The 72089-nt window shown below is 34.6% G+C and overlaps 1 protein-coding gene and 1 long non-coding RNA gene across 2 annotated transcripts; both read left to right on the top strand.

Annotated features, from left to right (window-relative positions):
• The first annotated feature begins 7344 nt into the window (after positions 1-7344).
• On the top strand, positions 7345-34019 carry LOC127839532 (uncharacterized). The gene is made up of 7 exons (XM_052367923.1): positions 7345-7461; positions 21426-21552; positions 27023-27150; positions 29501-29723; positions 32032-32248; positions 33201-33379; positions 33864-34019. The coding sequence occupies exons 2-7, from the start codon at positions 21514-21516 to the stop codon at positions 34017-34019; spliced, it is 942 nt and encodes a 313-aa protein (XP_052223883.1). The 5' UTR covers positions 7345-7461; positions 21426-21513.
• A 10664-nt stretch (positions 34020-44683) lies between these two features.
• LOC127839103 (uncharacterized) lies at positions 44684-48831 on the top strand. Its single transcript, XR_008030153.1, has 3 exons — positions 44684-44774; positions 46149-46250; positions 47956-48831. It is a non-coding gene; the product is annotated as an uncharacterized LOC127839103 (long non-coding RNA).
• Positions 48832-72089: the final 23258 nt, after the last annotated feature.

Here is a 72089-nt window from a genome sequence, read left to right on the forward strand (position 1 = left end):
AATTATATTCCTTTATTTAATTTCAAAGTAAATTTTTGTCCGGAGCATAATGAATTATCTCCCTTTATTTGTTTTTACAAATATTCTACTCTCTAAAACAAATGTTGTCATACAAGCAAACACATTTCGGCGGGGATTTGGCACTACTGTGACAAGCTCTTGTTCAAGTAGTTTTCAGCCAATCTTCGCCAAACTTAATCAGAAGTTGTATCTAGATGATGTCTAGGTCAAGTTCGAATATGGGTCATGCCGGGTCAAAAACTAGGTCACTGGGTCACTTAGTACGTTATACACATTCAGCATGGTGTCTGCTCTCTAATTCAAGTAGTTTTCATCCGATCTTCACCACACTTGGTCAGAAGTTGTATCTAGATGATGTGTAGGTCAAGTTCGAACATGGGCCATGCAGGGTCAAAAACCAGGTCACAGGGTCACTTAGTGCGTTTTAAACATTGAGCATGGTGTCCGCTGTTTTTTGTAAAGACAAAATGCAAAATATTCTATCTCAATGCGGCTTGTGAGGGTATTCGTCACGTTTGTGACAAAGCTCTAGTTTCAAATTGCTTAATATTAAACTAAATCGAACTGGAATCCATATTTGTATTTCTTAAATTTTATAAGCACACATTATATTCACAATTTAATTGCATATGTTTGTCATGTTTATCATTTGGTCTGCTACCAAACATTTAGAAAAAGTGCTGAAATACAGTTTAAAACTGTCTTCATGGAAAATGTAAACATGTTTAATTCATTTATGCCTAGCTCTAGAAAAAAGGCCTTTGCAAACAGCGAAGACCCTGATGAGACACCCAATGATGCTGCGTCTCATCAGGGTCTGCGCTGTTTGCTTAAAGGAATGTCTTTAAGAAATGTTCTAAATATCGAAATATATATACTAGACATCTCTAATTATGGAAATAAATAGATCCAATTTAGAAGGATGGGAGAGTCCACTACGCATTAATGGGTTAAGACCACACAAATATTGTACTAACCCGCATGTTTTATGGTTGCCTGTGTGCAGGTAGAGGAAGTTCCAAGACAGAATGTGAACAGGCTGCATACAACTCTGCATACAACATGCTGTGTAGAACTTCCCCATCTGATATTGTGTCTAATCATCCAAAGTTGCCGCCCCAAGAAACAACAGGTATTTTGTGGCTTGCTTAAAAAATTATATAGGTCAAAATGGACAAGATGTGAATCACCAACTTTTGTAACAATGTTTAAGTAATTAAAAATGTTGATTTTTATACGCCAATTTTTCAAAACGGGACGTATTATAGTTTCACCCTTGGCAGGCGGGCGGCGGGTGGGCAGGCGGTCGATCGGCGTCCACAGCAGTTTCCGCTCTCTATTTCAAATAGTTTTCATCCGATCTTCACCAAACTTGGTCAGAAGTTGTATCTAGAAAATATATCAAATATGGGTCATGCCGGGTAAAAAACTAGGTTAGGGGTCACTTAGTGCATTTCAAGGATTAAGCATGGTTTCCGATCTCTAACTGAAGAAGTTTTCATCCGATCTTCACTAAATTTGGTCAGAAATTGTTTCTAGCCAATATCTAGGTCAAGTTTGAATATTGTCCATGCCTGGTCAAAAACTAGGTCACGGGGTAACTAAGAGCATTTCAAGGATTTAGCATGGTGTCCGCTCTCTAATTGAAGTAGTTTTCATCGGATATTCACCAAACTTGGTCAGAGGTTATATCTAGACAATATTTAGGTCATGTTCAAATATGGGTTATGCCGGGTCAAAAACTAGGTCACGGGGTCACCAAGTGCTTTTCAAGGAATAAGCATTGTGTCCGCTCTCTAATTGAAGTATTTTTCATCCAGTCTTCACCAAATTTGGTTAGAAGTTGTGTCAAAATGATATCTAGGTCAAGTTCAAATATGGGTCATGCAGGATCAAAAACTAGGTCACGAGGTTACTTAATGCATTTCAAGCATCTAGCATGGTGTCCGCTCTCTAATTGAAATAGTTTTTATCCGATCTTCACCAGATTTGGTCAGAAGTTGTGTGTACATGATATTTAGGTCAAGGTCAAATATGGGTCATGCAGGGTCAAAAACTAGGTCATGAGGTCACTTTGTGCATTTCAAGCATTTAGCATGGTGTTTGCTCTCTAAGTGAAGTAGTTTTGCTCTGATCTTCACCAAATTTGGTCAGAAGTTGTGTCTAGATGATGTCCAAAACTTTCAAACGGGCGTATCTTGTAACAGCTTGGAACTCTTGTTTAAATTTTCGGGTTTTAGAATTTAAAAAAAAGACATGTTATTTGTTATTAATAGAAATTTCTTTAGTATAATTTTCAAATTTCAAGCCATTTGTCTAATTGCGCTGCTCTAGCTCTGATAAGTGTGTGTCCAAGCACTCTGTACATGGCATTGATCCTTGTAGATCCCCTTCTGCTCGAGACTGAAATGTAGTGCGCCCTCCCAGTGACGACCGAGTCCAACGTGGACGCGCTGCGCCAGCACAGGTTTGATCCTGACGTCCTCACATGCAGCCTGGTAGACATGGTGCTGGTGGAGGAGAAAATGTGGACCAACGATCGACGCACTGCTGCCTTTGCCATACTACAGAATACGTGCAACCTCAACGGGCTGCTGCTGAAATGGACCTTTCAGAACCTTAAGAACGCGGCCACAAAGAACTATAAATATGAGGCAAAACCACTCGGAAAATACAAGTAAATTTAAACCTATTGATTTAAGCTTGATTGCATGGAAATTCAAGGGCTTATTGAAACGCTCTCGAGTAAATTGCATGCATACAGCCAATACTTGATGACTTGGGGGGGATCTAAAGAACACTTTCACTGTGGGGATCCAACCTTTGACCTCCTGTTGAATAGGCTCCCTAGTCCATATCCTGCATACAGCCAATACTTGATGACTTGGGGGGGATCTAAAGAACTCTTTCACTGTGGGGATCCAACCTTTGACCTCCTGTTGACTAAGCTCCCTAGTCCATATCCTGCATACAGCCATTACTTGATGACTTTGGGGGGGATCTAAAGAACTCTTTCACAGTGGGGATCCAATCTTTGACCTCCTGTTGACTAGGCTCCCTAGTCCATATCCTGCATACAGCCATTACTTGATGACTTTGGGGGGGGATCTAAAGAACTCTTTCACAGTGGTGATCCAACCTTTGACCTCCTGTTGACTAGGCTCCCTAGTCCATATCCTGCATACAGCCAATACTTGATGACTTGGGGGGGATCTAAAGAACTCTTTCACAGTGGGGATCCATCCTTTGACCTCCTGTTGAATAGGCTCCCTAGTCCATATCCTGCATACAGCCAATACTTGATGACTTTGAGGGGGATCTAAAGAACTCTTTCACAGTGGGGATCCATCCTTTGACCTACTGTTGACTAGGCTCCCTAGTCCATATCCTGCATACAGCCATTACTTGATGACTTTGGGGGGGGATCTAAAGAACTTGTTCACAGTGGGGATCCATCCTTTGACCTCCCGTTGAATAGGCTCCCTAGTCCATATCCTGCATACAGCCAATACTTGATGACTTTGAGGGGGATCTAAAGAACTCTTTCACAGTGGGGATCCATCCTTTGACCTACTGTTGACTAGGCTCCCTAGTCCATATCCTGCATACAGCCATTACTTGATGACTTTGGGGGGGATCTTAAGAACTTGTTCACAGTGGGGATCCAATCTTTGACCTCCTGTTGACTAGGCTCCCTAGTCCATATCCTGCATACAACCATTACTTGATGACTTTGGGGGGGATCTTAAGAACTCTTTCACAGTGGGGATCCATCCTTTGACCTCATGTTGACTAGGCTCCCTAGTCCATATCCTGCATACAGCCATTACTTGATGACTTGGGGGGGATTTAAAGAACTCTTTCACAGTGGGGATCCAACCTTTGACCTCCTGTTGACTAGGCTCCCTAGTCCATATCCTGCATACAGCCATTACTTGATGACTTTGGGGGGGATCTAAAGAACTCTTTCACAGTGGGGATCCAACCTTTGACCTCCTGTTGACTAGGCTCCCTAGTCCATATCCTGCATACAGCCATTACTTGATGACTTTGGGGCGGATCTAAAGAACTATTTCACAATGGGAATCCAACCTTTGACCTCCTGTTGACTAGGCTCCCTAGTCCATATCCTGCATACAGCCATTACTTGATGACTTTGGGGCGGATCTAAAGAACTCCTTCACAGTGGGGATCCAACCTTTGACCTCCTCGTGGCTAGGCCACGATAAACTATAATTATGAGGCAAAACTACTTGGGAAATACATGTACAAGATATTTTAACTCTTGAAGAGCCAGTAAGGAAATCTTCTATTTTCTTACTTGTTAGGGTTCTTCTAAAAAATATTCATGTAGAGTCCTCCAATTGTCCATTACATTATTCTAGTTAGGGAGAAGCTATTTAAAATATGGCTGAAAATAACAATATTTAGGACTTGTTCAACATTTTCCTTCCAAGTTGTTGATATTTGTGTCTAAACCTATGATAGCAAGGAGAAAAAGCTGCATAACACTTCTGTGACAGTTTGAGCATCATCATTATCTGAAATTGTGTTCATATTCCAAATTAAAATATAAAAAAAATCTATTCAATAGTCATCACAATTCTCTTTGAACCATTAACTGTAACCTGGCATCAACTGAACACTTAGTTGGCGCCGATTTTTATGCTCCCCCATATTTTATTTTGGGGGGAGCATATTGTCGACGCTTCGTCTGTCCGTCCGTTTGTTCGTCCGTGCACAATTTTTGTTCAGGCTATTTCTCAGAAACTAATGTCCGGATTTCAATGACACTTTATGGGAAGCTTCACTACCAAAAGTAGATGTGCATATTATCAGCGGGTTCTGGTCGGATTTTTTTCACATAGTTATAGCCCTTTGAAATTTTCTATAAAAATATTCTTGTCCCCCCAACTACTGTGCCCTCAAGACGTTTCTTTTTATCTGAATATATAGTGCAATATTGTGACAAAAAAACTTTTGGGAGCATCACCCATCTCCGACGGTTTCTTGTTTTTCAATGATACTTGATCATTAATAGTTTTAAGTTGTAAAGAAAATATACAACAATATCAAAATAACACTTGCATTTATTTAATCTACAAATTAACGCACTTCTTCCTTTTCTGGAACTGGTGACCCTATTGGGGCATTGCTGGTCTGATAAAAATTTGTCTTAAATCCGCAGGTAATTTTTTTACGAGTGAATTTTGTTAGCTCACCTGATTGTTCAGGTGAGCTTTTGTGTCCGGTCTTTGTCCGTCGTCTGTCTGTCTGTCCGTCCGTTCACATTTGTTCGAAACACTCTAGAGGCCACATTTTTGTCCGATCTTTATGAAACTTGGTCGGAAGCTTTGTCCCAATGAATCTCGGTCGAGTTCGAAACTGGGTCGTGCTGGGTCAAAAACTAGGTCACTAGGTCAAAAAAAAGAAAAACCTTGTAAACATTGTAGAAGTCACATTTCATGCCCAATCTTCATGTAACTTTGTCAAAATGTGTGTCTTATTGATATCTTGGATGAGTTCAAAAGTGGTTCTGGTCTGTTGAAAAACATGGCCGCCAGTGGGCGGAGCAGTTTTCCTTATTTGGCTATTGATAAACCTTGTAAACACTCTAGAGGCCACATTTCTTGTCCGATCTTCATGAAACTTGGTCAGAAGTTTTGTCCCAATGAAATCTCGGTCGAGTTCGAAACTAGGTCATGCCAGATAAAAAACTAGGTCACTAGGTCAAAACAAAGAAAAACCTTGTAACACTGTAGAAGTCACATTTCATGCCCAATCTGCATGTAACTTTGTCAAAATGTTTGTCTTAATGCTATCTTGGTTGAGTTCAACAGTGGTTTTGGTCCGTTGAAAAACATGGCCGCCAGTGGGCAGGGCAGTTTTCCTTATTTGGCTTTAGAGAAATCATGTAAACACTACAGAGTCCACATTCTTGTCCGATCTTCATGAAACTTGGTCAGAAGCTTTGTCCTAATAATATCTCGGTCAAGATCGAAACTGGGTCATGCTGGATCGAAAACTAGGTCACTGGGTAAAAAAAATAAAAACCTTTTAAACATTGTAGAAGTCACATTTCATGCCCAACCTTCATGTAACTTTGTCAAAATGTTTGTCTAAATGATATCTTGGTTGAGTTCAAAAGTGGTTCCGATCCGTTGAAAAACATGGCCGCCAGTGGGCGGGGAAGTTTTCATATTTGGCTATTGAGAAACCTTGTAAACACTCTAGAGGCCACATTTCTTGTCCGATCTTCATGAAACTAAGTCAGAATATTTGCCCCAATGATACCTCGATTGAGTTCGAATTTGGGTCATGCTGAGTCGACAACTAGGTCACTAGGTCAAAAAAAAGAAAAACCTTGTAAACACTGTAGAAGTCACATTTCATGCCCAATCTTCATGTAACTTTGTCAAATTGGTTGTCTTAATAATATCTTGGTTGAGTTCAAAAGTGGTTCCGGTCCGTTAAAAAACATGGTTGCCAGTGGGCGGGGCAGTTTTCCTTATTCGGCTATAGAGAAACCTTGTAAAAACTCTTGAGGGCACATTTCTTGTCTAATCTTCATGAAACTTGGTCAAAAGATTTGTCCCAAGGATACCGTGTAAACACACTAGAGGCCATAGTTTTGGTCAAATAATGATGATACTTGACCAGGATATTTTTTTCCCCTACCGGTGAAACCGGAGGGGACTTATGGTTTGCACTCCGTCTGTCTGTCAGTCTGTCTGTCAGTCTGTCACGTTTTTTATGGATCCTGCGATAACTTTAAAAGTTCTTCATATTTTTTCATGAAACTTGAAATATGGACTGATGGCAATATGGAGATTATGCACGTCATTTCATTTTGTTCCTACATCAAAAATTCTGGTTGCTATGGCAACAAATAAAAAAAATAATAAAAAATACTGACAATGGTGGAGTTTCACCAGTAGGGGATCATATTGCTTGGCAATCTCTTGTTCTTGATGATATCTATGCAAAGTTTGACATTGGGTAATGTGGGGTCAAAATCTTGGTCAGGAGGTCCAAATCTTACAAAAACCTTGTAAACACATGTAGAATTAGCATAACTTGCAAATGTTTGCATGCAAAAATCCATGCAAATAAACAGTACTCAATCAGAATTAATCATATGCTCACACTGCAAAAGTAAACAGAAGAGAACCAATCTGATATGCTCTAGAGTACTGAATTTTCAACTAAGCAATGAACAAGGCCTTGCAAAAAAGGGTGAGCGAACAAGGGCCATCTTGGCCCTCTCGTTTTTGGTACTCTCTAGAGCCCTTCTTAGACCCTCTTATCTGTTGCAGGTATGTTGTCTACGTAAAGGACCAGGAGGTGGCACAGTTCACAGGGTTTGGGAAGAACAAGGTGCGCACGGTAGCCTGCGCAGACTACCTGTTCCGTCTGCTGGAACACAGATCTGTCCTGCAGGTGAGAGGCTGGGACTCATATCCATATATTTGTTGCTTCTTAAATTTGGAAGTTTCCACGACCAACCTCCTCGAAATATGTCAGCCCTTTAAAACGGCTAGTGAAAAATATGCAATATATCTAGTTTTGCAGTAAGTGAAACTTTAAAATGACAACTTTATGGGGGGCCCTCCTATTGAAGAAGAAGTGTGAGAATATTTGTTAACTTTTCGGTTACCAAATGCAAAACAAGCAAATTATTCTCTTTCGTTTTTTGGAAGTATGATACAATCATCCAAATTTAAATGCTGATCATTTAGCAGGTAATGTGGAGATCTGGAGTCTACCAAATTAATGGTCGGCCTGTCAGACATCAGGGTCACGGGGCATTATATACTAGTAATTGAACAGGTTCCTGACAGTGATAGAAAATACAAATGAACATTTACAGAAAATGAGATATCTAAGATGCTTAGTGAATGCAGCCTAAGGACTTACCTTCAGGTCTATGAAGGTGGTCTTTCATATCTTATGGCCAAATTATTTAGTTTAATTGTTGGTTTGATATGTCAATCTAAAAGAACTTGAAGTGGGTGCCCATTGTTTACAAGCATATTCATAGTAACCATATACATTTACAGTCAATCTTTTATTAAGAGACCACAAAAGGGAGTAACCAAAAGTGGTCTCTTAATAAATTGGTTTAAAAAAAAGACGAATCTGGACTTAAGTAATGTCATCGTCAGCTTCAAAATCATAGACCAATTCTGTGACATGGCTATCTTGTTAATATGGAATGAGTGATGTATTGGACGTCATCATTGATGACGTTCAATCGAACGAATGATAAAGGGGGCTAAGTTTCGTTAAGCTCCAGGGTATAGCCGCGATTTGTGGGCCATGAAAACTGGCCCAACACTTGTGCTGAAATTTGACATGTATATGGACCAGAACTCGATCTACACGATGGCGTATTCGTCATATCTGGGAAAAGTCTTGTTTTTGATAAAATTACGAAAAAGTGGTGTTTTTTATTGCGCAATCGCTATAAAATGAGTTCTCGCCGGAAGCGTTCATAGCGTTAATAGCAACCCAAACACAATTCAACCCAAGGAGACAATTCACGCGATAGACACTTCAAATTTGATATTAATTAATACATATTGCGATTTTATTCCCAAATTAATAAATAAGTTCATATTGCGTTTAACATACGAAGCTGAACCCGTTTAGAAAATATTAACAAAACAAACAAAAACAAACAACAGTTAAATTTCATTGATGTAAATATGGTAACCTGATTACATATCCACTAGCGTACACATGAAAAATAGTTCGCAAGTAAACAACAAACAATCAAATTTAAACGCAAATAAGTTAACAAAATATATATAATAAATCCGAGAAATCGATACTTAAAACTACCATTTGTGCACTAAAAACATTTTTGAAAGTCATTTAAACACATAATTTCGGAAGTATACAACCAACAATCAAAATGGCTGCCAATGAACGTTCGAAAAGAACGCGAGAAATTATTTACAAAATAACATCATCAAAATAATTAAAGTGAACGCTACTTCGCCGTTTTTTAGATAAGTATACGATCTATTGAAAAACACTAGCATTTGACATAAACACACCCGTGGATATGGAAATAGACATCACGCGGCTCCCGCATTTTGCGCTGTGTACGGTTGTTCAGAAAACTTGGTAAGTGTCATTGTGTTATTGAATTTGTCCGATGAGTTGAATTTTATATACCATTACCATACGAGAAAGTTTTCAAACACATTTATTTCTTACGAAACTTACCTTGAAAAATAAACAACACAAATATTAGTGGCACGAACTGATAGTGGAACGAAACGACAATCAACCGTTAAAGTTCAAGGGCATAATTTGAATGGAAATACATGTGTTGAATATTGAATAAATTAATTGTTTTGCCGTTAAAAGGGTAAGTTTTTTTGGTTTGCTTTGCTCATTATTTTTATCAAAACACAAGTTTTATAGTTTGATTTCTGTACAACAGTTCAGTTAACGTTATATCTTGAATTTATAAATATCGAAATAGATGTCGGAGTTTGCACATTTCGGACGTTGCTATGCAAGTTAGTTCTCGATAGAATATACTGTTTTACCTTTTCGCATACAGTTGTGCAGCTGTTTTTCCATGTAATGATGCAATGTTTAACGTCTGGAATACCCCCCTCGATGATTATAAATCATTAACTTCTCAAATTATAAGCATCGTCAACTTGACAAAGTTCTGTCAAGATTTAATATTTTTATTTAATTAATAATTAGTAGAATATGTAAAGCTGAGTAACATTAATTCAGACTGATTTCTGATTAGGGCAGTGGTTCACCTGATTCTCATATAGGTTCACCACACCACAATTTATAGCAGTACAAAAACAAATAGCTTGTAATTATAATTGATAAATGTGAATGTTTAATTTATTTGTTTGCAACAATTTGGAACCTTTTGGTTTGAGCATTGTAAGCCTAGTGTATATTTGCCCCTTTGTTCAGCACACATGAATTGATATGGAATACAGCTATATCTCGTGTGGCGTATTTTCATTTAAACTCTGGATTTTAATGACTACAAGTCAGTCGTGCAGTTAAATATGTTTTTAAGCATAGAAAGAATCCAATATTATTTTGGATTTTGTGTTTGCCATGCATAATTTAAATTTTCATAGGAATAAAATAACTTACAGCGACAGGATTACGGCTTTGTTATGTTAAGCATTTGATACAAATGTAATTAAGAATTAGTGTGGTTGTAAATAAATTTTGAGAAATGGAACGCAAAAAAATCACAGAAAATGGAAGTGCGTGCATGTAACTGTGTCTTGCAACTTTATAATATTGTTTTAAGAATTGGATTAAAGTTTAAATTTAGGTAAGCGTGTTGCTTATACTAAATTTAGTTCTTTATGTCTCCTTTGATCTAATATGGTATGAAATGCGTATCTCTTGTAACGTTATTTCATTAAAACTCTGGATTTTAATGACGACAAGTCAGACGTGTTATTTTATTTAACAGTAAAATATTTTTTAAAGCATCAAAAGATTGTAAAAATATTTCCTATTGTATTTTTGTCATGCATAATTTAATCTTCCATAAGAATAAATAACTCGCTGCGTAAAGATTTCGGTTTCCTTAATCATGTTTTAGATAAGAATGGTTAGCATTTGATGCACAAATTTAAAAAAAAATAGTGTGGTTTTTAATAAATTTTGAGAAAGAGAAGGATGACCAAAGTTGGAGGTTCAAATCTTTGTAACTTTATTGTTTTAAGCAAAGGATTAAAGTTAAAATTGATGTACATGTAAGCATGTTGTTAATGCTAAATTGAGTTTTTTTATGACTCCTTCGCTTCTGTATTGCGACACCTTAAGGGTTTCGCGTGATGGAATGAGTGTGGAGTTCAAATGAATTTGAGATTTTTTTACAAAGTGCGTGCAGTTACCGTATCTTGCAACTTTATTGTTTTAAGAATTGGATTAAAGTTTAAATTTAGGTAAGCGTGTCGCTTATACTAAATTTAGTTCTTTATGTTTCCTTTGCTCTTATATGGTATGAAATGCGTATCTCGTGTAACGTAATTTCATTCAAACTCTGGATTTTAATGACGACAAGTCAGACGTGTTATTTTATTTAACAGTAAAATCTTTTTTAAAGCCTCAAAAGATTGTAAAAATATTTCCGATTGTATTTTTGTCATGCATAATTTAATCTTCCATAAGAATAAAATAACTCGCTGCGTCAAAATTTCGGTTTCCTTAATCATGTTTTAGGTAAGAATGGTTAGAATTTGATACACAAATTAAAAAAAAATAGTGTGGTTTTTAATAAATTTTGACAAAGAGAAGGATGACCAAAATTGGAGGTTCATATCTTTGTAACTTTATTGTTTTAAGCAAAGGATTAAAGTTAAAATTGATGTAAATGTAAGCGTGTCGTTAATACTAAATTTAGTATTTTTATGACTCCTTCGCTTCTGTATATACAATGTATACACTACGTGACCCGTGATTGTTGCCTAATTTGCGGAGTCAAGGCGGACAGTTTGATTTTTGAGTGGAAAATCACCGCGATTTCACGTGATTCGTCACTCTGCCGTCGCGCGAGAGCAAGATAATCTTCGCCCAGATTCCCCTCAGTTTTGCGGTGATTCGCCGTGATTGCAGTGGATATCGGTGACATCGATGATTCAGCAATTCATGCATATAAACCGAATTGTATCGATAACTGTATACATAACGCTTTTCTAATGTTCACAATTATCAAATAATCCAACATAATTACAACTTCACTTACGAAAAAAATAATCTTAAACATTTATGTCGGTAAATATGCTTGAGAATTTCATTAACACAACCATATGACTACGCCATTTTTCAGAAGAGTACAGTGCTTAATGTGGGACGAGCGTATTTAAAAAGCTTATATCATATTTCTCGTAAATTACCAAATTATTAGTTTTGTCTAAATCAAATACCATGTATAGAGAAACAAGGTATTTATAACAGACCAATGACGAAACACTATGCAACTTTCAATTTAGACAGTGCTACATGTATATGGCAACAATATGGAATTTGAAAAGTGGTAGTGTATTCGGGCCTGGAATATAATTAAATAATGTTTACATGTTATGTTCAATAATTATTGCATGATCATTCTGCGCTGTTATATTAATTTGGAGCCGTTAAAGCTTCCGACATTACTTCATCAAATTCATGTCGAACGGGAGTATTTTAGCTAATACGCCCATTGTATACAACAACAACAAAAGCTTTATTATTGCAATGTATAATGTAAATGTATACATATATGTTACATGTACATGCGGTGATGCGAGAATTGCAGCAAAAATCACGGGTCGCGTAGTGTAGTATGAAATACATATCTCGTGTAACATAATTTCATGTAAACTCTGGACTTTAATGACGACAAGTTGGATGTACGCAGGGGTTTTTTTTTACTAAGAAAGTGACGCCGATATTCGGCGTCTTCCCCTACCAGAATTTTTCCCCTAAAAATACCATTTCCCCTCCAAAAATATAATTTTTCACCAAAATATAATATTTTACCCTCAAAGAATTTTTTTTTTTCTTTTGGGAAGTCGACGCTTATCCAATTTGTACCATGTACAACGATCTCTCTCTCTCTCCCGACGAACACTCAAATCTGGGAATCCCAGTGATTCTATATATAGCTCTTAAATTACGTCATGGAAACCGGGCAACTAATCGTATTAATCATGTGACTATTTTACTGGATTCCGGTCTTGCGCGAGAAGGGTGTTTCGTCAATTAATTACCGGAAACCAGTCGAATTTTCATCCGGGTTATGTGAAAGCCAAGATATAAACGTTAAAACAGAAAAAGTCTCACAATTGGCGTTCATACACGAACAAAATAAAACGTTCGGACTCGGAAAATATTAATTGCGTTGACGTATTTTTTAAGAATGAATCATCAAAAACCGTTGAAACCCAGCAGGATTCGGAGGTACATGTAATCAACATCGATTAATACTGTCGGATTATTGTGAAAGTGAAAGTAGACAATCGGCAGCTGCCGCACCTTTCCCTTCCAATACTGTAGCAGATCTAGATCGTCAACCCATTCATCATGAAATTGAAATCACAATATTGACATCGTTCCCCGGCCCAAGTTGAAAACATTTCCCATTATTTGATCTACCCCTGCAACTTTATTTAGGACTTTGACTTTAATATCATACTTGTTCATGTGTTTAAGAACAAAAAGGTCAGAGACATGACTCTTTTTCTAAAAAAAAACCTGAAGTCTGTAGGTCAGTTATAGACATTGAAATGAACAGTTTTTATTTTTTTCCCCAAATATGTCTCTTTCGCGCTCGATTTTCCCCTTTTACCCAGCGTCCAGCGTCTTCCCCTTTTTCTAAAAAAACACCCTGGTACGGTTTCCTATATTGTGTTTAAGGTCAGAATGGTTAGCATTGAATACTTTTATTATTAAAAAATAGTGTGGTTTTAAATAATTTATGAGAAAGGGAAGGAAGAACAGAAAATGGAAGTTCATATCATTGTAACTTTATTGTTTAAAGCATTGGGATAAAGTTAAAATTGAGGTAAGCGTGTTGTTAATAATAAATTAAGTTTTTTATGACTCCTTCGCTCTTGTAAAGTATGAAATACGTATCTCGTGTATCGTAAATTCTTTTAAACTCTGGATTTTGTGATCGCCTTTTGTCTGTCGTCTGTTGTTAGTCGTCAACATTTACCTTGTTAACACTTAAGAATGTAATGTATTGCAGATTCAGAGATGTCTGTTCTGTTATGAAGGTCATGTGAAAAATAAACTTATGGGCTGTTTGCATATTTTAATAACATATAAATATTGTTCAAATCTATTTGTTGATAGATTTAAAATAACTAACTTTCCTCTTACATGCCCTTGTATTTCAAGATAGAATACTTTCCTTCACGGAGGAAAGAGGTCTGAGTTTGAATCTCAGTGGGGGCTTCAGAGGATGATTTATTTTTAGAAAAATGATTATATTTGCTCAACTTTGTAAATGACTGAAAGCCACACACCTAAAAATTAACTGCATGGCATAGTAAATTTATGTATAAATAATAAACATATTTTTATCTTTGCCATTTAGAATATATCTGGTGACTACAAGGTAGAAATCAATCTTTTTTGCGCTTTAAAACTTAAAAATAATTGCATTTGTCAAAATAGACTTATATGTCTACAAATCCTACTTTCCGTTTAAAAGCGGTACCATTTAAACAATAATATATTACTTTCTAACTAGGCTATAGATTTAATTTTACTTATGCCAATTAGAATATACACATGTAAGGCTATAGATTTAATGACAATTTTGCACACCTTCAAATTGCATCTTTATGTATTGATTAACATGTATTTCATTTCAAAGTGTGTGGCTTTAACCAAATAACTTTGAAAATTTCTTTTAAAGAATGAGGTTTCTGAAAATTCAATCATTGAAGAAACATTTATAATTTGAGGGTACAATAAGACAGCAAACTAAGAATAGACATCCATTTGAGTTTTTTTATCAATTGAATATGCAAAGAAGAAATTAAATATCAGCAATACAAAAGCCTGTAATATGTGCAGCGTGTGGTTTTTCTATCTATCTATATATGCTCAGTCAAATTCAAACTAGGCAAATATTTACTGGACAGAAGGTCCTGTAAAATGGGAAAAAATACAGGACCCGCTCTTTTTTTATAGGACCTACTGGCTACAGAATATAATAGTTAGTAAAATAACTTGGTGTTTTTGCCGGGATCAAGGTGTTTATGATATAAAATGATAAAATTATTGAATAGGTATTAATTTTAAGGTCAAACATTTGTATCTGACATTAAATAATAATACACGCCATACATGGTACTAGTCTTGTTTAGAAAAAAAAATTTTTTAAATGCTGAACGCATGTTAACAGTTAATATAAACAGGAATCGCTTCTTTGTAATATCTTAAGAACAATTTCCAAAACAAAAGTACTTTATACTTTTTTTAACTAAGCTATGCTTAGCGTGCATGTCAGGTATGAGTCTGGTCAATACAGCCTAAACTTACAACGGCCTCGATAAATGACAACCGGCCTGTTTCACGCGTGGACATTGATAGCCAAGATAATAACGGTTTGAATTACAACGATCATTATTATGCATTACTATTGCTATTAAAACCACACAAATTGATATCTGCATCATTTAAATTGTAATAATCAGATTTATGATTATCTTGTTAAGGGACTAGGCCGTCATGGATTTGGACCGTCCTGACCCGCATTTGTAAGATGCACATAAATAGACCAATCAGGTGCCCTCGGAAAATTCCGTCAGCAGAAAGAGAGTTGGTATGGAAAAGCACATGTATAAAGACGCTATTGCTATTTTTGCACCTCAGAAAACTTTCAGAGCCATAAACAAACCTATGAATTTGTTTTTGTTTTTTTTACCGGACAATGAGTCCTGTAAATTTGACAGACAGGCCTGACCTTACACAATTTTACAGGACGTGTTTGTCGGTCCGGCCATGTTTGGCCAAGACTGTATACTGTCTAACTCCCCTTTCGGGTATTATTGACAGTTAATAGATATGACAGAATACTCTGTAAGTATAATTGTGCACTCAAATTTTTTATGACAAGTTGAATTATTAGTATTGTATATACCATTTCCATGCGATAAATTTTAGAAACCCATTTATTTCTCACAAACTGGGGTTGAAAAGTAAACAACAACGGGGTTTGATTTTACATTCATGAGTTTTTTGGGGTGTTTAATACATGTATAGTCATTCAAATTACTAATGTTTGATAAGGTTTTATTAATTTTGGGTATAGTTAAAAATGTTCTGTCGGTTTAAAACCATGGCCGTTGAGGGCGTAGCAGTTTTCCTTATATGGGCCAATGGCTATAGTAAAATCTTGTTACCACTCTAGAAATCACATTTACTGTGCATCCTTCAAGAAACTTGGTCCGGTCATTTGTTCTTATGATGTCTTGGTCAGAAGATTTGTATAAATTAAATCTCAGCCAAGTTTGACACTGGGTCATTTGAGCTAACAAAATTGGTTAATATATTAAATAAACAAAATGCATGTTTATACCACAGAAGTCACACTGTTAGTCTAATCTTCATCAACATCGGTATGCATATTTAACTTCAAAACAAATATTGGACCAGGGATTTCAATAGAAGCAGAATCCTGCGTTTTGACGCGAGCAAATTAAAAATGACTCATTTTTGACGCAACCCTTTTTTCTGCCGTGCGTCATTTTGACGCATAGAAAATTTAACCCGTGTGTCAGTCAGTTAACATCTCCAGTTCCATGGTAATAAATCCCCCTGTGCTCCTAATCAAAATTAATGTTTCAGTATTTGAAACTCGGTCTATAATCGAGGGAATAGAGGTCTACCCCGGGCGTTGTTTTTTTATACTCACAAGTCATAATACTACACATAAACATTAAGAAAACACATTTTCTCAATTAGATATAAATTACCCGAGTAGAATTATATGCTACGTCTGACCTTTGACATTGTAAATGGCGGACGTATTGTAAATTAACATTAAACCTGCGTTCAATTTAAAAATGGCGATTCAAACAACACCAACAATTCAAATTACAAGTAATGGTGATTCAATAATGGAGATAGCATTAACTGGATTTAACAAACATTAAATAAGGTTTGTTAAACCAGATAACAACAAGGAAATTTTGGATTATTAAAGTTAAACTACTTCTGGTAAGGCATTCTTAAGTGTATATATTTCCGACATGTATAGTATTTGGATAAACAGTAATAGATATACTAGATGTTCCATGCATTTAGATTGTGTTTTTGTACAAAAGCTATCATAGGGATGATGATAATATGAGTTTTATAACAAGATAAATATGTGATGAAAAGGTGCTACAGGTACATATCTTAAATTACTTAAATGTGTTATGATGAAGTAGATTTTAATGAGCATTTATTGTTTTAACAAATAAACATAGTATAGTGATAGAAATAATAAAAGTTGTAAAATGAACATGTTTTGTTTTTGAAAAACTTAAAAGTCGATATTGTTCGCACAAATTATTGATATTTTGTCCTTATCTTTGTGTACCAATTCATTAAAATATGTTGTGTTATGTATCATGGTATTTTTATTTAATAACGCAGTATTACTTTTTTAGATATTGTGTAACTCTTGGAGCATGTTTTTATCTAAAAAAAATTGAATAATACAGACAAAAACACAATTAATGCGCTTCAAAATTGACCCGAGAATTCTTCAATTTGACTCCTCAAAATTTCAGTCCAGGGGTCATTGACTCCTGGTTTTTATGGAATGAGTGCTATATTGCCGTCATCATTTGAGGACGTTCAATTGAACAAATGATAATGGCGACTAAAATTCGATAAGCTCCAGCGTATAGCAGCGATTTGAGAGTGTTGAAACTGGCCCGACACTTGTGCTGAAAATTCTCATGTATATGGCGTTTTCGTCATATCTGGGAAAAATCCAGTTTTTGATAAAATGACGAAAAAGTGGTGTTTTTTATTGCGCAATCGCTATAAACACGTGGATAAGCCGGAAGTACATGTAGTGTTAATAGCAACCCTAAGACAATTCACCCCCACAAGACGATTCACCCGCTAGACAATTCAAATTGATTTTAAATATAAACAAATTCGTACCAATAATATTTCGTACCCATATTTTTTTCGTACCTATTTTTTTTGTACCCATTTTTTTCGTCCTCAAATTTTGTTGTACCAAAATTTTTTTTGTACCCAAATTTTTTCGTACCCAAATTTTGTTTCGTACCCATTTTTTTCGTACCCAAATTTGTTTCGTACCCAAACTTTTATTCGTACCCATTTTTTTCATACCCAAATAGTTTTTTCGTACCCTAATTTTTTTCGTTCCCTATATTTTTCGTATTCTAATTTGTTTTCGTATTCAAATTTTTTTTTTTCCTACCCTAATTTTTTCATACCCATTTTTTTCGTACACAAAGTTGTTCGTACCCACATTTTTTTTTCGTACCCATCTTTTTCGTACCCAAATGTTTTTTGTACCCAAATTTTTTCGTACCCAAATTTTGTTTCGTACCCATTTTTTTCGTACCCAAATTTGTTTCGTACCCAAACTTTTATTCGTACCCATTTTTTTCATACCCAAATAGTTTTTTCGTACCCTAATTTTTTTCGTTCCCTATATTTTTCGTATTCTAATTTGTTTTCGTATTCAAATTGTTTTTTTTTCCTACCCTAATTTTTTCATACCCATTTTTTTCGTACACAAAGTTGTTCGTACCCAACTTTTGTTCGTACTCATTTGATCGTAGTCAAATTTTTTTCGTTCCCGAATTTTTTCGTACCTAATTTTTTAATTGGTACCCATTTTTTCGTACCTAAATAGTCATTCGTACCCTTATTTTGATTGTACCCTTTTTTTTTGACTCAAATTTGTTTCCATGCCCAAATTTGTTTTATTTCATACCCACATATTTTTTCGTACCAATTTTTTTTTCAATTTGATTTGATCTCTCCACTCATTCCATCCCGCGAAACCCTTAAGGTGTCGCAACTCTAGTATTAAAAAATATAAATAAACTGTTGGAGCACATCAGTGATTGGTTTATCACAATTACAGTTGCTTACAGCAGCACGATAATGTACATAGTTTTACGGAATGCGACAATATTTAAAAATTAAATGCAGATTAAGAACCACTTTGCATATCAGTTTGGACCAACTGTTTGGGATTTTTTATATTGACCTCCATCGCTCCATCGGTCTATGATCAACAAAACCGAAAATAAATTAAGATCTGTAAATATACCTCACATACATTTTTAATTATTTTGTCTATCTGACCCGTCTATCCCCTTAAAATGCAAAAGATGCATTAATGAGTATATGGACCGGTCAATATTTTTTTACATTGACTACACATGCTCATTATCCCCCGCCATAGGCGGAGGGATATTGTTTTGGCGTTGTCCGTCCGTCCGTCCGGCCGGCCGGCCGGCACTTTTGTGTCCGAAGCCATATCTTGGAAGTGCTTTGGCGGATTTCAATGAAACTTGGTATGAGTATATATATGGATAAGTGGATGATGCACGCCTTTTGGCATTGTACACCATCTGTTAATAACAGAGTTATGGCCCTTTGAATCTTGGAAAAATGCTTTTTTGTGTCCGGAGCCATATCTTGAAAGTGCTTTGGCGGATTTCATTGAAACTTGGTATTAGTATACATATGGATAAAAGGATGATGCACGCCAAATGGCATTGCACACCATTGGATAATTAAGGAGTTATGGCCCTTTGTATCTTAAAAAAATGCTTTTTTGAGTGTCAAATATAGCACTTTTGTGTCCAGAAGCATATTGGCGGGGGATATCAATTCAACGAATTTGCTTGTTGTTATAATTGTCCCCTACCGGAGGGAACTTATGATTTGCGCTCTGTCTGTCACACTTTTCAGGAGCCTGCGATAATTTTAAATATTTTTCTTCATGAAACTTGAAACATTAATAGATGGTAATATGGAGATTATGCACGTCATTTCATTTTGTTCCTACGTCAAGAATTATGGTTGCTATGGCAACAAATAGACTAGATATATTGCTGAAAATGGTGGAGATTCACCGGTAGGGGACCATATTGCTTGACAATAGTCTGGTTGTTATTATTATGGACTGTTTTTACAAGATATTTAAAAATGATGTCACCATCTAGTTCACACAGCTAAATTGCACTTAGCAGTAGCTCTTTATTGTATATGGATGTTGCAACAGGTGATTGTTTAAAAATGATATATGATTTGCAATCAACTATTAATTAAAATTACTTTTAAAAGTCTACAATATATGTATTACATAGTTCACTATGTGAATATATTTTGGATTTAAAATAACTTAAAGAATTATTCAAATTTTGTAAATGTGAGTGGATACCCAATATCAAAACATGGAAACACAATATTAAGAGATAGGAAACCCCACATTGTACCCAAAACTTGAACCTAGTTAGATAGGTCTTTAATAACATTTTACTTTTTAAGGGACTACACACACATCAAAATACCTATCTAAGTGGTAAAGGATTAAGCAATGTGGCCAGAAGTGTGGTTTCCGAGTTAATAACACACTATGGTTGAGAAGACAGGTCCCTGGTGTTTCAGATCTGTGTCCTAATATTTCCAAGACTCGAGGTTGTGGTGCACTGAGATATCTGCTACACAAGCGATACATTGAGGTGGGTCTAATGTGAACAGTTGGCTTTTTTATAATAAGAAAATAATGTGTACATACTATGGATAATGACTTTAGACTTCGAACAACTGTTAAATTCTTTGTTTTGTAAACAGTGTTGTTTCTATTTGAAGAATAATACATTGTACTAGTTTGTGTTGTACATTTACAGTAAAACAGTGTGTTGTTCTTCGTGGCTTGATGTGTCAGATTATCCAGCATCCCTTATTTAACAATCATTATTGAACAATCAGAATTTTCTTTTATCACCACTTCATGTGGTATTATCTGTTAGTGTGACTTTGAAACCTTTTGTTTGGAGGCATCTTGGAGAACAGTTGCCAAGTACCCTATGGCGTTTTAAACATTGTGAACTGTAAATAACATTAGAGCTGTACTTAAAAATGATGCCTTAGCTGCAACATAGTGAACAATAATTTGCCATTTTAATGTTTCCTATAGTTTGTTCTTAAATCATGCTTGTATGATTAAGATACCACTAGCTGATGTGCAAGACCTATATCTTTGTTACTAAAGAATATAAAACAACGTCTATCTTTTGAGCATACACAGTACAACAATATCCATTCGGTTCATTATATTATTTATTGTGTGCACATATGAGTCGTGTTCTGAGAAAACTGGGCATAATATATGCGCGTAAACTGTCATCCCAGGTTAGCCTGTGCAATATGCACAGGCTAATCAGGGAGGACGCTTTCCGCTTTTATGACATTTTGCGTTTAAATGAAGTCTCTTTTTAGCAAAAATCCAATTTAGGCGGAAAGTGTCGTCCCTGATTAGCCTCGGGGATTGCAGATGCTAATCTGGGACGACACTTTACACACATGCATTATGCCCAGTTTTTCCAGAGCCCGACTCATATACAGGAGCTTTGCTCTGAGAAAAATGGAATTAATGCATGTGTGCAGTCGGCACAGGCTAGTCATGGACAATACTTTTCACCTGAAATGGATTTTTACTAAGAACAGACTTCCATAAACAAACACTACCATGAAATCGGAAATAGTCGTCCCTAACTGGCTTGCGTGGAGAGCATAGGCTAATCTGAAATGACACTTGAATTATTTTGCTTACTGCGTATGTGTAAGAATCCCCGTTTTCCCCCAAAATGGCTCATCTGTTTGCATACCTTTGTTTTTCGTTACAGAAATCCATGGGCTCTGGAAGCTGGGAGGAGATGATACAGGGAGCAGTGGGAGACCACTCCTATATCAAGGTATTAACTAGAGTGGAGTATGATACAGGGAGCAGTGGGAGATCACTCCTATCTCAAGGTATGGGATACCACTCTTATCTCAAGGTATGAGAGACCACTCCTATTTTTTTTAAGGTCAGTGTAAAGTCAGGGAATTTTAAAAAATGGTCAGTGAAAAATGAAATTTCAGAAAAGTCAGTGAAAAGTCAGGGAAAAATAAAATGTTGGGTCGATGCATTAGTTATTTAGTGGCTATCGCAGTCATCAGGTATCATTTGTTTTAGTAGATTCAACAGTATATTTTTTATTTGAATGTTTTGACTATTTCTATGTACATAAAACATTAACAACATGTGTAAAGCATGTTCAAAAATGTAAATTTATCTATTGTTTATTTTTGATTAATTTTGTGTATCCTTGAAGGCTGAAAGGCTTTGCAACCCTTGCCCCCAGAGCTTTGCAGGATAATTAGAGATGACAGCATGAAAGAGCTATACTAACTTTTCTTATTTATTTCAGTTATCAAGAAGACCAGTCCTGCTTCTGCTCTTAACTGCCTGATTTTCATGTATTAACCTACCATATATCACAAATCACAAATTGATTTTTTCATCTAATTTTAGATTGAAAGTAATGTACACATAGATAGACATATTACCAGCATGAGTAAACAGACATTATTTAATGATTGTTGACTCAAAGACCCTGACTTTTAATCATTTCTATTAACATTTCCCATTATCCATACTCTTATGTATTCACCTATGCTTGTGTCTAGATATTAAAGTATGAACATAGTATGTAATGGATATTGTATATGGACAGTTTTTTTGTGTCATATGTGTTGTGCTTCTACTGTGTTGCCATAACTAACAACACATGTAGCTACCTATAGAAATATGTTTTGTTCATAGATTTTGAGACATAATCATATTACGTGGTGCTTGTACATGCATAACTTTTTTATCTATGATTTTGTGGTATTTACTATATAGCCTTGCATCATGCATAGTTTAGTGTACAAGTAGTACTGCTTTGTTATTTGTTAAATATTTGATGTTAAAGAATAAAATAAACATTAAATGAGTCGATTTGATCGGCTCTATGGGGAGGAGAAGGCGGAATATGTCGCAAAATTAGTCAGTGAAAACCAATATTTGGTCAGGGAAAGTCAGTGAAAAGTCAGTGAATTCTATTTCATCAGGTTGGTGGCCCCCCTGAAAACCCATTCCGATCATTATGGAGTTTTTAGCGATATGTCATCGCAATACTATGTTGTGGTGGGTTGCATGCCCCTTGTCAAATAAAAACGCACTTTTTACCAAAACACACATTAAGCGCACTTAAAAGTTCGTTAATTGTGTGTTTTTTGTTAATATGTGCGTTTTCAGTGTTCAAAAGTGCATTTAAGTGCGCTTTTTGTGCTTTTTTTCTTTTCAAGTGCGTTATTTTAGTGAAAAGTGCATTTTTTGTGTGTTTTCTTCATCTGTAAGTGCGCTTTTGAGTGTAGATGTGAGCAAAATGTGTGCTTGTTATCTAAGAAGTGCGTCTTTTATTTAGGAAGTGCGTTTTTTGTGTGTTTTCTTCACCTGTAAGTGCGCTTTTGAGTGAAGATGTGAGCAAAATGTGTGTTTTTATCTAAGAAGTGCGTCTTTTATTTAGGAAGCGCGTCTTTTATCTAAGAAGTGTGTTTTAAGGTTTACAGATGTGGGTTTTTTCTCACAAAAGTGCGTTTTTCTATTTTGATGTGCTTCTTTTTTAAGCATAAGTTAGTCTTTTATTTCATAAGTGCGTTTTTATCATACGATCTGTTTTAGACGGATGCATCTAAAAAGACACATGTTTAACACACTTCTTCAAAAGTGCATCTTTAACAACCGTTTAGCAAATTTTGTACAGAAATTGAACAAGAAACAAAATTGTTGCAGGCTCTAACAATTTATTTACATCAAATGAATAAACATAGACATATATCTCAGTAACCTGTAATAATATAAGGGGCAGTTTGAATAATTACTGGTTGTCCATATTAACCTGTTTAATGTTTACATACTTTATCATACAATTTCAATGCATACCCTATTGCTTACGTTTTAATCTCAAACATTTCTAAAAATTTCCACCTTAATCAGACTGTGGGTAACTAATTAAAAATATTGAAAATGTCAAAAGTATTATGTTGGCTTGATAGTATCAATTATATTTCCTCAACATAAATACGTATTTGAACTTTCTTATACTGATATTTATACCCTTATACAATTAATGTCTACCACATTGACCATAAACATACATTTTAAAAGGCAATTAAAATAATATTTATACTATTATTATTATTTGCTAAAACCATTCAGCATGTTATATTTAAATATTTACAATTAAATATAATGTGTTAAGGGTGCTTTGTATTATTCATAAATATTTTGGTGTTGAAATGACTGCCTTATCAGTATTTCTCAAATTATGTAATTTTTGGCTTAGACACAGCATGGAATCAGAAAAGAGAATAGCCAGTCCCTATCAGTCCTCCATCTAAGCCTAACTAAGGGGTGTTGATATACTTTTGATTTTTTCAGGCACCATCTATTTGAGAACCACAAATAGGAAGTTATTAAGCTAGATTTGAGGTACATGTATCAAGTGAACAACATTAAGACTTATTATTCTAGTGTAAATGTCTTGAAATACTTTCAGCATGAAGTATTGTGTGATGAAAACATGTGTATTTACTACAATGTGTAAATCAACAATAAGTTTGTTGCAAAGGAGATTAAAAGTGGGTGGTTAAAGACATATAAAGTGATATGGTCTAGTTCAACAACTGCCTGTATTTTTGGAATACTGAAGAACGGTCTGTTGTAACAGGTTTAAATTTTCAATTCTGCATCCCTTTTTTATTTAGTTTATTGAATTAATTATGATCATTATCATATTTATGTATTGTCCCTGGAAAATGTAAATGGATGAGTAAATGTAATGCAATTTTAAGGAAAAACAACACCATTTGAATTATTATGGCTGTATTTTATGGTTATTGTCATCTTAAAGTTATTTATACCTATTTTTGGTCATTAATAAACATATTTTTTCCCCCATATTAAATGAGAACTTTTAAATTTAAAGGTTAAACCCCATGGTGACCTCGAAATTTACATTGATCAGAAGATCCTTTGGAAAGAATGTGCATCATCGCATCGCCTGCCAAAAAAGGGAGCAAAAGGGAGACTACCTGATGTTTGGACTTGAATACCAGGTTTTACCCTGCACAAGCTGGCCGACATGAGGAGAACAGGAGTGGGAAAACCGCGCCCTCTCCTTGACCAAGAAAAGCTGGATTTGTTTAGAGGTAAAACTATACAGAGTACTGGTTATTGCATTTTAAAGTGTCACACTTCCGACCAGTCCACACAGCAAAATGAGATCACGTATCTTGGTACATTTTCGAACAGTATTTTCTATCAAACGTATTTATTTATGAAAAGCGTTAAGTCACATGTGATCAGAGGATTAAAATTGCAAAATAAACAACCAGAAACAACAAGCAAACAAACTAGTTTTGATTTAAATTGATAATTTTTATAGCAACGAGATTACCATAACAGCAATATTAAACACTATAAAATATCTTTCAGGACCTGATCAAATGAGACCATGCACGAGACGCATCGCGCAAAGGCCATGACAGTATAATAGTTGCAAAGAAGTTTGACCGGCTGGTGGCAGACGTGGAGAGAAAGATGAGAGCTGCACTCCGCCGCCTCAAAGAAATGCTGTCAGGCCTTGATTGATATGCATCTTTCTTATGTATATTGTTGTTCGTGTGTATATACTGTACATGTTATTATAGTATGCTATTATTTTTTGTTTATTTATAATCAAATTATGTTTATATTTATTTCATCAAATTGCCATTGATATTTAATTACTCATGTATGTAAAAAAATGTTGGTGTACATTAAAGTATAAAATTGAATTATCTTGTAATTATTAAAATACACAAATATATATGTTAATATAATTATTGGTTTTTATTGCATATCTGAATTAAAAAGAACTTTTAACAGCATATAATTAAATCAACTGTTAAGTCAAAAGACGCACCTTTAACGCACATGTGGGCTTTTTGTGAGTGCGTTTTTTACTGCCATTCATGTGCGTAAATTGTGCGTTTTGTGTGGGTTATAACTGCGCTTAACGTGAGTTAGATGTGCGCTTTTTTAAATAAAAAAGCGCACATTTAACTCGCTGAAAAGCGCAGTTTTAACCCACTTAAAAGCGCACATTTTACACACATGTGCGCTTTTATGTGGGTTATAACTGCGCTTAAAGTGAGTTAAATGTGCGCTTTGTAAATGAAAAAGCGCACATTTAACTCGCGAAAAGCGCACGTTTAACGCACATAAAAGCGCACATTTAATACACATGTGCGCTTTTATGTGGGTTATAACTGCGCTTAAATTGAGTTAAATGTGCGCTTTTTAAATAAAAAGCGCACATTAAACTCGCGAAAAGCGCACATTTAACCCACTTAAAAGCGCACATTTTACACACATAAATGGCAGTAAAAAAAGCACTTATAAAAAGCGCACGTTTAACGCACATTTAACGCACATAAAAGCGCACATTTAACACACATGTGCGCTTTTATGTGGGTTATAACTGCGCTTTAAGTGAGTTAAATGTGCTCTTTTAAAATATAAAAGCGCACATTTAACTAAAGAAAAGCGCGAATTTAACACACTTTAAAGCGCACATTTTACACACATAAATGGCAGTAAAAAACGCCCTTATAAAAGCGCACGTTTAACGCACATAAAGCGCACATTTTACACACATAAATGGCAGTAAAAACGCACTTATAAAAAGCGCACGTTTAACGCACATAAAGCGCACATTTATCCACAAAAAGCGCACATTTTCTTGTTTGTTTGTTTTTGTTAAAAACTCTCTCGGTAAGAAAAAGCGCACATAAAACGCAGTGCCAATACCGCCACATTTAACACACGCAAAACGTACTTAAAACGTACATTTCACATACTTTTTTGAGAAGGCTGACTAGCTATTAAATCTATGAAAAAAAATTCACTCACTGCAATGATTTCCCTGGTGCCTTTTTATGATCACATATTTATTAAACAAAAGCTTGCAATATTTGTTTCTGAGTTTGTGTTAAAAAGCACAAATCTGTGAAACACATTCATGAACAGCAGTTGTTTTCCTGGCAAAGTTGGGAAAATTTGCAACTGCAAATGTTTTCAGGTCCACTGATTCGCAAAAAACGAATTTAATGTAAATCTTTTTAAGAATTCAAATTATAAGAACTAAATGCATATAAATTGTACTTATATGATCTGCTAGATGTAAATGAAATAAAATTGATGTATAATAATCATAAGACGCTTTTTTATTTTAATTTTTAGTGGTATTTTTTTGGTTCAAATTGGGAATTTTGTTTACTCTTTTGCCTTGGAATGGGTCAGTTTTATTGACTCATACATATGGCAGGAAAAGGTCCTGGACAGTCATATTTTGTGTGGGTTTGTTTCCAGGAGCATCTAGTGGAGCAACTATGCCTGTATAATGACGTCAGTGAGGCTTTGAAGTGGGCGGATTGCTACAGCCTAGATGACTCTGTGATACCACACACTGTCAGAAGTGCCAGGGAGAAAATTAAGAGGTCTCTCTTCTAATTATTTATTTAATTAGTTGAGAACTATTTATTTATTCCCAATTATATAAAAAGCCAAAGGCTTAATTAAACGCTCTAGAGTCAATTTCCTGGGTAGAACCAATACTTGGTGTCTTTTGGAAATATAGAAAAACACAAAGTGGGGATCTAACCATTACACCCGGTAGCTAGACAGACACCATATCAACTATGTAACACTTACCTTTTATTGTTTATATTATTTAATTATTGTATTTTTAATTCCTGTTTAAAATGGCGGTACATGTATAAAATAGTTGACTGTAGTAAGTTAACTACTTTTCTGTTCTGTCTGTAAGTTCAACCTATTCCATCAGTGTCAGTATTTCTCATCAAATTTGTTGACTTCAGTCTAAGAATTAATACATATTCTTTAAAATTTAAATAGTCTTAAATAAATTTTATGTTTGGTCTTACCTTTCATTTAATACCTCAATTTACATAATTTTTATGCCCCCGGTAGGGTGGCATATAGCAGTTGAACTGTCCGTCAGTATGTCAGTCTGTCCGTCCGTCCGAAAAATAACATTAACGTTGGCCATAACTTTTGCAATATTGAAGATTGCAACTTGATATTTGGCATGCATGTGTATTTCATGAAGCTGCACATTTTGAGTGGTGGAAGTTCAAGGTCAAGGTCATCCTTCAAGGTCAGAGGTCAACAAAATAATTCAAAGCAGCGTTCTCATGAAGGTCGAAAAAAAATTATATTTCAAAGCGGCGCAATAGGGGGCATTGTGTTTCTGACGAACACATCTCTTTTTCCTTCAGAAAATGTGCTTAATGCATATTCAGCACTTGTTGCCTGTATTTATTGATATTATAAGTTAATAATTTATTTTGGTATAGGTGTATTTTTTATGCCCCCGGATCGAAAGATCGGAAGTATATTGTTTTGGCCTGTCTGTCTGTCTGTCTGTTTGTCTGTCTGTCTGTCTGTCTGTCTGTCTGTCTGTCTGTCTGTCATTGTGTCAGTCAGTCATTGTATGTGTGTGTCCCAAAACTTTAACCTTGCTTAATTCATATTTAGCATGCATGCGTAAGTCATGGAGCTGCACATTTTGAGCGGTGAAAAGTCAAGGTCAAGGCCATCCTTCAAGGTCAAAGATCAAATATTATTTATTTTGTATGCCCCCGTATCGATAGATCGGGGGTATGTTGTTTTTGGCCTGTCTTTCTTTCTTTCTTTCTGTCTGTCATTCTGTCACAAAACTTAACTGTACAGTAAAGTTTTGCAATAACTTTTGAAATATTGAACATAGCAACTTGATATTTGGCATGCATGTGTATCTCATGGAGCTGCACATTTTTAGTGGTGAAATGTCAAGGTCAAGGTCATCCTTCAAGGTCAAAGGTAAAAAAATTCTGTCCCAAAACTGTTACTGTACAGTAAAGTTGTGCAATAACTTTTGAAATATTGAACATAGCAACTTGATATTTGGCATGCATGTGTACCTCATGAAGCTGCACGTTTTGAGTGGTGAAAGGTCAAGGTCAAGGTCATCCGTCAAGGTCAAAGGTCAAAAAAAGAAGAAAAAGCGGCGCATTAGGGGGTATTGTGTTTCTGACAAACACATCTCTTGTCTTTCCTAAAACTTTAACCTTCGTTAAAGTTTGGTCATAACTTTTATAATATTGAAGATAGCAACTTGATATTTGGCATGCATGTGTATATCATGTAGCTGCACGTTTTGAGTGGTGAAAGGTCAAGGTCATCCTTCAAGATCAAAGGTCAAATTTATGGCTTCAAAGCGGCGCAATAGGGGGCATTGTGTTTCTTACACAAAAGTTAAACATGATAATATATAGGTTTGAACTAGCCTGTTGATATGACTAGCAGTGCTGTTTTTATTCATTCTAAAAATTATGACTTAACATCTTGGTAAGCATGGTGAAACTTAAGACACTTTCCTCAAAACAGCCTTAATGTAAGTTTCATCCAGTGACTTTATTTTGCTTTGTATTTTACACTACAAGCCTTTTGAATTTGGGAAAAATATCTGATACCCCATAAAATTGGGAAAAATGGAGCATAATGTATATGATTAAATAACCGTATTTCAATTGTGTATAAGAGCAAGTTAACTGCATTTTAAAATTTATATTATAAAGTGCTATGGCATTCATTATATTTCTGTATAATAAAACAATAAACCAGTTATTGAGCTTATTGTAAAAAGTTTGGTTTTTTGAGGGGAAGAGTTTTGGGAATAAATATTACTTGTTTGCCATGGGGAACCAGCCTGTAATTTTGGGCAAAACAATCACTGTCCTTATAGGCCATCCGACACTTAACTGAGTGTGCACTTTATTTTCACAGCCGCCCAGACTCCCAGCAACACCAAAGTCCAACAGTGGGGATAACTGGAACATCCACTGGTGTTACATGGGGGATGTCTGGAACTGCCATGGCGTCTACGTTGGAGGTACCTGGAACAGCCAGCAGTGGAACGTGGGGTTTTCCTGGAACAGCCAGTGTGTCCGCGGAGGATTGGGACAGTTTCTGCTTCACAGAAGATGAAATTAAAGCAGCTTATCACCAGGTAGATTGATTTCAAAAAATTTACATCTGATACGCTTGAAATGTAAACATTTAATTTCCAACATTTTTTTTACATTTGTGGCCAATCAAGATTAATTTGATTGACCCGCTTTTCTCACTACAAACAAGTTGAGGTTTAACTTACTAATTGCATTGGCTTGATTCAAAAGAATAAAGCTTGTTTAGACGCTCTCTAGTTCATTCCCTGGGTAGAATCAGTACTTTGAGCTTATGTGTGAGATCTTAAGAATGTTCCCTAAGTGGGGATTGAATTTAGGACCTTCTGATTGCTAGGGAAAATATTGAATTCACATTACGTAAGGAAAAACTTAGGAATTAAAATGTTTTTGTTGTATACTTTTACAGTAAATCAAAAAAATAAGGTATCATAAGCATGGAATCAGAAATCATACGCATATAACTTAAGATATCAGAAGTGTAGCCTAAGGTATCTTGAACCATGAAAGGATAAGCACTACCTAATGAGTCATTAGCATAGCAAAAAATATCATAAGCTTATTAGAACAGTACTATTTCCCATTGAAGCTTCCAATGGACAATACGCATATTTTTTTTGAACAAACATTTGTCCTGTTTCAGACAAAGACAAATAATTGTGTTTTAATTCTTTGTCAAGGTATTGAGGTATTCAAAGGAACCTTCTCGCATGCATAAGGTACAGTCTCAGCCAAACATGGCCGGACCCACGGTCATGTCCTGTAAAATTTTGTAAGGTCCGGCCTGTCGGTCAAATGTACAGGACCGATTGTCCGGTAAAAAAAAGAGAAGGAATTTGTTGGTTTGTATAGGTTTGTTCATGGCTCTGAAAGTTTTTTGAGGTGCAGTAATAGCGATAGCGTCTTTATACACGTGCTTTTCCGTACCAAGGCTCTTTCTGCTGACAGATTTTTCCGAGGGCACCTGATTGGTCCATTTTTATACATCTTACGAATGCGGGTCATGACAGTCCGAATCCATGATGGCCTAGTCGCCTAACAAGATAATCATAAACCTGATTATGCAAATTTAAATGATACAGATATCAATTTGTGTGGTTGTAATAGCAATAGTAATGTATAATAATGATCATTGTCATTCGAACCGTTATTATCTTGGCTCTCAATGTCCATGCGTGAAAAAGGCTGGTTGTCATTTATTGAAGCCGTCATCGGTTTAGGCCGTCTTGACCAGACTCATATCTGACATGCACGCTAAGCGCAGCTTAGGTAAACAAGTATCAGCTACTTTGGTTTTGGAAAATGTTGTTAAGATATTACAAATGAGCGATTCCCGTTTATATTTACTGTTACCATGTGTTCAACATTTTTTTTAATATGTTTTAACTTAACAAGACCAGTACCATGTATGGCGTGCATTATTATTTAACGTCAGATACAAATGTGTGACCTTGAAATTAATAGCTTTTTAATTATTTATCATTTTATATCATAAACACCTTGATCCCAGCAATGATACCAAGTTATTTTACTTTTATATTCTGTCGCCAGTAGGTCCTGTAAAAAAAGAAGAGGTCCTGTATTTTTTCCCATATAACAGGACATACTGTCCTGTAAAAATTTGCCTTTTTTGGATTTGACTGAAGGTATTTAGAAACCTCACTCACAAATAGACACAAATTTCTTTAAAAGGAAGTGCTTGAAAGGTTTAAATAAATAATCTTACATTGTAAAAGGAGTGATTTTCATATTTCCACCCACCACCACATACATGTGAAAAAAAGTTATAAAAAAAACATTACGCAAAATAATTTAAGAAACAGATAATCTTGATATCAAAAACAATTTAAAAAAAAAGTACACAGAAGGCCTGGAACAAAATATGCAGAACGATACTGTAAAATCATTTATATTCGTTGGTATGGAGTTTGGTGGTTTTTCAAGAATGAATTTTATGGACATGTACATACATGGATTTATGTTGTTGTTTTTTTGAAAAAAGAGGAATTGTGTTGGTCATTTTCCGATGTGTTTGTGTTAACCCTTTCCCTCTCATAGGCAAAATGAAAATGGACTTGTGCAAACAGCATTAAACCAGTAACTCGCAGTCTGTTCAGGTTTTATGCTGTTTGCTGATCATCAGTATCTACGGTTTGGAAATGAAGCCTTACAAACTTGAATCTAGTAAGAAAGGTGTTTACCTTAATGTAACTTTCTAATAGACTTTACATGCTTAAAAAAACTTATCTAAGTGGTGAAGGGTTAAATATGCGGATAAGTCAACCCACAAAATCAACAAAAACTAATGTCTGAATAATTATAATTATTTACAGTATTTAATCCTGCTATCAGTTGAAGCTCAAGGAGTCCCCAGCAGTGTTCCTAGTAGAGAACGATGACAGTGACGTGGTCTACAGACCAGAGCCCGAGGGTCAGGGGGACGGGGAGGGGCATGAGAGGGGACTCAGTGAAGTTGTCAAGCGGTGCCTGGGGCGACCACTAGACAAGTCTGAGCAGATGTCCAACTGGGAGCGCCGGCCATTGAAAACTGAGCAAGTGAAATATGCAGGTGAGTATACTGAGAATTGTTATATTGAGTGACCTTCAATGTTAATGCATATGGTTTGTACTAAAAATGCGTGTAAGACTTCTGTGAAAGATAAAAAATATTGGCTGCGCAGTCCGCACAGGCTAATCAGGGACAACAATTTCCGATTTTATGATATTTTTCCTTTAAAAAAATCTCTTCTGAATAAAAATGCAGTTTAGGCGGAAAGTTAGACTGCACAGGCTTATCTGGGACAACCCTTTACGCACATGCATTAAACCCCCTTTTCACAGAGCATGGCCCATATAAGTAGTAAGACAACAAAACAGTGTATGACAAGATAACCATATATTGTGTTGTAATGTTAATTGTCAAACAGAGACATGAGAGTTTGGTTGGTGGTCGGATGCGATTTCCCACATGTGCTCTGATTACCCATCACGGTACAAGATACAATTGAATATTATTCAGTAAAAGCTTATAAATATCTGTAAATTGAAGATATATGAATATTGGTCAAGTAGTTTATTCTGGGACACATTAAGGGTCCTCGCATAATGCAGCCTCATGGGAGGTAGGAGGCATAATGCAGCCTCAAGGGAGGTAACTTTGAAATACTTGCACATTATCAACATTTGAAGTGCAGCTAGCATTGAGAACTTTAAATGAATAATTGTAGAATTAAGCCTTGATTTGGGAAAACGTTGCTTAATGCATGTGTGTAAAGTGTCGGGTCAGATAGCCTGTGTGGACTGAACAGACTAATCAGGGACAACACTTTCCGCTTTTATGATATTTTTTCCTTTAAAAAAAAGTCTGTTCTGAATAAAAAATGCAGTTTAAGCGGAAAGTGTCATAATTTATTAGCCTGTGCAGACTGCATAGCCTACTCTGGGACAATACTCAACACACATGCATAAAGCCCTGTTATCGAATAGGCTCAATTGAATATTAAGTCCTATTCATTTTCCAGCCCTAGATGCATACGTCCTACTAGAGTTGTATGATGTGCTGATCAAGCTGGCTCAAGATCAAGGTGATGATATCGACCTTGAGCCCAGTATCTCCAAGAAGTGGCTCAGACCTAGCAATAACGAGAAGAAACGGGCGAAACAGAGGGGTGACCATAGACAGAAAACTGCCAGAAAATTGGTAACATGTTTCTAAGTTTAGGAATGCTTCCCTTGTATTGTTTAGTGTAACATTGTTTGAAAGAGCATTTTGATGGTATATTTTATCTAAAGAGTTTTTAAACTGAAGTGTATTAAAAATGAATATGTTATTTATCTCAAATGTTTATTATTCAAATATCACAATATGGAATAGATTCTACAAACACAGGGCAGCAATTTTTAATAAATCATGAAATGGTTTACACTTTGAAAATTAAATACATATTCAATTTGTTTTAAGAATCAAATGCTATCTCCACTCCAAAATCACCAAGTACTGGTTCTACCCAGGAAATGGACTCGAGAACATTTATATAAGCCTTATGGTTCCACTGCAATCAAGCTTAAATAAAAAGGTTTCAACGTTAGGTTAACTGCCAAACAATTCTACCAGCTTTAAGAATGTCAATCAGATACAACAGTACTGCACTTAACCATCAATTTTCCCATCAATCTCTCTCTAGCCCACCAAGCCAATTCCCTTTCCCGGTCAGCCCTGTTCCCCGGGGATCTACGGGTTGTCGTGGATACCATGCTTCAAGGCCTGGGCAGACAGCTCCGCAGCTGTGGTGTCGATGTTCACATCATGGACCCATATGTTGAACACTCTCAGGCCATAGAGGTACATGTGATCTTAAAAGTAGAATCCTTTTTATATTCTTATAACATGTTTAATATTTTTACTCTTTGTTTTAAGCTTATCATTTGGTTGACTTGATTTTGGGGAAATTACATAAACAAAATCCAATGAGAAAATGTTTATAACATTATTAATTTATCAGAATATTACTGTTAAAACATGTTAAATAAAAGATCAGAAACTCTTTGTCATTTCATTCTATATTTAACCGGGTTTCCCGACGGAAAAAACTGGTTATTACATTGGTGAATGTCGGCGGGCGGGCTAGTGGGCTGGCTGCCGGGCGGAACAAGCTTGTGCGGGCCATTACTTTGTAATTCATTGTGAGATTTTAAACTCATTTGGCACATTTCTTCACCACCATTGGACGGTGTGTCACGCGAAAGAATTACGTCAATATCTCCAAGGTCACACTTTGATTTCAAAGGTCAAAAATGGCCATAAATGAGCTTGTCTGGGCCATAACTATGTCAATCATTGTGAGATTGTACAATCATTTGGTTTTGTGACAATTTTGTCCCTTGTTTATGGTTAGAATTCCAAAGGCCCTATTCCTTACAAAATCCAATGCGCTGTGATATGAAATAAATTACGCATTCACTGCTAACATTTCTATGTCAAGTAGTTTCAATAGGTACAGTTCCAACAATACTGTGCTTGTTGCAGGTCAATCACCGTGAGAACAGGGTCGTCCAAGTAGCCTTCCCTATCACATGTTAAGACTTGTGAGCAAAATACATTTGAATTTTTTATAACATGAATATGCTGATTACGGAAAATGTAATAAGAATATTGATAATTGTGTGGAAATTGAGCATCCAGAAAACATCTTTAGGGCATGTATGCAAATAACATGTCAACAATAAAATTACATATACCCCTGATACATTTTAAGCATTGGATTTTAGTACCATTCCAATTTGACAATTGGTCATAGTTGGACATTTTCTGTTGTCATTTTTGCACATGTCGGTCCGTCGGTCGGTCAGTCGGTCCGTCCACCAAATGGTTTCCGGATGATAACTCAAGAATTCTTAGTCCTGGGATCAGGAAAGTTCATAGGTACATTGATCATGACTGGCAGATGACCCCTATTGATTTTCAGGTTACTAGGTCAAAGGTCAAGGTCACAGTGACTCGAAACAGTAAAATGGGGTCACATTGTCTCGAAACAGTTAAAGGTTTCCGGATGATAACTTAAAAACGCTTAAGCCTGGGATCAGGAAAGATCATGGGGACATTGGTCATGACCGACAGATGACACCTACTGATTTTCAGGACTCTAGGTCAAAGGTCAAGGTCACAGTGACTTGAAACAGTATAAAATGTTCCGGATGATAACTCACGAATGATTAGGACTAGGATCATGAAAGTTCATAGGGACGCTTATGCCTGCTATCAGGAAAGTTAATAGGGACATTGGTCATGACCGGCAGATGACCCGTATTGACTTTCAGGTCACTAGGCCAAAGTTCAAGGTCACAGTGACTTGAAACAGTAAAATGGTTTACAGATGATAACTCAAGAACGCTTAAGCCTGTGATCGGGAAAGTTCATAGGGACATTGGTCATGACTGGCAGATGACCCCTATTGATTTTCAGGTCACTAGGTCAAAGTTCAAGCTCACAGTGATTTATGGGATACCAAAGGGGTCGAAACTTTAACTTCTGCTCGAGCAGAAAAAAAATGCTGCTCGAGCAGCATTTAAATGCTGCTCGACCAGCAAAATACTGCTCGAGCAGCAAATTTACTGCTCGATCAGCATGTTTTCTGCTCGAGCAGAAAAATCCTGCTCGACCAGCATTTATTTTTAGATTATGGCATTAGCCAATCAGAACTCTTGTTATATTTGCTATTTGGTGCAAAACTGGTTTGTTTGGAAAAAATGGCTGCCGCCGTGATGGTGCCTTTTTCACATCTTCTGCAAGTTTATGTGACGATCTGTTTAAAGTTTAACATTGACACGCGGTAAGTGCTTTATATTTTGGCTGCAAACTAGTCGATCAAAAAATTGTTGCCATTCGCTTAATGAGAAAATCGATCATAAATGTCTAACGGCTGTTAAAACTTTTGCGAAAATCACGACGATGACTGATAAGAATTGGTCAATGGGTGGGTTCTCTGTTTCTATCGATTTACTTTCTTAATGATTCTTAATTATTGCTTCCGACACAGGTGCCGATTGCCTGTGATTGTGCCTTTCTGGTTAACATTGTTTACGTTTCTCGTTCTCCCCATATATGTATATCTGCTGTCCTAACTTTTACAATTATCCAAAATATCATGTCTGTTAACCAGTTCTCAGTGCCCCAGATAAGCTGCGTATCTGCGTCTTTCACCCTATTAAAATATTTAAAAATGCAAAGAAATACAATATCATGAGTATTGAAAACGCAACCAATTTGACTTTTACGCAAATTCGTCAAATTAACCATACAAAACTTCTATTAAAAATGCTATGCTCATTTTAGGTATTTTCTCTTTGGAATTATTATCATAACGCGGTGACGCTTACACTCAGCAAGGTCAGCAAACGGTCATAGTTATTCAAACGCTATGCGTTTTCAATCTGACCTAATTCGTCGCTCATTGTGCATGTATTTGTAAAGCGTCTGTAGTTTCAGTTTCTATTACGATGCGAAATAAAAATAGCTAAGAGAGGTCGAAAGACGTCCGAGATTGTTGCGCCAAAATATCAGCCGATCGCAAACTTTTTCGAATCAAGAAAGCAAGAGCCAATAAGTGCCGAATCATTCGTGTTATCGATTTTGTTAGAAACTGTGCATACAGCATTTGAGTTGACATCCAAAAAACATGATGGAAAGTCTGTGACTTAACAAATCTGTCAAAAGTATAAAAAGGCATGTCATTGGTTAGAAATTCTCGACATTTTTTAAAGTTTATATCATGGACAGTTTCAAGGATTAAAGATGTTACGAAACATCAGTTTATTTAAATGTATGATGATAGTTTACAGTTCTATTGAATCAATACAAGTGTGCAGCGTCAACGGAAGTAAATCAGCAATTATTTAAAGGTATGCATTTTTATTACTCATTTCACTCTATATGAAGAATGGAATCAGCCTATTTTTTAAAATCAATGGTTGAAAACCCAATTTTCCCAAATAATTATCTGGGGCACTGAGTTCTCGAGGACTTTTCTCAATTTCAATGTAAATTATTTTTCACCGAGGCCTATTAGCTTGTTCAAAGCTAACAACAGGTAAAATGTGAGTTGTGTCTGAATTACAAGTTGTTTAATTTTTCATATTGAAATGTTTACAATTTACTATTTATTGAATAACTTGGCAGTGCATAATTAAGTTCTGGGATGTTATTTTCAGCTCTGAACTGCGAAAAAAATGCATAATAATTACATTGGTGGCACTATACTGTAATGAGTTACCTTTCATCTGTCCTTCCATTATAATGTCCCTAAAGCAGACTTCCCAAACTTTGCAGAAAGAGATTAGGCATTGTATTACACACTCATTTTAACCATGGCATGCTATTGTACAACATGTCTTGACGGAAATAATTTCGATAAAACATATTTGCAGGAAATAATTTTTCCATTGCGAATCGTTTGTATCTTTTTATCTTTATTCTGAAATGCCCCTCTTAAGAATAATGTCATGTATAGCTGGTTTAGAATTAAGGATGATGATATGTCCCAACAGCATTTTGTCATGTCATTTACTGTACTTCTTAACCTACATGTATTTCAATATTCAGTCCCCATGTAACTACGCCCATATGTTGTGGACATTTTCATACAAGAATACAAACAGGAATATGTATTGGAGTTTGCTGTTTAAATTTACAGTAAATCGGAGGGTAACAGGTTTGTTTTTAACCAGAAGTGAGGAACTAAACGCAATTTGCAGGGAAAAAAATATCTCTTTATACCACTTAAGTATATTTGCATCACAGGAGCTCTGGTGTCGTGAGGTTGAGGAAACTAGTGTTGAATCTAAAACATTTAGCATCATGGACTCAAAAGTGAGAAGCCAAGTCAGACACCGCAAAATGTAAAATAATCTGTCAGATGTTTGGTCTGACAGGCTACGAAATTCTGTCAGACTGAAGGATAATTTCTGGATTCCACTTATTAGCATACCTGATAATAGCATATTTCTGTAATTAGCATATAGCAGTGCTCCAGATAACATGTGTAAAGGCGTAAAAACGAATAAAATTTCTTAAATAACGATTTAGATTTAAAATCTTTGCATAAAGTTACGCATTGAAAAAATAAAACACGAATTCGACATTTTCGAATGTGCGTAAAACTTCCAGTAGCAAATTATATATGGTAAACATTTCATCCCGGTTCTGACACGTCGAGGCGCTCAATTAAAACTACAGCTTTAAGTCAACGTCACTTTGCTGTTAGGAAGGGCCACACTTAAGAACGGTCGAAAGGCCAAACAGTCTCGATTCTGTTCTCCTGGTATTACAGGCGAGTCATTACTGTTTATTGTACCTTTTTAATTACACTTATCGTAATTTTTATTCACAAGTAATAAACAATATACCTATTCAAAATGTCATTAAAATTAAATGTTAAATATATATTTTTGATATGACTTTAACGGCGACCAAAATGCCATTATGACCTAAGCCGAATTGACAGTTACTGTTTTAAATAAAAAATCAAAATGGCCAACCGAAGCGGTGTATCAAAGCGTGGAAGGCAAAACAAGCAAGATGAGCAAGATAGATGTGGGGTCTTTTGAGCCAGAAAAAGCTGTCCGATTATGGGAAAGCAAGAAACAGAAAAGAAAGCCAGGCTTTTCCAAGACTATAAACCACAATGTTGGATTGTTGATGTGTCAAAAACAATGCATAAAAATTATTTGGTAATATAGTGTTAAGAATTAATTTTATAAATAGGGGGTAAAATAGGAATTAATTTTTGAAATAGGGAGTAAATAAGAATTTGACCAAATTTTTATCTGGAGCTCTGATATAGAATGTCAAAGCACAGATTAATTCTTAAATTTTAATGTATTTTTCTTCTATTAATAGCATAATTTTTAACCCCAATATTCAGAATTCACTTAAAGTCTTTATAGCATAGAACATTCTCAGAATGCCAAGAAAATATGCTTTAAATCTGCAAAAATATGCTCAAATGCAAATGCAAATACCTTAGAATACAATTCCTTTTGATAAATAGTTATCTTAAACATCAATCATATACAATGTTGAATTTAAATTTCACTTTGACGATCAATTATTAACAGATTTGACTTATTGTATGCCCCCAGTTGCTATATTTATGCTAAAATGTGTGTTCCTGTTAATAGCATATTCCTGTTATTAGCATAATTTTTGCTGACATGGTATGCTAAGAACAGGAATCCACTGTAGCAACATATTAATCAAGAATTATGGTTTGAATCCGTGAACTATTATTTTTTATGGTGAAAGAAAATCTCCATGGCGCGTTTTCAAAAATTCCTAATCAAGCTTGGTAAAAGAACACACAGAATAGCAAATTTATTACAGCGCCAACTTCCGGGTAAAAATGATTGATTTTTTTTATATTCCTTAAAGACAAGTGCCGCATCATATCTTATGGGTGATTTAAAAAATAATGAAGCCTAAATAAAACATGCATTTATTTTCTTACCATTACAGGGGTTTTTATCTGATTTTGGGGAAAGGGCCTGGCCTTTTTTTAGGGGAAAAAAATCGCGCGAAACGCCAGATTTTTTGGGGAAAAATCACACGAAACGCCGGATTTTGGGCAAAATAAGGAAAGTCTTAAATAATCAATTAAGCATATTTTACTGTTTTTAAAACAAATTCAAGGAAACAGAAAATTTAATTATGCAATATTTTTCTTTTTTCTACACTGGATCAGATTAACTTATATATTGAAAGGTTAAAAAAAAAAAAAAAAAATTTTTTGGAGGGGAAAATGAAATCTAGGGGAAAATTTACCAGCTGATAGAACAAAAAATCGGAGGGGAAAGGGCCGATGATTGGCGGGTCACAAAGAAGGGGAAAAAACCTGCATTAAGCATGTTTGAGTTCTTTTTCTATCTTACAGAAGTGTTTCCATGTGATTAACTTAAATGTGAAAATTATTCTCAATAACTTGCTTCATTAACAAAATATATTGAAAAATATCCTTAAAATTGCCCCAAGTGTACTGGTTTTGCGTGACATTTTATGTAAAAGGCAATTTTCAATTCTATACTTCAATAAAACTTTCAGAAATATTAGGTATTGCCATCATTTAATGAATATAAAAATGCATATGCTTTAAGAAAAATAAAACAATGCTTCTAACTTAGGTTGATATCTCTTGTAGCAAGTGTTCAAAGCAATGATGTTCTTGTCAATTTTGTGCCACAATTTTCAACTCTCTTCACGTATATTAAGAGGTGGCATCAGAAAGTGCTTCAATATTTATAGGCAAAAAGTGTCCCAAGTGTACATTTTGCAAGAAAGTTATTTTAAATTTTTCATAAGATAGAATTTTCAATGTTTTACATCATTTTCTTCAAACCATTAATGTTTATCACTAGATGTACTGAAAATTTGATGCCAAAACCTTGTGAACTTTTTTTGCAAGACAAATATCGCATTGTCCCAAGTGTACGAAATTTTTATCATGTTTGATGAACAGGTGATAGCTTTTAAAAAATACCGGTAAACAAAAGCACCAATTTTCTGGAAAGAAGTACACAGAAGGGTGTAATCTCCAACAGAAAAAGGTGGTTTCTTCACTCTGGGGGTGAACTACTCTTATTATATGGGTATGTCTCCATATTTTGTCTTCAGAAGAAAAATATAAGCATATAAATGATAATGTGTGGGAACTTGGGAAGTATATTTGACTTTACCATAACATTATTACAAAAATGCATTTCCTCTTCTCAAATTAATGTCAATTTTAATCAAAATGTTTCTCCAATAATCTTCAATGTTAGCTTGAAGTTGGTTAACAAATGTTGTAAATGTAAACTTGGGACACAAAATAAATGTTTTTCTTATAAACCTCCAGAAAGTGAAAACAAACTTACATTATAGCAGAATTAATGATTAAATTTCGATTTAATAAAGCATTCAAAAGCAACTGAAAAAAAAGCCAAAATAAAAGTTGAACATGGTCAAATGTCAAATATGATTGATGACAAAGTCTTTCAGACACTTATAATTAAACCACGCAGACTGTCACCCTTGTGGTACAATTCCTACACATCTAAACTAAAAACCATGTTAAAACCTTCGATAAACAAAGGTACAGCACTTATTATTATTTCATTCATTTTTAATGACACATTACCTAAATATATAGAGTATATATTGTATTACAGAGGAAGGTCAAGTAAGAGGACATAGTGTTTAATGTATAAAGTATTAAAAGAACAAGGTCTAATTTATAAAGAACAAGGTCCAATATATAGAGAATATAATGTTTAATATATAGAGAGCAAGGTCTAAATATAGAACAGTGAATTATATGTGTGTTGTTATGAGAAAACTGGGCTTAATTCATGTGCGGAAAGTCTAGTCCCTGATTAGCCTGTGCAGATTGCACAGGCTAATCAGGGACGAGACTTTCCGCTTTTACAGTATTTTTAGTTTGAAGGAAGTCCCTTCTTACCGAAAATCAAGTTTAAGCGGAAAGTGTCGTCCCTGATAAGCCGGTGCGGACTGCACAGGCTTATCTGGGACGACACTTTACGCACATGAATTTAGCCCAGTTTTATCAGAACAAGACACATATTATAGAAAACGAGGTCAAATATTATAAAAAAATATTAACATGTATCATAAAAAAGAAACTTCACATATATTTGAAGGCCATCCTATATTTTGATAAATCTGAGTTTTTACTTTAAGAAACACTGCTTTGAGGCCAGGAAAAAAACTTTTAAGAGTATAGTTTTGAAAAATATGTGTTAAAAAACATGAAAATTTCAATTTTTTCCATATTTTTTTTTAAAACACTTCTGATTTTGTATTTAAATTTTTCTTAAGAACATACTGCATGTTGACAAAACACACAAAATATTGATAACATGTTTTAATGGGATTTTATTGAGTTCAAAAGACATGTACATTAATAAAAAAAAATTCAAAACATTTGGTTAACATCTTTTGTTGTGAAAAAGTGATCACATCTGACAGAGCGGCCCTACTCATTTATAAAACTTGAACCCTTTCCCTATGCAATACAAACAAAACTGTTGCCATAACTTAACATCTAAAATTTGAGAAAAGTTTTCATTTAGGCTTCATTATCCCCACGCTTTTCGGAGAAAAAGTGGGGATATTGTGGTTATCTCCGTTGTCCGTCCTGGCCACTTTCTTCTCCTACACTTTAAGCACTAGAACCTTGAAACTTGCACACATGGTAGCTATGAGCATCTGTGCGACCCTGCACTATTTGGAATTTTGATCTGACCGCAAGGTCAAACGTTATGTGGGTTGAGGTGGGGCCGGGTCAGAGATTTTTACTCATGTTTATGCCCCCGGATCGAAAGAAAGGGGGTATATTGTTTTTGGCCTGTCTGTCATTGTGTGTGTGTGTGTGTGTGTGTGTGTCCCAAAACTTTAACCTTGGTCATAACTTTTGCAATATTCAAGATAGCAACTTGATATTTGGCATGCATGTGTATCTCATGGAGCTGCACATTTTGAGTGCACCATACTACACTGAATGTCTTCAAATTGATACTGAACCTCTCTTATGGCAATACGGATAATCTCAACTATGCATGGCCCCATTACCAACCCTGGGGTGCCCCGCCCACATTGGCCACGCCCACATAGACCACGCCCACCCAAAATTGCCTTTTACTATAATTTCTTCATTTCTACACCGATTCACTTCAAATTGATACTGAACCTCTCTTATGACATTATGGTTAATCTCAACTATGCATGGCCCCATTACCAACCCTGGGGCGCCCCGCCCACATAGGCCACGCCCACCCAAAATTGCCTTTTACTATAATTTCTTCATTTCTACAACGATTCACATCTAATTGATACCGAACTTCTCTTCAATGCGTTCAATTTCAACTATGCATAGCCCCATTACCAACCCTGGGGCACCCCTGGGTCAAACATGCGGCGTGGGGATACACGTCGGCCTCTGACGCACCATTTCTAGTTTAATATTTTTGAAATCACCCATTTTTGTGTAAAGTTTGGAGAAAAATCAAGAAAAACATATTTTAACAATGAAATACATTTAAGTTGTTTGATGATATTTTCATGTATTTCAACGTTTCCAATGTCGAGATAAATACCCTATTTGTACCCATTGAAAACCTTTAAAACTTTAATTTTGCATTGTTATTTTGTGTTGGGCTTGAAGAAAAAAGATTGATCTGTATGCAAATGTTTACATTATATCTCACAATCATAACAATTTCCAATTTATCGACTGGTGACCGGGTTTTATCATTATTATATGATTATTAGTGCTTGTGATCATATTTCAGATGCCCAGGGGCCTTTATGGTTGGGTTAGGGACGGGTGCTCCCTCCCTTCCTGAATTGATTTTTAGCTCCACTGGCCAAAGGCCAGTGGAGTTTATGTCATGGTCCTGTGTCCGTCATGCGTGCGTCCGTCCGTGCCTGCGTGCGTGCGTCCGTCAGTTCATTAACTTTTCCTTTAAACATCTTCTTCTCCTAAACTACTGGTCCAATTCTGATGAAATTTCTCAGTAATGTTCCTTGGGTGAACCTCTTTTAAATTTGTTCAAATTATGCGCCTGGGGTCAAATTTGACCCTGCTCTGGGGTTACAAAATTGAACATATGCTTATATAAGGCCTATTTTGTGAAATCTTTCAAAATCTTCGCATCCATAACCATTTGGCATAGGGCTATCAAATTTGGTATGTAGAGACATCTAGTAGTCCTCTACCAAATTTGTTCAAATTATGCCCCTGGGTTCAAATTTGAAACTGCCCCGGGGGTCACAAAATTTAACATATGCTAATATAGGGTCTATTTTGTGAAAACTTTACAACTCTTTTTGTCCATAACCATTGGGCCTAGGGCTACCAAATTTGGAAGATAGTGACATCTTATAGTCCTCTACCAAGTTTGCTCAAATTATGTCCCTGGGGTCAAGTTTGACCCTGCCCCGAGGGTCACAAAATTGAACATATGCTTGTATGAAGCCTATTTTGTGAAAACTTAAAAAATCTACTTGTCCATAACTGTATGGCATAGTGCTACCAAATTTGGTATGTATTGACATGTATTAATTCTCTTCTTAGTTTGTTCAAACTATGCCCCTGGGGTCAAATTTGAAACTGCCCCGGGGGTCACAAAATTGAACATATGCTTATAAATGGCTAATTTAGGGTAAACTTTAAAAATCATTCTTGTCCATAACCAGTCCTGTAAAGTAACATCAGACATGTACATATGTACTAGGGTTATGTTTCTTGTACATGGCACTTATTCTCATTGACAATTATACACCCATGAAATTTCATGTTGAAATCTTGTATTTATAGTTTCTGAGATAAAGCCCTGAAAAGTTACATCATACAAAAACAACAAAGGGCAATAACTCTTATTTAAGAAAGTAAAGGGTTGTGGTTCTTATGCATGGTTCTATAAATGAGATATAGCCCTGAAAAGTTACATCATAAAATAACAATAACAAGGCCAAAGACCAGATGGTGGAAGTGCTCAACCATTTCAACGTGCAGGTCAGACAGTCGGACATCTTCAGCAGATGCCAGGTTGGTGAAACTTGATGCATGTTCTATTAATGTTTATCTCACTTCTTTTTTGAAATAAAGTAATGAATTTTATGTTTTGAAATATTGTTTATAAATCAAGGTTTATTGCATTCGGATAATTTCTTAATTGACCCATGACAGATTGCAAATTTACATTTTTACCACATTTGCCCATATTTCATTATATTTTGTTATATGTGCATAGGAGATTTTGCTGATATATCTACATTTTTAGGGGCCATGGATTGTGGGCTTTTTCTAATATATATATATATATATATATATATATATATATATATATATATATATATATATATCTACCCTGATATATCATTCCTGTTGATCTGCAATGTAAATGTGTATGTTACCATTCCATCTGATATATCATTTCCTCTAGATCTGCAATGGAAATGTGTATGTTACCATTTCATGTGATATATTATTCCACTAGATATGCAATGGAGATGTATATGTTACCATTCCATCTGATATATCATTCCTTTAGATCTGCAATGGAAATGTGTATGTTACCATTCCATCTCATATATCATTCCTTTAGATCTGCAATGGAAATGTGTATGTTACCATTCCATCTGATATATCATTCCTTTAGATCTGCAATGGAAATGTGTATGTTACCATTCCAACTGATATATCATTCCTTTAGATATGCAATGGAAATGTGTATGTTACCATTCCATCTGATATATCATTCCTTTAGATCTGCAATGGAAATGTGTATGTTACCATTCCATCTGATATATCTTTCCTCTAGATCTGCAATGGAAATGTGTATGTTACCATTCCATCTGATATATCATTCCTCTAGATCTTCAATGGAAATGTGTATGTTACCATTCCATCTGATATATCATTCCTGTTGATCTGCAATGGAAATGTGTATGTTACCATTCCATCTGATATATCATTACTTTAGATCTGCAATGGAAATGTGTATGTTAGCATTCCATCTGATATATCATTCCTTTAGATCTGCAATGGAAATGTGTATGTTACCATTCCATCCCATCTGATATATCATTCCTTTAGATCTGCAATGGAAATGTGTATGTTACCATTCCATCTGATATATCATTCCTTTATATCTACAATAGAAATGTGTATGTTACCATTCAATCTGATATATCATTCCTTTAGATCTGCTATGGAAATATGTATGTTACCATTCCATCTGATATATCATTCCTTTAGATCTGCAATGGAAATGTGTATGTTACCATTCCATCTGATATATCATTCCTTTAGATCTGCAATGGAAATGTGTATGTTACCATTCCATCTAATATATTATTCCTTTAAATCTGCAATGGAAATGTGTATGTTACCATTCCATCTGATATATCATTCCTTTAGATCTGCAATGGAAATGTGTATGTTACCATTCCATCTGAGGATATGAAACTGCTGTCTCAAAGGAAGCTGCAAGATCATCACCCACTCGGAGGCATTGCACAGGTACTGAGGATTTATTACATCTGGTGGTCAAGAAAATATATGTAATTATTGTGCTTGTTACTGAATGCTGATTAATTTCAAAATGTTAAAGCTTTTGTGAATACATGACTGTTCTTATTTAGGAGAATAATATAATGGATTCATGAAGGACCTAAAATCATGTGTTCAAATTGTTGTTTCCTGCTAGATAAAGGACAGTCATTTTCCAGGCTCAACTTCTGAAACTGAATCCTTTGTTAAGATTATGCAATTGCGTGTTAAAATAAAATAAAAACATCATTATTTCTGTTTATGTCACCGACTTGTATTTTGATACAGCATTTTGATAAACACTGAAATAACACAATGTTGGTTGTTATCCTTATCACTGTTATTGTGCTCCCTGAAAGTGGGTAGCGTATAGTTGATGCATTGTCTGTCTGTTTGAAATCTTTTGTTGATGGCGTTGATTTTCTGTTTCTCAGATAATAGTTTTGGTCCTACTCAATGTCCATCTTTCATTCTTTCCGTCCATCTTAAACATTTTGTCTGTACGAAATCTCAGAAAATAGCAGAAAGATTTTGATGAAACTTGATCTGATTTTATTGTCCGGTCGTTATGGCCAAGTGATTTTTGGGGGAGTTTTTGTGGAAATTCTCAGATTCATAAGATCAAATTTGAGGAAACTTGATTTGCATCATCTCTATAGGGTGGAAATGGGCATCGCTAACAGATTGTTCCAGTCAAATAATTTGTTAGGGATTGATTGCCCTTTGATTTTAAATATGTCCAAACGATTTTTATCCCCCCAGATCGAATGATCAGGGGGTATATTGTTTTTGGCCTGTCTGTCTGTCATTGTATGTGTATGTCTCTCCCAAAACTATTAACCTTGCTCATAAAATACTCTTAGTTCTATGTTCTTTAAAATTCAAATGTGCATGCATGTCATTAAGATCTACAATCAATTATGGTTTGAGGTGATTAGGTCAAAGGTCAAGGTCACTGTGACCTTTACATTAAAAATATAACCTTGTTTCTAAAATAGCTGCCGTACGGCTTTAAAGCGCAGTACGGGGGCATTGTGTGTCAAAATTACAGCTCTTGTTTGTTTCTGCACAAGATCTAAGCAACTAATTACCAGATTTTTTTATGAAAGGGTGAACATATTTATAAAATCAGGATGTTCTGCTCCATTGATTTTGTGAGTTATTGAACTTATCAGACACTATAATTAAGTAAATTGTATGACATTTCATATGCAATATCCCTATTGAGTTGACATATATATATATATATATATATATATATATATATATATATATATATATATATATATATATATATATATATATATATTGTAAAGTTGTTGCATTTTGTAAAATGTATAAAATGATATTTTCGTCTTAATGTATCATTTTGGCGTCAGGTCACGGGAATTAATGAATCACATTTGATGAAACCTTTCATTCTGTATCTTTACAGGGTGGTCATACGCATTTGTTTAGTTTTGAGAGGTTTTGCCCTTTCAATAATAATTCATTTTCACACAATTTACCCATTCATCGACAAAGTGCATTATTTGGAGTATCTGTCACTTTTGCTGATAGCTTGATATGTTAAACTTGCTACCTTATGCAGCATTTAAAATTAAATTTGGCATGGAGTAAGAAAAAAAGGATATACAGATTTCATTTTTAATAAGACATTTCTCACTTGTTTCAGTTCATCTGAACTAGGGCTGAATGGTGGCCCAGAAAGCTCCTAAACATATGGAGTGGGTAGCCAGTCTAATGATTGCTCTGAGGAGATGGTGTCCATGTTCATTGAGTACAACATAGACTGGTGCACTGCCACCATCCTGTCAAACTCTGCCTCAGTTCAAACAGAAACTGTGCCTACCAGTATGTTTGACAAAGTGGAAAAGTTTTTCTGTTGTCAGCAGTGTGGAAAGGTGTTCTGGAAAGGATCCCACTTTGAACGAGTTTGTGAACAGTTTTCACATGTTCTTAAGACGGAAAAAGATGATACGACAATTTATGATAAATTGAATGCAAACGTGGGAGTTAATTCTTTGTATAAACACTTTGTGTTCCAAAGCCAGTTGAATTGAAGACACTAATTAGTACAAATGTCTAGTTTTTTAATGAGTGCTACTTGTAAATATCACATTACTTAACATCTTGTAATTACACAAGTAATGGACTTGCTTAATGAAATTCAGGGAATTTATGTATGCATCAAATATTTGTGCAAGTTTACAACAGCTATTTTCTTCATAAAACGTGTACATTATTCATGAATCGATGTAAATTTTAAAATTGTTATGTCTTGTTTTCATGGTGTTTGATTGACCACACCAATACAAGCTATACTGGTTGTCAAGTTCAAAATGTGTAACATACGTGTATTATTTTGAAATCTATGATATTTGTCTGTGTTTTTTGTTTTTAAAGATCAATAGTGCTCTCATCATTTCACGCCTTCAATAATGTTTTATTTTCTCTGTGGTTTTAGTTGCATAAACGAGGTTTCTTAACGGAATAAGTTTTAAGTTTGATTCTTAAGGTCATATAATTTTATAAATAAAATGTACAATGATTTAAGTGTGTTTATTTAATGTAATTGATGAGTGTTTTTAGCCCACATTACATATTAGATAAAACAAGCCTCCTTTGTTCAAGGGCAACAAGGACATCACTCTTAGTTGATGTTTTGATAATAATATGCCTTTCCCTAGGTTGAATAACAAGGTCACCATTGAAATTAAATGCTTTAGTCACATTTAACGTTGACCATTTAAGAAAAAGAAAACCACACTGAGGGCCCTATGGCACAATAGTGACCAGCCAGGCAGCCCCAAATAGTATATGGGCCGAAGCCGAAGGCTGAGGTCCATATACTATTTGGGGCTGCCTGGCTGGTCACTATTCTGCCATTGGGCCTGAAGTGATTTTTTCTATTTCTTATATTATACCGAACATTTTTGGGCAAATAAATGTCAATATAAATAAAAATAAATAACACTATTTAAATGCCATCAATATTTATCGGTTACTATTAATAATATGTACCGTATTATTGTTGCGCGCGGGTTGTCTTCCTGCAAAAGTTGGACACGGAAAAATTCGCTTCTTTATACAAAATTCATTTTTATTGTAAAGCATTTCACATATGTAGGTACATTTTATAATCAGATAACTGCTTATATCACAAACAACATGTTGCAAAACATTGATCCCAAATATAGCATTTAATTTTTGTCTTTTTTAAGATGTGATTAATAATATAAAAAACACACACCTGGCAAACGTATCGTGCGTTTACCCTAAGTATATAAAGAAAAATCTTTGCGATGTAAAATTTGCATAAATGTTACACATATCTAACATTCTAGCGGGCACTATTAGATGCGTGTGCATCTAGTCAGCGGGCGCTATTACGTTATAGCGCCCGCTGACTAGATGCGCGTGCATCTTTACAGGGCACTATTCAAAATAACGGCCCTGTGAAGTTTATATACCCAAAGAAGAAACAAATTTATGTGAGGTATACTATTTGTGAATAGTTTGTGTCCTGTATAGAATGTCTTTACACATGTAGGGATTCAGGCATCCCTTGGTACAAAGGATCAGCGCCACAAGATATTGTTTCCAGCTTAGAAATAAGGCCAAGCCTTAAGTTCAAATGTAAAGTATACTACCAATACGTTTTATGTCATATCCACGTCAATATATACACAGGAGAGAAATCTTAGAGCATGTTGTCCTTTATCTATGGCAAGGAACCAATTACATACACAACACATGTAATAGACAACACATACAAATGAATAAAACTGAGATCACTGGGATGGAACTTCCATGAAGAGCGTTGGGGTTTAAACCGGTTTTAAGGAGTTTGGCTGGAGTTATTCAAGAAACTTTTATATGTATATACATTTTACCCAATACCGTCACAATTCAAATTTCATCGGAATGCACGGGAATTCATGTCAATATTATTGCCGTTGTCTTTTCAATGGAAACCACGGCAACACAATTGTAGCATTTTGATGCACAACTAATGGAAACTCAAGTTTCAACCACATCTCGTCTTTGATCAAACAGAATAAGCGACATAGCATCATATATTTAAATATTTAACTTCCTTATGCATGGAGTGACTTTAATTTATCGTTTCACAAATGATTACCATGATAAATTTCATTATGTAATCAAATGGGGGGCACATCGCAAGTGCTCGTTCGGAAACCAAATGTAAAGTTGTCTTGTTATTTTATTAATGTTTGAGTGCTAACCTTATATGACAAGTGTAACTCAATAATTTCAATTGGTTTGCATTGTATTAGGACAGGAAACAAACAAACAACCCATATCTGTACTCATTCTTCTTGTGACGACATTCTTTTACCGTTAACCCATTTGGGAGAGACAGCCGCAAGTGGGGTTAAAAGTTCGTAAACAAAGTGACACGATAATTGTTATCTCATGTAAGAACATGAATGCGGTAGAAATTGGCATCGACCTCGATTTTAAAACAAGGTTCTTAGATATTGATTTCACTTTGTCTGTGGTAACTGATTAAGATCAGGACTATTTTATAAAGCCATATTCAACAGTAGCATTTTTTCAGCAACCTGCTTTTGTAGCACACACACTCGCACTTCTGATGTAATACTGATAGCTCGATACTGAAAGTATCGTTCAGTCATTACATTTCAAAACATAAATATGTTTAGTCATCCAACGACACAGTCATCAACAGTCACGACTTGTGGCAAGTGCAGTCACGATATTTCGCGAGAGCAGTCACGTGTTAAGTGCAGAACGTTTCCACCATTGTGGTTTCGTTGTCATTGACTGTCAAGTACGTGTCCTCAATGGCTGAAGCTGCATTGTTCTCAATGACTGAAGCTTCTTGTCTGCAAATACCAAAAGCAATGGTGTGAGATGTTTTGTTATATATTTTGAGAGTTACATGACACACGATTATAAACGACAGATACGTCGAAATAGTAAACCCATTGTCAGTTTCGTACAATAATAGAATTTTAAGTTTTACTAAATAGTATCTTTACAACTTTATATTTTTGGAACTTAAATACGTTTCTTTAATAATTGCCCACCATTTTAGCCTCTTACCTGTTTGCTGACGAATCTGTTTCATTTCCTGTAATCATAATTCTGAATAGTGTAAAACGTATGTAGCAGAAACGTCATTTAACACCATATCCATCAGCGATAAGACCTATTAAATGTTTTATAAATATAAAATATTTATCTGTATGCTGTTTGGAAAACAATAGACACTATGTTCGTTTCTCGTAATATAATTTCTTTTATGTTATTTAATATTTAAGCAAATTTTGAAAAATTAAAACTTGAATCATACTGAACTATGACCGTATGACAAAAGTACAACTCCTACCAAAAGCACGTCGAAGACAGACTGTCAAATGTGTCTTGAACAACAGCACAAGAATACTGGCCCCAAGGATTATGTTCCCACAAGCCAATGTTACAACAATAGCAGGGCATCTTGTTTTCTCATTTGAATCAGCAAGCCCATAGTCCGGTTTACATTGACATGAGTCAGCCGACGAAAAGGTTGACACACTAATTGCTGAAAAAAATGTTCCGATAAAATAAACATGTATTGTGAACAGCATGTTTAAATAGTATATCAGGATCTAAGTACTTTGTTAATGTTATAACAATCTCTGATTTGAGTCCTCGCGAATGCAGTTTCAAATGAATTATTTGTTAACAAAATGTTTTGCAATGCTATTATAATAGATGTATTGCTTTTTTATGTTTCGAAGTTATTTATGTTAGTAAACATATAATGTGAACAGCAAATAGCTTTGTATGCATATGTGTTGCTGATTCCACGTTCCTTTGCGCAGCGTAATATCGTTTACTATTTTTGTGTGCAAACGATCAAATCGACTTTATTGTAAGGATAATTGCTACTGGAACAATTTTGATTAAAAATTGTGTAATACTTAATACGTTTATTCAGCCCACTATATTGAAATAACCTTTAGGTCAAATTGTAAAATAACTATCAAAAGAAAATATTCACGCGGTTTTAAATACGCGAAAAGGCGAGTTTGATTTTGTTAAACCCCACACAATGTTTTAAAACGTAGAACTACTTAGAACAAACCATACCTGGTTCTGTAATCATTTCTTTCCCACTCATATTGTCACTTGCAATGAAGTACATGTATATTGTATTCTAAAATTCAAAGCATTCATAGATTATGCTTGCCAGTAGGCACATACCATTAGCGCGTATGGTAACATCATTGCTGTGATTAAACGTTCCTTCAGCTGCGATTGCGCATCTCCACTGACTGTCATCAAGGCCAACACTGAGGTCGATCAAGTTACAATGTACACTCCCGTCGATTACGCAGTTGCATTGAACGTTGTAAGCATATGGTTGACGAACTGTACATTTGTAAGTTTTATACATTACCTCAAATTCGGTTCGAAATTTATCAGATATTTTATTCTTTCTCAAAAATGCTACCACTTTTGTATCACCTTCCCAGTAGCAGGACAGTTGTACGTCTGCAGAGGGCACATTTACTGACAGTTGCACGTTGAGTGCGCCTGAAACATACGGTTATACACGCTTATTAACATTAATAATTTGATATGTAAAACAAACATGAACTACAAATCTTCAAATGTTCAATAGTACTAAAAATATAACAATCTAATTACGTTCTAAAACGTACATTATTTTTAAAGCGATTTTCGAATATCACCTGATTCGTGAATAAAATTCGTTTATTAAAAAAACATATTAATGTAATTTTAAACAAAAACATTTAAAACTCGAAACAAACTTACATGCTATTAAGCACAAACTTGTAGCAAACACGACGATACCATACATTTTTCAAATTTTGAAATGCGAGTCTCTGTTTCTAACTCTTTTCCGTCTGTTATTTCGTCGAACATAAACTCGCATGTAGTGTAAGCGAATACACAAATTAATTGGTTATCTAATGAAACACTAACGCATGTTTGACTTCTTTAACAGTGTGGAGAGTTACAGATAACATTATCAAACGATATATTTTTCCGCATTGTCGCTGGAACAATAGGATAAATTAAAACAGAACGAAAGTTCGACGCGTCATTCAACCGGTTTGAACCTCCAATAACTTATATTGTGATTTCTAAGGCGATTTGTCTTCATACGGAAATTATTACACATGATTAATACTAGACAATAGCTTGCGACGTTCTTAATATTTCATTTCATTGAATCAAAGAGGAGCTGATATTCAGACTAATAGAACTTTAGCTACTTATAAGTACATTTGTTTCCCGTTTCGCATTTACGATGAATAATGATTTACAGGATTAAAAATGTAAAAATCCCTATAACTGGTCATTAATCGTGTGTTTATATTGTATTCTCAATATGGCAATGTTACATATTTTTAACAGAATATAATCTTTACACTACAAAGCGATTTGTCTCATGGACTCAATAAATTATCCGCAGTGTACATTATGTTTTAATATATGACACATGATATCGGGATATATGTTTACAGATTGACAAATTGAGTGTTTCATTGTGTTATAGATTTAAAAACATATAAAGCAATTATGATTAAAAATATTAGAAAAAAAACATATTAAACATAGTCATTTGAAAACAGATAACAAATTAAGAGTTGGAAACGATATAATTCTTCGTATTGTGGGTAACATATATAATGGAAAATCTGGTTCTATATTAGGCAATCTGTGTCGAATTGCAAAGACAATAGTCTATTGCTACCCATGACGTCGAAGACTCAATATTTCGTGAAAGGACAATTTTTATTTTGTATTTTTATATAACATTTGTAAAATAATTTTCATTCTTTTTAACTTTATATGAAATACAGTTTTCTTTAACAAATTACGAATAATTATTAAAATGCTAAAATGCACTAAGCTATATATATATATATATATATATATGTTCAAAAGCTTAGTTTACGTTTAGCGTTAGAAGATTCATCTAAGATGTATTGTGGTTAAAAACAGACTCCTATTTCAACAAAACTCTTGAGCCGATTTTAAAATGATTAACCTAAGCTCGGTTTGTTCATACATCACTACAGTTTGGAAAGCTTTCATTTTATAAATATCACCAGCTTTATTTAAAACGTTTATGTAAACTAAACGACATATACATTATTTTGTTCTACAACAATAGTAAATTGAGATTTGCATCTTATCATATAACGTCCGAAGTGGCCCTGGCTGTGTTCCATAATTAAGATCCTTTGACGAGACTGCAGTTCACGAGTTAGTGATCACACAGCGGACACAATATCGCTAACGCCACCGAGACCAGACGAATGCAAATAATAAAAAGACATTTCGTTACAAATGATTCAAAACTTTATAAAAATCTTTATATTTATAATTTGATGTTTGGCATTATGTCAACTGTTAAGCGAGGATCAAGCATGATAATTCGTGTACATACCCTGGTGAAAGTTAGAAAGATAATTCCGTCTTGATGTGATAAATTATAATACGCTCCAACTTACACAATAAGTCTAACGAATAGTTTTTAAAGAAATAATCAAATAGCATATTCCCCATAAAATAATGAAATGAATGCTTGATATACAATAAAACATGATCAACAAAAAATATGTATCAAATACGCATTTTCTCACATCTTACATGAATTGTCATTATACTTACACTCATCACCATAATTAGCGTCGGTAATAACACTGGTCTTTGGCTGACTGGTCTTTGTGAGGGTCTTGAGGGTGCGATAGGCCTTTAAAAGCTGCATGTGGTCAGCTCTGTGTCATTGTCGATAGATTGCTTCTGAATCCACACCTCCTTGGCCTCTTTCATCTTCTTCCTGACCCCAGTGTTTGCTTTCTGGAATTCCGTCCTAGACTCCTGGCTGGTGTGCTGTCCATGCCTCAGCTTTCTTATCCTATTGCAGAGGTCAATTATCTTGGCGGTTACCCATGGCTGGTTCTTTCCCAAGAACGTCTTCGGCCGATGGCAGCAGGACATCGTTGATGTTGTTGGTGTCTATGTCATTGTCTACGATGTTCGGGGCCGCAAACTCACGACCTGGTCGTGTCAGCCCCCTCATTTCGTTTTGCCCGCCAGTAGAAGCGGTTACTAGGATGTGGTTGGGTCAAGATCCCGGTACCAGAATTTGACAATTTAAATGTCTGGTGAGAACCAGCTGTGCCCCTCCTCTCGAGGGTGCTAAACCAAGAAACACAAAAACACCTCTACCCTGAACACCCCATACACGCCCGATATAATTTACAATAACATTTTGTAGGACCTGTTATCAGTTTTTCTTATAATATGTGAACCAACTTCACAATTTATTTTCATCCATTTTTATTCTCAAATCCTCAAATAGAGATTTTTTTCTTCTTGGTAGAAAAAACACACCTGTAAATTAATATAAGTCGTCAATCTATTTTTTCCGAGCACATGCTGATCCAAATATTGCAGTGTGACATATATACAGTCATTGTCGTCAAACCAAAGCAATAATTGAATAAATAATTATTTATTTATTTGGACAAAAGTCCAAAAGTATGTATAAACCTTGTTTGTTTACTTTATTTCTAAAGGTGTTATCATATTTTGATTTTCATCCAGAGTCCGAGTTCTGCAATAAACGCGAATTCAAAACTTGCATTTTGGGTCAAACGATTGATATTCAATGACATGTTTTGGATTCCTCCTTCAATCTTACTCGAGAGTGTGGTCTGCGCCGCGGATATTCACATAATATGTTCAAATCAGTTTTCACAGTCGACTGTAAAATTAAAGTGCTATTATTTCTTATGCAATATTACTTTATTAGGGGAGTATTGTCTAAATAATTCAATAATAACCTGTTTTAAATCAAAGTAAGCAATTCTATTATGTACTAACAAATTAAAATGTAAACTATCAATACAAATTGCAATGTTTAACAGGTAAATATACGCAAATTATCTTTTAAAAAAAACAGAGATTCAAAATTGCACGTTGTTTTCACAGCATCATATTAAGTGTTTTGTACACCTTAAATATGAAGATATGTATTATACACACACGCAACCCACGCTAAACACATTTTGTGATTTTGATGTTTACCTCCTTGTTTGTCAAATACCATTGAACAAAAAATGAATTCCCTTATTAGAATATTCTATCGCTATTCAGGTTCTTACAAAAACCTATAGTAAAGTGTTCCATGGACTGCTCGATTAGTACAAACGTGTTTATTCAACTATGACCCTGGTTAACGAATGATTTAAGTGTACAGTTAAGTGACATACAAAGGTACGTGATTGTATAACTCGAGATATATACTGTTGATACTAACGAACATATATTAATTTTATTTTAGCTCTTCAAATAGACATAAAATATACGTTACGTATTTATTTTGTTTAATACCATAACACAATTGTCTCTATTATGTAAAATTTGAGTATTGTTCTTCGGAGTGGACTTGGAAAATGGAACGCTGTCAGAATTTTGTGCACAGTTTCGACATTTATGGAATGCAAATTTACTTAAATTCTCTAAAAACTGGTTACATTCATTTTGAGGATCATGTATTGGGGCTGTGTCTAAATCATCACTTACAATATTTAAACAAATTAGTGAACAGATCAACATACACATTTATGAATTTGCTTTCTGTTTTCGAAACGTTTCAACTATTTAGGAAACACGGAGCATATCTTTCAGGCCTAAATTGTGTAAACCATTACTGACAAAACGCTTAAGTCCACCATCCATCTCGCAAGAGTTAAAACTTATAGAAAATAGTGTATCTAAAGCAAAGTATATTTACTTCAAATCAAAATCTAAAACCTATGTTCATACAAAAATCATTGTCTTGATCTCTGTAACATTGCCTAGTTGTGTAAAATCGTAAATGGGGAGCCGTGATATTATATTCTAATAAAAGTCGACCTTTGCTTTAATTTGGCCTTCAATAATAAACATAATTTGATGTTTATATTGTTCATTCTTCTTTATTCGTCAAAGATAGATTATGTATAGAGTTCTGAAACTGATGCCCTGCGGACGGCAAAGACGTAATACGCTTTTAAAATGCCGTGATATTACAATCAAACTTGGTCTTACAAGCATAGTGTTTAATGTTATTATAAAATGGGTTTAATTACAATAAAGGTGTATGCACATACCAAAATATTTCAATTTTATCATGGACAAACTGTGGGACCACAACATTGTGCATGCGCAGTAAGATAATATATTCCCCGCGTCATTTTATTTGTATTTAGAACTCGTTTAAATAGCGTCGAATCAACAAAACAGGTTTTAATAATGGACACGTTGCTGTATCAATCGAAATATTGTCAATGTTGTTAATGAAAACATCAGTATTGATCAAGACAACAAAAAGCATGTTTTTAATTGCTAATTTGGATGAGGTGGATTTGGATTGAAGCACTGCACCAGTGCATAATTGTGTAAATTAATCGGTGAGAATAAATTTTAAAAAAAACATATATACAACAGATTCTCTAGAACTGAACATGTGTATGGATATTTTCCTCTCTATGTATTTCGATGACTATGTAATGTGCATACATTTAATGAACTATTTTGTTTAGCCTACTTGAAAGCAATCACAATGCTGATATAAAATATGAAGTCAATCATAACGTAGTGATCGGCCCCCGTCTGAGGTAAATTGATGTATTTCTTAAATACGCGAATTAGTATAATCTTCGATCATTGAGGATATATTTACTATATTTTATCATTGTGAACAGCTAGCGTAACCGCTCTTACCGATTTGTATCCAGTAAATATTTATTTCTTTAATCGCGCGATCAGTATCCCGAGAATCGTAAACTTATTGTTAATTAATATTTAAAATATTTGATTCTTTTTACATTGTTTGCTCTTTTTTATGTAGAGCATAGCTAAACCGGATGACTGTGATATTATAATTATATGTTTAATATCATCATCCAGAGTTAGCACAATTATTAACTGGTCCCCCGTTGAATTTTACCGTTGACTCCGTTGACTATATTATACAACAGGTATCGGCGATTTTAATTAAATAACGCTGTTCGTGATGTGACGTTACAATGTAACGGTTCGCGCGCGGCGTTTCCCATATTATTATTTTTTTATCTCTCTAATATTCCGTCGATAACTAGATCAAATACAAAGATTCACCTGCTCACAAATCAAGAATTTCCACTTTTAAGTAACGCGAGGATATTGTGTATCATGAAGTATTCAAGTTCATATATATTATTAATCTTATTTGACTAGAACGAGCTTTTATTCTTACCTGTCAGCTGTCAAAAGTTTGGGAAAATAAACCGGACATGTTACACGGATTACTTCCCCTGAACCTCGAATAATATCGCGATATGTTCCTAAAAATAACCGGTCCAATTGTGTACCGGTAAAATTAGCCAATCTCCACGCAGAGTTGTCGTTCCTTGCTCTCACATACACTTCTGCGAAAGGCTCAGCACGTCATTTTGCCTACAATTTGTGTAAAACCGAACAAACGCATTCAATGGATATTTGATTGGATATTTAAGATTGCATGCATTAAATTAGGAAATATGACTTATACATTTACGATTCATCGGGAAAAAACTACGCAGATGGAATCATTCCGCGCACTTAACAAATGTAAACAAATGAACAAATTGAGTGACGTTAGGCATTGCTTCGACGGCAAACGTGTATTTACAGAGAGCAGACGGTCAGTTCTGTTGTATTTATCGAACAAATAAGGGGACCTAGTTGTACGGTATACGGGAAAATAATTGTTTAACAATTAACATGTTTAAATTCATGTTTAGAATGTGAATTTGTGATTAAATCTGATAGTAATTTTAGTATGGTATAAGTTCTAACATTATGATTAGTAGTAGAAGGCTCTTGAACATTATTCATACGGACCAGTTGGTTTGTGTTAAAAATCAATATATTTCAGCATGTAGACTTTATAAGTATTACTGTATTACCCATGCATAATTTTTTCCATCCTTTAAACTTAAAGATGACATCCATACACACCTGATTTGGACAAAGAGCAAAAAGTGCTCTCAGGCTAGTGATATAAATATATGACAGTATAAAGACTGCCTCTGAAGAGCGACATATTTTAGATGATCAAATATCCTCCTTATTACAATATAATCAGGCTCTGGTCGTTGTGGGTTCAGGTGCTGCATGTACATGGGTGGCAGACGTTCCCCCCCCCAAGACATTTCCTCCCCAGACGTTTCCTCCCTACACGTTTCAACCCCAAAATGTGGGTGAAACGTCTACATAATATGAACATGTATATTAGAATGTTATTTGTAATAATGCCGGGTTATGTGAAAAAAATAAATATTGATTAGTATTAAACTTGAGTGCATTTTATGTGTCTTAATAATTAATGATTTAATTTTATTTATGTAAGTTGAGTCCTGACTGATTAAAATATTAATTAATGATTTTTGATGGTTGTTTTAGGGAAGCCTCTAACAAATTTTAACAATTAAATAGATCTTATTATAATTGTTTTTATAAGTGCCTGAAATTTTTATTTCATTAATTAATTTCATTAATTCATTAATTTCACAGTTTTGATGTTCTTTGATGGTCATTTTAAGTGGAATAGTATGTAACAAATTATACAATTATAACTATTGTATTAATGAATTGAGTAAAAGCACATCTTTGATGTTATTTGATGGAATAGTATATTACAAAGTAACAATTAAAATTATTGAATTAATGAATTCATTTTGCTACAAAAAAAGTATACCTATATAAACTAAAAACATTTTACACTGATTCATTCTGTTATAATAATTTATTGCAATGATATTATACATACATATCATATAGACATTTTCGGAGTTTGTGAATGGGATATAATATTTTATTAGTGTTCTTGTGTTAGAATTCATTATGTCGGATCTTTGTTTAGATTGTAAGAACATTGTTAGTGAACTAGAAGAAGCTATTGATTGTGATTTATGTAACAAGAGGCAGCACCGAACATGTTGAAGTCAATTTTGATAATTAAATAATGTTTGAATTCCATTTTTCATCAAGGACTTAGATATCTGCAATAAACATCCTTTGATTTATATATGTATACTGGAGTACTACAATTCCATGTAAAATGTTCATAATAATTGCTAGAATTTTTTTTAATCATTCATTTTTTTTTAAATTAATTAAAGGCATAAAATGATAGTTACATAATGAAGATAAGTCATAAGTTGTGATTTTTAATGAAGAATAATGACTATCTTCAAATTTTAACTGGAAAAACAAATTATTTTGACTAATTATATAAATATCATATTGGGAGTTTTATTTTGTGTAAATAAAATTGTTATATAACATTAAAATAATAATGACCCAATACAGCTAGTATAAATATTTTACATTGAATTGTAATACTCAGGTGTTACCTCTCAAAAATACTCTTTGAAAAATAAAGAAACACAATGATGAAGATATTTTCAAAACCAGGCAAATAATAAGAAAATTATGAGAGTTTGAAATATTTTTCAATATTCTATTAATTAGGTAAACAGTTGACCACGTCCCATTTTCTGAATTTCATTTTGATGTCTATATATCACTTCATACATCATTGTTTTCGTTCGAATTTTTTACATATTGATTCAGTCCGTCATCAAGATTATCATATAATATAAAGTTTGACACTCATAGGTTTAGTTATGCAGAATATGTACTATTACTATTTACCATCCCAATTTAAAAATTAATTTAACCTGTAGCCCAAAAATTGTGACATCATTTCAATGTTTTCGCTAATATTAAGTAACAACACACCCCTTCCATTATATATATATATATATATATATATATATATATATATATATATATATATATATATATATAAATGTTTTAACTTTAGACTCTTTGGCGCCCGGTTTATCCGTATTACATATCAACTTTGCACTTTTTTGGCATTATAAGAAGGTACTTTGATGAAAGTACATAAGGCGTGACATGCTCGAGAATTGATTGGCAAAGCCTTCTAAATCACTAAAATCATGGAGCTTCCGGGGGGGGCGAATTCCGGGGGTGGGGCTTTGCCCCCTTGAGCCCTTAGCAGGGCTTTGCCCTGGTCCCCCAGCAAATCTTTCAATATCCCGCCCCCCCCCCCAAACAGAAATCCTGGGACCGCCCCTGATCCAGGTCCCCTCCTTTGGAAAAACTTATTAACACCTTCGGCACAAATAAGGCTGACTGATTGAATCAACCAGTGATAGATTCATTAAAATAATAAGAATTTATATGGTAAGTGATTTTGAAAGCTTTGTACCAACAGATAAATATATTTTGTCTCTTATACTACCTTTCTATATTATACACATTGCCTTCTATATTATACACATTGCGCTTTTAATATTTATTTTCAAATATATGTAGGTATATACACAGTAATTGTAGATCTTAAATATTCTGTGACACAAAAATGTAGGTTTGTTAACATCAAACAAACATATCCATATTATCATAATGAATAAAGACTGATATAAGATATTATGGTATGAGATGGTTTTCTCTAAATGTGAATGTAATGTAACCGTCGTACAAGAGATTGTTTAGTATACTGTAACCTTCATGATAAACGTTTGGAATGATCCCTATATAGAGGTCACAATATACTAAATAGTTTCCCTATATAATTCAATGTAAAAGCGACATCTTTAGGCGAAAATAAATGCAACATTTTGCACATAGAGACCCCCATACCCATACCTTTTCTTAAAGGCCATTCTAAGCGGAGTCGATTTGTGCAATAAAAAAGATATGTCATGTACGAACCACGAAAGAACTTGTCAAAAGTCAAAATCGACTGTTTTTGCAACTTTTTTTCCGGCCGTTGTATAGTGGAATGTAACCTTTTTTAATGCAATGTTTTACTTAAGTCTCTAAGTTTATCACATATCAGGGATTTAGTAGTGAGCACATATTCATGCCCTTCTACTTTCTCCAAAAGATAAAGCCAGAACAATAGTTTAAATTGTACAACATGCCTTCGAATCAACTATGATATTTTTTAGAGAGTACAGCACTACATGAAACGGTTATTTAGTATGTTGTAACCTTAAAAAACGTTTGGTGTTAACATCGCCAAAAATTAGCACTTCTTGAGCATTATAAACCTATTTTCAATATGCGTGCCAAATTTCAGATCGATATTTCACTTAGAAATGCTTGAAAATGCATTTTATAATAACGCCTGGTAAGCTATCTGGCTTTCGCGGTCGGAGCTTTGATTTATAATAGGCGGTCAGGAGTAAAAAGACTGCCCTAAATAATAACACTCAGTCAAAATACTGGAATATTGTTACAAGCTACCTCCATAAAGAGTAAACAACTATAAAAACGTGTTTTGAGGTGCTTTCAGCAAAAATTGTTGCGATTTGAGATGCTCAAGACGAGTTTGTTTGTTTTGTATTATTATTTTCCTCTAAAAAGCATTTTTTTCGTAAAAACTCACAATGCTCCTTAAATTCATAAAACAAACGCATTTATTCCGTTAAAATTGCCAAAACGCGTAATACCCCACCAAAAAATGGTGATTTTATGTAAATACAGCTCCTTCGTGACGGGGCCTGGTTTGCGTTTAGGTCACAATATACTAAATAGTTTCCCTATATAATTCAATGTAAAAGCGACATCTTTAGGCGAAAATAAAGACAACATTTTGCACATAGAGACCCCCATATCCATACCTTTTCTTAAAGGCCATTCTAAGCGGAGTCGATTTGTGCAATAAAAAAAGATATGTCATGTACGAAACAAGAAAGAACTTGTCAAAAGTCAAAATCGACTGTTTTTGCAACTTTTTTTCCGGCCGTTGTATAGTGGAATGTAACCTTTTTTAATGCAATGTTTTACCTAAGTCTCTAAGTGTATCACATATCAGGGATTTAGTAGTGAGCACTTATTCATGCCCTTCTACTTTCTCCAAAAGATAAAGCCAGAACAATAGTTTAAATTGTACAACATGCCTTCGAATCAACTATGATATTTTTTAGAGAGTACAGCACTACATGAAACGGTTATTTAGTATGTTGTAACCTTAAAAAACGTTTAGTGTTAACATCGCTAAAACTTAGCACTTCTTGAGCATTATAAACCTATTTTCAATATGCGTGCCAAATTTCAGATCGATATTTCACTTAGAAATGCTTGAAAATGCATTTTATAATAACACCTGGTAAGCTACATGGCCTTCGCGGTCGGAGCTTTGATTTATAATAGGCGGTCAGGAGTAAAAAGACTGCCCTAAATAATAACACTTAGTCAAAATACTGGAATATTGTTACAAGCTACCTCCATAAAGAGTAAACAACTATAAAAATGTGTTTTGAGGTGCTTTCAGCAAAAATTGTTGCGATTTGAGATGCTCAAGACGAGTTTTTGTGGTTTTTTTTTTATTATTTTCCTCTAAAAAGCATTTTTTTCGTAAAAACTCACAATGCTCCTTAAATTCATAAAACACACGCATTTATTCCGTTAAAATTGCCAAAACGCGTAATACCCCACCAAAAAATGGTGCTTTTATGATAATAGAGCTCCTTCGTGACGGGGCCTGGTTTGCGTTTAGATCACAATATACTAAATAGTTTCCCTATATAATTCAATGTAAAAGCGACATCTTTAGGCGAAAATAAAGACAACATTTTGCACATAGAGACCCCCATACCCATACCTTTTCTTAAAGGCCATTCTAAGCGGAGTCGATTTGTGCAATAAAAAAGATATGTCATGTACGAAACAAGAAAGAACTTGTCAAAAGTCAAAATCGACTGTTTTTGCAACTTTTTTTCCGGCCGTTGTATAGTGGAATGTAACCTTTTTTAATGCAATGTTTTACTTAAGTCTCTAAGTTTATCACATATCAGGGATTTAGTAGTGAGCACATATTCATGCCCTTCTACTTTCTCCAAAAGATAAAGCCAGAACAATAGTTTAAATTGTACAACATGCCTTCGAATCAACTATGATATTTTTTAGAGAGTACAGCACTACATGAAACGGTTATTTAGTATGTTGTAACCTTAAAAAACGTTTAGTGTTAACATCGCCAAAAATTAGCACTTCTTGAGCATTATAAACCTATTTTCAATATGCGTGCCAAATTTCAGATCGATATTTCACTTAGAAATGCTTGAAAATGCATTTTATAATAACGCCTGGTAAGCCATCTGGCTTTCGCGGTCGGAGCTTTGATTTATAATAGGCGGTCAGGAGTAAAAAGACTGCCCTAAATAATAACACTCAGTCAAAATACTGGAATATTGTTACAAGCTACCTCCATAAAGAGTAAACAACTATAAAAACGTGTTTTGAGGTGCTTTCAGCAAAAATTGTTGCGATTTGAGATGCTCAAGACGAGTTTTTGTGGTTTTTTTTTTTATTTTTTGCTCTAAAAAGCATTTTTTCGTAAAAACTCACAATGCTCCTTAAATTCATAAAACAAACGCATTTATTCCGTTAAAATTGCCAAAACGCGTAATACCCCACCAAAAAATGGTGATTTTATGTAAATACAGCTCCTTCGTGACGGGGCCTGGTTTGCGTTTAGGTCACAATATACTAAATAGTTTCCCTATATAATTCAATGTAAAAGCGACATCTTTAGGCGAAAATAAAGACAACATTTTGCACATAGAGACCCCCATACCCATACCTTTTCTTAAAGGCCATTCTAAGCGGAGTCGATTTGTGCAATAAAAAAGATATGTCATGTACGAAACAAGAAAGAACTTGTCAAAAGTCAAAATCGACTGTTTTTGCAACTTTTTTTCCGGCCGTTGTATAGTGGAATGTAACCTTTTTTAATGCAATGTTTTACTTAAGTCTCTAAGTTTATCACATATCAGGGATTTAGTAGTGAGCACATATTCATGCCCTTCTACTTTCTCCAAAAGATAAAGCCAGAACAATAGTTTAAATTGTACAACATGCCTTCGAATCAACTATGATATTTTTTAGAGAGTACAGCACTACATGAAACGGTTATTTAGTATGTTGTAACCTTAAAAAACGTTTAGTGTTAACATCGCCAAAAATTAGCACTTCTTGAGCATTATAAACCTATTTTCAATATGCGTGCCAAATTTCAGATCGATATTTCACTTAGAAATGCTTGAAAATGCATTTTATAATAACGCCTGGTAAGCTATCTGGCTTTCGCGGTCGGAGCTTTGATTTATAATAGGCGGTCAGGAGTAAAAAGACTGCCCTAAATAATAACACTCAGTCAAAATACTGGTATATTGTTACAAGCTACCTCCATTAAGAGTAAACAACTATAAAAACGTGTTTTGAGGTGCTTTCAGCAAAAATTGTTGCGATTTGAGATGCTCAAGACGAGTTTTTGTGTGTTTTTTTTATATTATTTTCCTCTAAAAAGCATTTTTTTCGTAAAACTCACAATGCTCCTTAAATTCATAAAACAAACGCATTTATTCCGTTAAAATTGCCAAAACGCGTAATACCCCACCAAAAAATGGTGATTTTATGTAAATACAGCTCCTTCGTGACGGGGCCTGGTTTGCGTTTAGGTCACAATATACTAAATAGTTTCCCTATATAATTCAATGTAAAAGCGACATCTTTAGGCGAAAATAAAGACAACATTTTGCACATAGAGACCCCCATACCCATACCTTTTCTTAAAGGCCATTCTAAGCGGAGTCGATTTGTGCAATAAAAAAGATATGTCATGTACGAAACAAGAAAGAACTTGTCAAAAGTCAAAATCGACTGTTTTTGCAACTTTTTTCCGGCCGTTGTATAGTGGAATGTAACCTTTTTTAATGCAATGTTTTACTTAAGTCTCTAAGTTTATCACATATCAGGGATTTAGTAGTGAGCACATTATTCATGCCCTTCTACTTTCTCCAAAAGATAAAGCCAGAACAATAGTTTAAATTGTACAACATGCCTTCGAATCAACTATGATATTTTTTAGAGAGTACAGCACTACATGAAACGGTTATTTAGTATGTTGTAACCTTAAAAAACGTTTAGTGTTAACATCGCCAAAACTTAGCACTTCTTGAGCATTATAAACCTATTTTCAATATGCGTGCCAAATTTCAGATCGATATTTCACTTAGAAATGCTTGAAAATGCATTTTATAATAACGCCTGGTAAGCTATCTGGCTTTCGCGGTCGGAGCTTTGATTTATAATAGGCGGTCAGGAGTAAAAAGACTGCCCTAAATAATAACACTCAGTCAAAATACTGGAATATTGTTACAAGCTACCTCCATAAAGAGTAAACAACTATAAAAACGTGTTTGAGGTGCTTTCAGCAAAAATTGTTGCGATTTGAGATGCTCAAGACGAGTTTTTGTGTTTTTTTTTATTTTTTGCCTCTAAAAAGCATTTTTTTCGTAAAAACTCACAATGCTCCTTAAATTCATAAAACAAACGCATTTATTCCGTTAAAATTGCCAAAACGCGTAATACCCCACCAAAAAATGGTGATTTTATGTAAATACAGCTCCTTCGTGACGGGGCCTGGTTTGCGTTTAGGTCACAATATACTAAATAGTTTCCCTATATAATTCAATGTAAAAGCGACATCTTTAGGCGAAAATAAAGACAACATTTTGCACATAGAGACCCCCATACCCATACCTTTTCTTAAAGGCCATTCTAAGCGGAGTCGATTTGTGCAATAAAAAAGATATGTCATGTACGAAACAAGAAAGAACTTGTCAAAAGTCAAAATCGACTGTTTTTGCAACTTTTTTTCCGGCCGTTGTATAGTGGAATGTAACCTTTTTAATGCAATGTTTTACTTAAGTCTCTAAGTTTATCACATATCAGGGATTTAGTAGTGAGCACATATTCATGCCCTTCTACTTTCTCCAAAAGATAAAGCCAGAACAATAGTTTAAATTGTACAACATGCCTTCGAATCAACTATGATATTTTTTAGAGAGTACAGCACTACATGAAACGGTTATTTAGTATGTTGTAACCTTAAAAAACGTTTAGTGTTAACATCGCCAAAAATTAGCACTTCTTGAGCATTATAAACCTATTTTCAATATGCGTGCCAAATTTCAGATCGATATTTCACTTAGAAATGCTTGAAAATGCATTTTATAATAACGCCTGGTAAGCTATCTGGCTTTCGCGGTCGGAGCTTTGATTTATAATAGGCGGTCAGGAGTAAAAAGACTGCCCTAAATAATAACACTCAGTCAAAATACTGGAATATTGTTACAAGCTACCTCCATAAAGAGTAAACAACTATAAAAACGTGTTTTGAGGTGCTTTCAGCAAAAATTGTTGCGATTTGAGATGCTCAAGACGAGTTTTGTGTTTTTTTATTTTTATTTTTGCCTCTAAAAAGCATTTTTTTCGTAAAAACTCACAATGCTCCTTAAATTCATAAAACAAACGCATTTATTCCGTTAAAATTGCCAAAACGCGTAATACCCCACCAAAAAATGGTGATTTTATGTAAATACAGCTCCTTCGTGACGGGGCCTGGTTTGCGTTTAGGTCACAATATACTAAATAGTTTCCCTATATAATTCAATGTAAAAGCGACATCTTTAGGCGAAAATAAAGACAACATTTTGCACATAGAGACCCCCATACCCATACCTTTTCTTAAAGGCCATTCTAAGCGGAGTCGATTTGTGCAATAAAAAAGATATGTCATGTACGAAACAAGAAAGAACTTGTCAAAAGTCAAAATCGACTGTTTTTGCAACTTTTTTTCCGGCCGTTGTATAGTGGAATGTAACCTTTTTAATGCAATGTTTTACTTAAGTCTCTAAGTTTATCACATATCAGGGATTTAGTAGTGAGCACTTATTCATGCCCTTCTACTTTCTCCAAAAGATAAAGCCAGAACAATAGTTTAAATTGTACAACATGCCTTCGAATCAACTATGATATTTTTTAGAGAGTACAGCACTACATGAAACGGTTATTTAGTATGTTGTAACCTTAAAAAACGTTTAGTGTTAACATCGCCAAAACTTAGCACTTCTTGAGCATTATAAACCTATTTTCAATATGCGTGCCAAATTTCAGATCGATATTTCACTTAGAAATGCTTGAAAATGCATTTTATAATAACGCCTGGTAAGCCATCTGGCTTTCGCGGTCGGAGCTTTGATTTATAATAGGCGGTCAGGAGTAAAAAGACTGCCCTAAATAATAACACTCAGTCAAAATACTGGAATATTGTTACAAGCTACCTCCATAAAGAGTAAACAACTATAAAAACGTGTTTTGAGGTGCTTTCAGCAAAAATTGTTGCGATTTGAGATGCTCAAGACGAGTTTTTGTGTTTGTTTTTTTTATTTTTTCCTCTAAAAAGCATTTTTTTCGTAAAAACTCACAATGCTCCTTAAATTCATAAAACAAACGCATTTATTCCGTTAAAATTGCCAAAACGCGTAATACCCCACCAAAAAATGGTGATTTTATGTAAATACAGCTCCTTCGTGACGGGGCCTGGTTTGCGTTTAGGTCACAATATACTAAATAGTTTCCCTATATAATTCAATGTAAAAGCGACATCTTTAGGCGAAAATAAAGACAACATTTTGCACATAGAGACCCCCATACCCATACCTTTTCTTAAAGGCCATTCTAAGCGGAGTCGATTTGTGCAATAAAAAAGATATGTCATGTACGAAACAAGAAAGAACTTGTCAAAAGTCAAAATCGACTGTTTTTGCAACTTTTTTTCCGGCCGTTGTATAGTGGAATGTAACCTTTTTTAATGCAATGTTTTACTTAAGTCTCTAAGTTTATCACATATCAGGGATTTAGTAGTGAGCACATATTCATGCCCTTCTACTTTCTCCAAAAGATAAAGCCAGAACAATAGTTTAAATTGTACAACATGCCTTCGAATCAACTATGATATTTTTTAGAGAGTACAGCACTACATGAAACGGTTATTTAGTATGTTGTAACCTTAAAAAACGTTTAGTGTTAACATCGCCAAAACTTAGCACTTCTTGAGCATTATAAACCTATTTTCAATATGCGTGCCAAATTTCAGATCGATATTTCACTTAGAAATGCTTGAAAATGCATTTTATAATAACGCCTGGTAAGCTATCTGGCTTTCGCGGTCGGAGCTTTGATTTATAATAGGCGGTCAGGAGTAAAAAGACTGCCCTAAATAATAACACTCAGTCAAAATACTGGAATATTGTTACAAGCTACCTCCATAAAGAGTAAACAACTATAAAAACGTGTTTTGAGGTGCTTTCAGCAAAAATTGTTGCGATTTGAGATGCTCAAGACGAGTTTTTGTGTTGTTTTTTTATTTTTTCCTCTAAAAAGCATTTTTTTCGTAAAAACTCACAATGCTCCTTAAATTCATAAAACAAACGCATTTATTCCGTTAAAATTGCCAAAACGCGTAATACCCCACCAAAAAATGGTGATTTTATGTAAATACAGCTCCTTCGTGACGGGGCCTGGTTTGCGTTTAGGTCACAATATACTAAATAGTTTCCCTATATAATTCAATGTAAAAGCGACATCTTTAGGCGAAAATAAAGACAACATTTTGCACATAGAGACCCCCATACCCATACCTTTTCTTAAAGGCCATTCTAAGCGGAGTCGATTTGTGCAATAAAAAAGATATGTCATGTACGAAACAAGAAAGAACTTGTCAAAAGTCAAAATCGACTGTTTTTGCAACTTTTTTTCCGGCCGTTGTATAGTGGAATGTAACCTTTTTTAATGCAATGTTTTACTTAAGTCTCTAAGTTTATCACATATCAGGGATTTAGTAGTGAGCACATATTCATGCCCTTCTACTTTCTCCAAAAGATAAAGCCAGAACAATAGTTTAAATTGTACAACATGCCTTCGAATCAACTATGATATTTTTTAGAGAGTACAGCACTACATGAAACGGTTATTTAGTATGTTGTAACCTTAAAAAACGTTTAGTGTTAACATCGCCAAAACTTAGCACTTCTTGAGCATTATAAACCTATTTTCAATATGCGTGCCAAATTTCAGATCGATATTTCACTTAGAAATGCTTGAAAATGCATTTTATAATAACGCCTGGTAAGCTATCTGGCTTTCGCGGTCGGAGCTTTGATTTATAATAGGCGGTCAGGAGTAAAAAGACTGCCCTAAATAATAACACTCAGTCAAAATACTGGAATATTGTTACAAGCTACCTCCATAAAGAGTAAACAACTATAAAAACGTGTTTTGAGGTGCTTTCAGCAAAAATTGTTGCGATTTGAGATGCTCAAGACGAGTTTTTTGGGGGGGGGTGTTTTTTTTTTTTTTTGCTCTAAAAAGCATTTTTTTCGTAAAAACTCACAATGCTCCTTAAATTCATAAAACAAACGCATTTATTCCGTTAAAATTGCCAAAACGCGTAATACCCCACCAAAAAATGGTGATTTTATGTAAATACAGCTCCTCGTGACGGGGCCTGGTTTGCGTTTAGGTCACAATATACTAAATAGTTTCCCTATATAATTCAATGTAAAAGCGACATCTTTAGGCGAAAATAAAGACAACATTTTGCACATAGAGACCCCCATACCCATACCTTTTCTTAAAGGCCATTCTAAGCGGAGTCGATTTGTGCAATAAAAAAGATATGTCATGTACGAACCAAGAAAGAACTTGTCAAAAGTCAAAATCGACTGTTTTTGCAACTTTTTTTCCGGCCGTTGTATAGTGGAATGTAACCTTTTTTAATGCAATGTTTTACTTAAGTCTCTAAGTTTATCACATATCAGGGATTTAGTAGTGAGCACATATTCATGCCCTTCTACTTTCTCCAAAAGATAAAGCCAGAACAATAGTTTACATTGTACAACATGCCTTCGAATCAACTATGATATTTTTTAGAGAGTACAGCACTACATGAAACGGTTATTTAGTATGTTGTAACCTTAAAAAACGTTTAGTGTTAACATCGCCAAAACTTAGCACTTCTTGAGCATTATAAACCTATTTTCAATATGCGTGCCAAATTTCAGATCGATATTTCACTTAGAAATGCTTGAAAATGCATTTTATAATAACGCCTGGTAAGCTATCTGGCTTTCGCGGTCGGAGCTTTGATTTATAATAGGCGGTCAGGAGTAAAAAGACTGCCCTAAATAATAACACTCAGTCAAAATACTGGAATATTGTTACAAGCTACCTCCATAAAGAGTAAACAACTATAAAAACGTGTTTTGAGGTGCTTTCAGCAAAAATTGTTGCGATTTGAGATGCTCAAGACGAGTTTTTGTGTGTTTTTTTTTATTTTTTCCTCTAAAAAGCATTTTTTTCGTAAAAACTCACAATGCTCCTTAAATTCATAAAACAAACGCATTTATTCCGTTAAAATTGCCAAAACGCGTAATACCCCACCAAAAAATGGTGATTTTATGTAAATACAGCTCCTTCGTGACGGGGCCTGGTTTGCGTTTAGGTCACAATATACTAAATAGTTTCCCTATATAATTCAATGTAAAAGCGACATCTTTAGGCGAAAATAAAGACAACATTTTGCACATAGAGACCCCCATACCCATACCTTTTCTTAAAGGCCATTCTAAGCGGAGTCGATTTGTGCAATAAAAAAGATATGTCATGTACGAAACAAGAAAGAACTTGTCAAAAGTCAAAATCGACTGTTTTTGCAACTTTTTTTCCGGCCGTTGTATAGTGGAATGTAACCTTTTTTAATGCAATGTTTTACTTAAGTCTCTAAGTTTATCACATATCAGGGATTTAGTAGTGAGCACATATTCATGCCCTTCTACT

The sequence above is a fragment of the Dreissena polymorpha genome, chromosome 7 (genome assembly GCF_020536995.1).
Source record: "Dreissena polymorpha isolate Duluth1 chromosome 7, UMN_Dpol_1.0, whole genome shotgun sequence".
Taxonomy (NCBI): domain Eukaryota; kingdom Metazoa; phylum Mollusca; class Bivalvia; order Myida; family Dreissenidae; genus Dreissena; species Dreissena polymorpha.

Excerpts from the sequence above, each read along its gene's own strand:
- LOC127839532 (XM_052367923.1), top strand. The coding sequence starts at position 21,514 with ATGATACAGGGAGCAGTGGGAGATCACTCCTATCTCAAG. Across the intron at positions 21,553-27,022 it reads GAGATCACTCCTATCTCAAG|GAGCATCTAGTGGAGCAACT; the intron begins GTATGGGATACC and ends GTTTGTTTCCAG. Across the intron at positions 29,724-32,031 it reads TTAAAGCAGCTTATCACCAG|TTGAAGCTCAAGGAGTCCCC; the intron begins GTAGATTGATTT and ends TCCTGCTATCAG.